The 72,089-nt window shown below is 38.6% G+C and overlaps 1 pseudogene; it reads left to right on the top strand.

Moving 5' to 3' along the window:
- The first annotated feature begins 25,639 nt into the window (after positions 1-25,639).
- Positions 25,640-42,080, top strand: LOC105034353 (putative disease resistance protein RGA3; annotated as a pseudogene).
- The last annotated feature ends 30,009 nt before the right edge of the window (positions 42,081-72,089 follow it).

Here is a 72,089-nt window from a genome sequence, read left to right as displayed (position 1 = left end):
TTGAGTTCGGGCTTGGGTAGCTCAATTAGGTCTAGCGGTTGATCAAACCGAATCAACAGTTGGCTAGGTGGGATTATAAAAGCTAATAATTGACCAGCCTAATAGGATTAAGTCTGGGTCAAGGTTGAATCACATTTAGATGTGACTCGATCAAGTTAAGACCTAATTTGGCTCAGAGGTTAGAGCCTGAATTGTAGGCTAACCCAATTGGTTTTGGTTCGACAATTTGGTGTCTAAGGTAAGTTGGGCAGATGTGATCGACTGATTTTTAATTGGGAGCTACTCGACTCGAATACGTTCTTATCGAGTTAATGGCATATCCCTTCCACCGATCTCACTTACCTGGCCATATGTGTCGATCCAGTTCTGATTTGAGGTAGCTAACAATTCGAGCTAACCCATGCCACTAGGTTAGTCATAATTGTTATGACTATGTCAAGTCAAGTTTAATGAGACCTAAATCAAATCTTCTTAAGAAAATATTAAGTTTAGGTCTTCCACCATTGTGGATGTGCGGGCTCTTCCCGGAGTTGATTGTTCTTAACTGGATACAGTGGCTCAGTTGCACCAGGAAGATGCAACCATGTCCATTAGGCATTGGATGCTACGAATTAGAGAATGGGTTGGGCTCAATATTTCAAATATAGTGAGTGACCCAATCAGGAATCTAGTTCGTGCAAATGGTGTGTTTGACTTAACTAAGGATTTGAGCAATATTTTGGGCACAGTGAGCTTCATGAATTAGAGACCAAGTTTTGAGTGCACCATGATTAGAGAATCATTGGACAAGAGTTGTCCACTCATCAGTTGACCCATCATCAATAACTATTAGGTGAGGTGATAAGCCAGTCGGTGAGACCGCACCACCCACTAAAAATCACTAATCACGGAGATTTTTACATCTCTACCAAGGGAGTGTAGGGATATAAGAAAATAGTGGGAGCCTAATTGGTTAAGTCTGATTATAAAATCTAACTGAAAATTGTTGACTCTCTACAGAAAACATGTCTGCGTCCAACCCCCTGACCAAAATAATAGACACCCACAGATTGACTGGACCCAATTTCAAGGACTGATTGAGGAACTATAGAATTATTCAAGATTCTGAGAAACTGAGTCATGTCTTGGACCAGGACCCATCTGCTATGCCAGCACATCCGACTGCTAAACAGAGAGCGTCTCTGGAAAAGTGGATGGATGATGATAACAAAGCAAGGTACTACATGTTGGGTGCAATGTCTGATGACTTGCAGCACCAACATGAGAATATTTTGACTACCCACCAAATGTTGGCTCACCTACAAGAGTTGTTTGGTGAACAAAGTCGCGTAGTCAAGTATCAAGTCTGTCAAAGATTTTTTAAGGCTAAAATGCATGATGGGCAGTCAGTCCAAGATCATTGTTTGACAATGATCAAGGATCTTGAGGAGCTTGAGAAGCTCGGTGTCATCTTAGACAAGAATTTTCAGACTGATGTGATCTTTCAGTCTTTGTCTGATGCATATGGTCAGTTCATCATGAACTTTTATATGCATAAGATGCAGTGTACTTTGGCCGAGTTAATGAACATGCTGGTTACGGCTGAGCTTTCTATGAAAGGTTCAAAAAGCTCAATTCTTACTGTAGAGCAGACTTCTTCCAAGAGAAAATCTTTTGGAAAGAAAAAAAATATGCTAAGAAGCAGAAGGTGGATGGGAAGAAGAAGAAGACAGAACCGAAGAAGAAGGCTACTGAAAAGGAAAAATATTTCCACTACCAATCAGACGGCCATTGGAAGCGAAACTGTCCTCAGTACCTGACCACCCTGAAGAACAAGAAGGATGATCCTTCTGGAGGTATGCTCATTTTAGAATCTAATCTTACAGTTTCTTTTGCATCAAGTTGGATGCTTGACTCTGGTTCTAGTGCTAATTTGTGCACTTCTATGCAGGATCTTGAGGAGAGCAGGAGGCTGAGGGATGGGGAGATGATCCTATGCGTCGGGAATGGAGCAAGAGTTGCTGCTGTGGCCGTGAGAATCTATCCTCTGCGATTACCATTAGGATTAGATTTAGTTCTTAGATATTGTTATTATGTGCCTGCTGCAAGCAAGAATTTGATTTTTGTTTCATGTTTAGCACAAGAAGGCTATGTGATTAGCTTTTATAAGGAACATTATAACATATTTTATGAAAATAATAAAGTTACAAATAGTTTTTTTATTAACGGTCTCTATCAGCTACATATTGATGTATCTATATTTAATATCGAGCAAAATATGAATGCTATAGGAATTAAAAGGCCTAGAGATAGTCTAAATGATAGGTATCTATGGCACCTCAGGCTAGATCATATAGCGGAAGACAGGGTTAACAAATTGAAGAAATTCAGACTGTTGAGTCTGTTGACTTTTGAGTCATATCCAGTTTGTGAATCATACCTTCAAGGTAAAATGACCAAACTTCCTTTTATATGACATGGAAAAAGGGCCACAGACCTACTTGCCCTAGTACATACGGATGTGTGCGGTCTATTTGATGTACCGGCTAGAGACAACTATGTCTACTTCATTACCTTTACCGATGATATATCTAGGTATGGGTATGTATTTCTAATGAAACACAAGTCTGAAGCTTTTGAAAGGTTCAAAAAATTCAGACATGAAGTAGAAAAATAAATAGGAAAGCCCATTAAGGTTCTTCGATCAGATCGAGGAGGTGAATACCTTAGTCGAGAGTTCCTAGACTATCTTAAGGACAATGGTATAGTCTCTCAATGGACTCCACCTGGAATGCCATAACTCAACAGAGTTTCAGAACGGAGAAATTGGATCCTATTAGATATGGTCCGTTCCATGATGAGCTTCACGGACCTCCCTGAGTTTTTTTGGGGATATTGTCTCATGACAGCAATATATGTATTGAATAGAGTTCTATCTAAAATCGTTTCTACTACACCATATGAGATATGGCATGGTGAGAAGCCAAGTCTGAATCATCTCAGAATTTAGAGTTGTCCGACTCATGTCAAGAGACAGCAGGCGGACAAGTTAGAGTTCATGTCTTTTAGAGCTCGATTCATAGGATATCCTAAAGAGTCATTAAGATATAATTTTTATATTTCAAAAGACCACAATGTGATTGTGAGTTGAAATACTATTTTTCTTAAAAAATAGTTTATTCAAGATGATGGCATCGGAAGAATAATTAAGCTCAAGGAGAATTTCTCCCAAGAGCAATGAGTTAAAGAACCTGAGGAACCAAATCAATCAGAATCAGTCCTAACACAACCTCTTCCACCTCATAGATTGACTAGAATTTTTCGTCTTCCTGAAAGGTACTTAGGTACTATACAAGAGGATATAGAAAAAATATTCCTCATGAGAAATGGGGCTCATGGTGATGATCCCAAGACCTATGATGAGGCAATATCAGATATCGACTCTGAGAAATGGTTAGAGGCAATGAGATCAGAAATTGACTCAATGACTCTCAAACCAAGTCTGGACCTTGGTAGATCCATCTGAAGGTATTGTACCTATTGGGTGTAAATGGATCTTCAAGAGAAAGATAGGTGCAGATGGGAATGTAGAGACATTCAAGGCTAGGCTCATAGCGAAAGGTTATAGTCAGTGTGAAGGCATTGACTATTATGATACCTTTTCGCCCGTAGCCATGCTAAAATCCATCCGCACATTACTTGCTGTTGCAGCCTATTTCGATTATGAAATATGGCAGATGGACGTAAAAATGGTGTTCTTAAATGGACATCTTGAGGAAGATATCTATATGGAACAGCTACATGGTTTCACATCCAGTGATGATGATCACAAGGTCTGCAAGCTGTAAAGATCCATTTATGGACTTAAGCAAGCATCTCGGAGCTGGAATACTCATTTCAATGATGTGATCAAAATGTTTGATTTCATCAAGAACGAGGAGAAACCATGTGTGTTCAAAAAGATCAGTGAGAGCGCAGTTGTCCTCCTCGTATTGTATGTAGATGACATCCTCCTAATTGGGAATGACATTCTCATGTTGACCTTAGTCAAAGTATGGTTGTCTAAGGAGTTCTCTATGAAAGATCTAGGAGAGGCATCCTTTATACTGGGTATTAAGGTTTGTTGGGTATAAAATAACCCCAGCCGAAGTTCGTAAAAGGCCGTCCCTCCCAGGACTCTTCCGGCTTTCGACCTTGTGCGGCATTTTTCTGAACTCCCCCGACTGTCCGAGCTCCCATAATACCATCCGAACTTCTCCAATAATGAGCTCCTCCATTCATCTACTGAACTGCTCCAAACGTTCTCTGAGCTTCACTATCAGCCGATTTTCTACAGCGATCGACTATTCTTCAAATCTCTTCCAGACTTCTTCCAGCCACGATCGACTCTACTCCGAACTTCTATTGCAAGCGAACTTCATCCGAGCTCCTACAAGAGCCAGACTCCATCTAAACTTCTACAGTGGATTGATCCCAGACGAACTTCTACAATGGATGGACTCCATCAGCCAGATCTCTACCCCAAACTTCTTTTAGACTTCGTCAATGATCAAACTTCTCCAGCAGCGGGACTTCTATAGTAACCAGACTCCATCCAAGCTTCTACAGTGGTCAACCGCCTTCTGAATTTCATCCGAGCTTCTACAATAAGAAGTCTCCATCCGAGCTTCCATGGCAATTGGTCTTCATCCGAGCTTCTACAATAAGCGGCCCCCTTTCAGACTCCTACAAAAGCTAGACTTCGTCCGAACTTGTACAACAGAATTGAATCCTGGACTCCTCCAATGTTCGACCTTCCACAGTGTCCTCAAGACTCCTCCAGTAGATGAACCTCCACAATGCCATCTGAACTCCACTGTCGGTCGACCCTCTGCCAGATTCTTTATGAAATCGGACCTCTCCGACGGACAGTCTTCAGACGAGCTTCTACATCAGGCAAATTTCAGACAAACTTCTCTAGCAATCGGACTCCTACCGGACTTGTCCAACAGAAAGTTCTCATCTGAGCTTCTATAGTAGATGACTTCCACCTGTAGCATCAACGCATAAGGTACCCCATAACTGTAGACTCGTCAGCAACCTCAAAAATATCCCAGCTTCTCTTAGATTGCTGAGATAGAGAGCCATTCTGCTCCACCAGATATCCCTGTCGAGCTTCAGCCGTTCAGCCTGAACTCTCCAGCAAGTCACGACTACGGACACCGCTCCACTCTCTGTAATAGATTCCACGTGGTCCCACCACTCTCTGGCAAGTTGCGACAATGGACACCACTCCACTCTCCATAACAAACTCCACGTGGCCCTGAACGGTCCACTGATGCCACTACTCTCCATAATAAACTCCACGTGGCTCCGAACGGCCCACTACCAGGCAGTTACGGACGTCACTGTCAATCAGTTACGCTCCCCCATCTATAAAAAAGATCTTCAGATATGTTTTTCTCTAAGCTCTAAACTCTATCTCAAAACTCTACTAAAATCCCATTCGAGTGCTCCATTTCTATTGAGGTAGAATACTGACTTGAGCATCGGAGGGTCTTGCTGGAGCACCCCCAACTCCGGTTTAGACTTTTCTTACAGGTCTCGACGGCGACCGTGATCCCCTCGACTCCAGCTTTTCTAGCATCAGTGGAATTCTGCACCAACAGAATTGGCGCTAGAGGAAGGAGCTTCGGGAGTTAGAGGGCGAAAGCCGGCGGTTCCACCAAATATATCGGGAGATGCTTTTAAGAAAGAAGAAACTAAAAGAAGAAGTCAAAAACTTAAAGCAATCCCTGACAATGGCTGAAACTGAGAGTCTGAAGTTTGAAGAAGCCGAGCTTCCTTAGAGCTTTTTTATCTTTTATTCTATGTATTCTTTTCTTTTCTGGCTATTTCTTTTTTTTTGTTGGCCTTCAAAGGCTCTTGTAATGCATCCTTTACTAATGAAATAAAATAGAATTTTCACATCACCTTGTATACTATTGCTCTGAGTTATCGCTTACCAAACTTCTCTTGTCCTTTATCTTGTTTGATGTCGACGTTGTTTGAAGGTTCCTGATCATCGTTGTGTTGACTCGCCCTTTTTGTTCATGACCAAGGGTCTTTTCGGGGTCTTTCGAGTTTAACGCTTTCTCCTAGTGTTTGAGCTTGGGGCCCAAACTTTTCGTTACTTTGAGGAAGTCTATTTTCTTCCTCATTGAGATGAGGTCCCTTGAGTCTTAGGCATAGTTCATTTTTTTCTTATCTCTGGTGTAGCTCGTCACTTTTCTTTTTCTCTCCCCCTTTCTTTATGTTTGGGTGAGGGTTTTTCCTCTGCTCCTAATGAGATTGTAGGGGTGTAGAGGAGCTGCTGAGGGGCTTTTCCCCTCATCTAATCTCAAATGACCAGATCTTCATTTGTGTCAGGATGAGGTTCTCTTCCTGTTCCCGACACAATCAACTTCAGCTCATGTTAGGACGAGATTTTTCTCCTGTTCCTAACAGGACTGCGGGAGCACATAAGGGCCATTGTGAGGGCCTCTCCCCCCACCCGATCTTTGAATAACTGGGCCTTCGACCTTGCTCATGTTAGGATGAGGTTCTCCTCCTATTCCTATCATGACTGTGGGGGTGCATAAGGATCGTTGCAAGGGCCTCTCCCTCCATCCGGTCTCTAAATAACTGAACCTTTGACTTTGCTCATGTTAGGACGAGGTTCTTCTCCTGTTCCTAACATGGCTGTGGGGGCACATAAGGGCCGTTGCAAGGGCCTCTCCTCCCATCCGATCTCTAAATAATCGGATCTTCAACTTTGCTCATGTTAGGATGAGGTTCTTCTTTTATTCCTAACATGACTGTGGGGGCACATAAGGACCGTTGCAAGGGCCTCTCCCCTCATTCGGTCTCTAAATAATCGGGCCTTCGACTTTACTCATGTTAGGATGAGATTCTCCTCCTGTTCCTAACATGGCTATGGGAGTGCATAAGGGCCGTTGCAAGGGCCTCTCCCCCCATCTGGTCTTTAAATAACCAGGCCTTCGACTTTGCTCATGTTAGGATGAGGTTCTCCTCTTGTTCCTAACATGGCTGTGGGGGCGCATAAGGGCCGCTGCAAGGGCCTCTCCCCCCATCCGATCTCTAAATAATCGGGCCTTCATTTGTGTCAGGATGAGATTCTCCTCTTATTCCTGACATGCTTAATTTTGATTGTCTGAAGGAGCTACTCCCTGTCGTTATAAGCTTATGCCAAAAGAAAAGATATGCGAATATGAAAATTTTATTTAAGGCAAAGTTATCAATAATACATTCACAAATTTTTCAAATTTCATAGTCATGGAAGGTCTGCTCCTCCGAGTTCTTTTAGATAGTATATTCTGAGCCGAACCATCTCCCTGACTTCATACGGGCCTTCCCAGTTAGGAGAAATTTTTTTTTGATTCTGAGGTTGTGAAACAGTGACTCACCGAAGTACTAAGTCCCCCACTCTGAAGGCCTTACTTTTGATCTGGGAGTTGTAGTAGTGGGCCACTTTCTGCTTGTAGGCGGCCATTTGAACTTGAGCTATCTCCCACTTTTCTTCTAACAAGTTGAGGTTGACCTTGAGATCTTGTGAGTTGCACTGCTCGTCGAATGCCATAACTCGCATCGATGGAAGCTTGAGTTCGATTGGGATCACGACTTCTGTTCCGAAGGCTAAGGCAAAGAGGGTCTCCCCTGTGGGTAGTTTTTGAGTAGTTCAGTATGTCCACAACACATGATAAAGCTCATCTATCCAAGTTTCCTTTGCTTTTTTAAGTCTCACCTTGATTCCTTGCAACAGAGTCCTGTTAGTAACCTCGGCTTTGCCGTTTGCTTGTGGATGGGCTACTGACATGAAGTTATGGGAGATGTTTAAGTCCTCACAAAATTCAGCAAACCTTGCTCCAGCAAATTATCGTCCATTATCAGTAATGAGAGTTTTGGGTAAGCTGAACCTACAGACAATTGACTTCCAGACGAAGTCCTGCACTTTAGCTTCTGTGATTTTCGCCAAAGGTTTAGCTTTGACCCACTTGGTGAAGTAGTTAATGGCCACCAAGAGGAACTTCCACTGCCCGAATGCCATGAAAAAAGATCCGAGGATATCCATCCCCCATTGTGCAAACGGCCATGGGGCACTCAAGGGTGTAAGTTCAGAGGTGGGTTGCCTTTGGATATTTGCATATCTCTGATACCGATCATACTTTCTGACATATTCGATGGAGTCGTGATACATTGTAAGCCAGCAATAATCTTATCGGAGTAGTTTATGGGATAAAGATCTGGTCCCCAGGTGACTTCTGCAGACTCCCTCATGTACCTCTCACAAGGCGAAGTCGGCTTCAGAAGGTCGGAGATATTTCAGGAGGGGCAAAGAGTATGATCTCTTGTACAGCTTGCCTTCATAAAGGATATATCGGGAGGCCTAGTTTCTAAGCTTCCGAACTTCTTTTGCATCATGAGGAAGAACCCCATCCTTAAGGTATGCAACCAGTGGGTCAATCCAGCTGGGTTCTTTGCTGATCTCCATCACAAGCTACGGTTCTTCCGTACTTGGGCACTTCAAAACTTCGAAGAAGACTTCCTTGGGCAGTTCAGTCGGAGCCAGTGTAGCCAACTTGGAGAGAAGGTCGGCCCTGGTATTTTCTGTTCTTGGAATCTGCTTGATGTCAAAGCTGCCGAAGGCAGGGATGATCTCTTTTACTTTTTCGAGATACTTGGCCATACTGTCCTCCCGAGCTTCATAGTTTTTGCTGACTTGTCCCACCACCAATTGGGAGTCACTGTAGACTTGGAACCGATCTACTTCTAACTCTTTGACGATCCTCAGTCCTGCAATCAGAGCTTCATATTTTGCTCCATTATTTATCGCAGAAAATTCGAAGCGCAGTGCGTACTCTACGATAATTCTTTCTGGATTGATCAAGATCAGGCCCGCACCTGTGCCTGACATGTTGGAGGAATCATCCATGTAGAGGGCCCAAAAACCATCAGGGAGATTTGTTCTTTCTTCAGGGAAGTTCAACTGAAGCCCTGAGTTGTCAACTTCAGCTCATTCAAGTTCGGCCTCTTCTGGAATAGTGCACTCCACTATGAAGTTTGCTAATATCTGAGCTTTTATCATCGATCGAGGTCGATAGTTGATGTCGAATTCTATGAGCTCGACTGCCCATTTTGCTATCCTTCCGGAAGCATCCGCTCGATTCAAAATTGCCTCAATCGGCTGGTCGGTGAGCAGTGTTATGGTGTGCCCTTGAAAGTAAGGTCGGAGCCTTCGAGCTGCAATCAACAAGGCATAAGTTAGTTTCTCTAACTTAGTATACTTGGTTTCGGCATCTCTCAATACTCGACTTATGTAGTAGATCGGCCATTGAATTTTTACTTCTTTCTTAACCAAAACTGCTGCAAGAGCCACAGGGGAGACCGCCAGGTACAGGAATAACTCCTCTCCGGGTTCGGGCTTTGCCAATAGTGGAAGTGAGCCAAGGTAGCTCTTTAATTCTTTGAATGCTTGCTAACATTCAGTGGTCCAACAGAAGTTCTTCGACTGCTTGAGAGTCTAAAAGAAAGGCAGGCATCGTTCGGCCGACCTTGAGACGAAATGATTCAGAGCTGCTACTCTCCCAATAAGGCGCTGAACTTCCTTTATTGACTTTGGGGCGATCATTTCCTGGATGGCACGAATCTTTTCTGGATTTGCTTCGATCCCATGCCCTGATACCATGAAGCCCAAGAATTTCTCTGAGGTTACTCCAAAAGCGCACTTGGCCGGATTCAGCTTCATCTTATATTTTTGGAGGGCGCTGAAGGTCTCCTCAAGGTCGGCGACGTGGTTCATTATGGATTTGCTTTTTACAAGCATGTCGTCCACATAGACCTCCATGTTGCGGCTGATCTGCTCTTTGAAGATCTTGTTCACCAGTCGTTGTTAGGTCACCCCTGTATTTTTTAGGCCAAAAGGCATGACCCTGTAACAATAAAGATCACGGTTAGTAATAAAAGCAGTTTTTTCTTCGTCCTCCGGTGCCATCCTGATTTGATTGTAGCCGAAAAATGCATCCATTAAAGTGAGAAGCTCATGGCCCGAGGTCGCATCTACTAATTGATCAATTTTGGGTAGAGGATAACTATCCTTCGGATAGACTTTGTTCAGCTTTTTGAAATCTGTACACATACTCCACTTACCGTTCGCCTTCTTTATGAGAACCACGTTGGAGATCCAGTTCGGGTAGTTGACTTCTCTGATGAACCCAGCTTTCAGGAGTTTATCAACTTCCTCAGCTATTGCTTTCTGGCCTTCCAGTGCATGACCTCAAATTTTTTCCTTCATTGGCCGATGTTTGGGATCAATAGCTAGACGGTGTTCCATGACTTTCACATCAATCCCCAACATGTTCGTCGGAACCCAAGCAAAAATATCCGCATTCTTTTGTAGAAAATTGATGAGTTGTGTCCGTACCTCTTCTCCCAGGTTGGAGTCGATCTTCACCACATGCTCGTTGTTCCCATCATTCAAAGGAATTGAGACAAGATCTTCAATTGGCTCACCCCGTTCTTCAGCAAGGTCGTCATGGGTGTCTAATCCATCAACCGGACAGGGGTCAGACTGACCATTTCTTTGTAGGGCTATGTTATAGCAGTGTCTCACCAGGACTTGATCTCCTCTGACCTCTCCGACCCCTTGGCTAGTAGGAAATTTTAACTTCAAATGGTAGGTCGATACCACAGCTCGGAGGGCGTTGAGGTCGGGTCGGTCGAGTATTGCATTATAGGCAGACGGTGCCCTTACTACCAAAAAATCCACTTGCGCTCTTGATTGCTTCGGGTACCGACCTACAACTATGGTTAAAGTTATTACCCCTTCCACTGGCACAGCATCACCAGTGAACCCCACCAACGGAGAGCTTATCGACCCTAATCGACCATTCGGAATGGATATTTTTGAGAATGCATCGTAAAACAAAATATCGACAGAGCTTCCACTATCAACAAGAATGCGGCGTATATCATAGTCAGCAATATTTAAAGAAACTACAACCACATCATTATGGGAGAATTGAATCTCCTTGGCATCTTCTTTAGTAAAGGTTATAGATTCTTCAGTCCTCTACCACTTGAGCGGTCCGATCGATCCACTGGCTGCTCCCCATCAGGGTCCTCCAGAGATGGTGTTGATGATCTCGATTGGAGGCCCATCTTCAGGCTGTTCTTCCCTCCTTGGCAGCTATGGCTATGGTAGGGCCCTCGGCCGATCTTCCCTGCCTTCAGGCCGACGTCGGATGAATCTGTCGAGCCGACCTCGTCTGATGAGCTCCTCGATCTCATCTCGGAGCTGAATACTCTCCTCCATGTCATGGCCGTGGTCATGATGATAGAGGCAGAACTTGTTAGGATTGCACTTCTCAGGGTGTGTGTGCATCCTTTTCGATCTTGGCAGCTGCTCCCTGACCTCCATCAGTACTTGGGCTTTTGGAGCATTAAGAGGGACGTAGCTGTGGAATCTTCCTAGGGGAGAGCTCCGTCGAACTCTGCGGTCCGGGCTCCTCTGCCTATGAGCTCGGGGGGGAGTTCGGACATGCTTGTGTCTGGAGAGAGTTCGAGAATGTGGTCGAGCTTCACTAGGCCCTTTTTCAGCTGCGGGCTTGCTGGAGTCACCCGCCTGCCGCTCCTTCACGGCCTCCTCGTCCTTCAACTTGAAGGTGTCCTCTGCTCAGGCATATCCTTCAGCCCAAGCCAACAAATCAGCGAAGTCCCTGGGATACTTCTTTTCCAGAAAAAATAGAAGATCATTCTTTTGAAGACCGCTCTTCAGGGTGACCATTGCAACTGATTGATCCAAATTTTGGACCTCCAATGCGGCGGCGTTAAAATGGTTGACGTAAGTTTAGATAGATTCTTCCTCTTTTTGCTTGATGTTGATGAGGGACTTTGAACCTCTCCGGAGATGCCGGCTGCTGACGAAATGAGCCGCAAACTGATGGCTCATTTGATCAAAAAAGAAGATAGTACTCGGCTTCAGTCTTGAGTACCAATTTCTTGCTGCTCCCTTCAAGGTAGATGGAAAAGCTCAGCACAGGATGGCGTCTGACATGCCATGGAGCAGCATCATTGTCCGAAAGACCTCCAGGTGGTCAATCGGATTCGAGGTCCCGTCGTAGCTCTCAAATTGGAGAAGCTTGAAGTTTGACGGGATCGATTCCTGCATAATCATTTGAGAGAAAGGAGGGTCAATACAAATATCTTCACCATAAGCAGGGGGAGCATGGTGGAGCTCCTCAATCCGTCGGTTCATCTCTTGGAACCTTTGATCCAGGAGATCCTCTCGACTGTGAGTCTCGAGGGTCTTCTGGTAGAACGAAGGTAGGGACCCTCCAGGGGTGGAATCGTGATCAGACGAAGGGCTCTCCACCTTCTGCTTCCCCTTTCCAGGGAAGACAGGGCGACTAGCCCAAGTGGCCCGCCCGATCGCCGAATTTTGGAACTTCGATGATGCTCTTTCCAGCCGCATAGATGCCTGCGGCTGTTGCTGCTGCTGCATGGCCTCCACTGCTTCGGTGAGGCCCCTGACCTGCTGAACTAGCAGGTCAAACTGCTCCATGCCAACTGCCGTTGCCGAAGGAGGAGGAGCTTGAAAAACTAGAGATGAGGCCGGAGCTTGCGGATCTCACTGAGATCTAGCTATGGAGGACGTAGATCGCCTGGTGGATGCCTTTTAGGGAGGCATCAGGTGGGAATCTGGCAGGAGAAGAGGAAGAAGATGTTGAAGAAGATGACTGGAGATAGTCCCGTTGAGTATTCCTTTAAGAACAAGAGTCTTGTGAAGGCACAGCCCTTCCTCTAGCGTCAATTCTGTTGATGTAGAATTCCATCGACATCGGAGAAGTTGGAGTTGAGGGGATCGCAGCCGCTGTCGGGTCCTGCAAGAAAAGTCTAAATCGAAGTTGGGGGTGCTCCAGCAAGACTCTCCGATGCTCAAGTCAGTACTCTGCCTCAACAGAAATGGAGCACTCGAATGAAATTTTAGCAGAGTTTCGAGATAGAGTTTAGAGAAGAACGTATCTGGGGGTCTTTTTTGTAAATGGGAGAGCGTAACTGATTGACAGCGACGTCCGTAACTATCTGGTAGTGGGTCGTTCAGAGCCATGCAAAGTTTGTTACGGAGAGTAGTGGCGTCAGTGGGCCATTCAGAGCCACGTAGAGTTTGTTATAGAGAGTGGAGTGGTGTCTGTTGTCGCAACTTGCCAAAGAGTGGTGGGGCCACGTAGAATCTGTTACAGAGAGTGGAGCGATGTCTGTTACTGTGACTTGCCAGAGAGTTTGAGCTGAACGGCTGAAGCTCGACTGGGACGTCTGGTGGAGTAGAACGGCTCTCTGTCTCAGCAATCTAAGAGAAGCTGGGATGTTTTTTAGGTTGCTGACGAGTCCACAGTTGTGGGGTGCCTTAGGTGCTGATGCTGTAGGCAAAAGTCATCTGTTGTAGAAGCTCGGACGAGAACTTTCTGTTGGAAAAGTCCGGTAGGAGTTCGATTGCTAGAGAAGTCTGTCTAAAATTTGCCTGTTGTAGAAGCTCGTCTGAGGACTGTCTGTCGGAGAGGTCCGATTTCATGAGGAATCCGACAGAAGGTCGACTGACAGTGGAGTTTGGATGGCGTTGTCGAGGTTCATCTGCTGGAAGAGTCTTGAGGACACTGTGGAAGGTCGAACGTTGGAGGAGTCTGGGATTCAATTCTATTGTAGAAGTTCGGACGGAGTCCGACTCTTATAGGAGTCTGAAAGGGGGCCGCTTATTGTAGAAGCTCGGATGAAGACTAGTAGCCGTGGAAGCTCGGATGGAGACTTCTTATTGTGGAAGCTCGGATGGAGACTTCTTATGGCGGTCGACCACCGTAGAAGCTTGGATGGAGTCTGGTTACTGTAGAAGTCCCGCTGCTGGAGAAGCTCGGTCATTGACGAAGTCCGAAAGAAGTTCGGGGTAGAGATCCGGCTGGTGGAGCCCATCCATTGTAGAAGTTCGTCTGGAATCCATCCACTGTAGAAGTTCGGATGGAGTCCGGCTCTTGTAGGAGCTCGGATGAAGTCCACTTGCAATAGAAGTTCGGAGTAAAGTCGATTATGGCTGGAAGAAGTTTGGAAGAGATTCGGAGAATAGTCGATCACTGTAGAAAATCAGTTGATAGTGAAGCTCAGAGAATGTTTCGAGCAGTCCGGTAGATGAATGGAGGAGCTCATTATTGGAGAAGTCCGGATGGTATTATGAGAGCTCGGATAGCCGGGGGAGTTCAGAAAGACGCCACACAAGGTCGAAAACCGAAAGAGCCCTGGGAGGGTCGGCCTTTTACGAACTTCGGCTGGAGTTATTTTATACCCAGCACCAGTCCCCCTACTATCGAGTTCGGGTTTTGAATGAAGGAAGTACAGAGAAATTTTCACAATCGAAGTTGCCTCCCTCAATTTTCGTACTCAATTGTTTCCAGATATTTTGGCATTTGGCATACTGGTGCTGGAGTCTTTTCAAATCGAGGCGACCCAAAAAATTTTTTTTGAAATTTTCGCTGGAGTGTTGCTCTAGGTATGGTGCAATAATGATTCTGTCAGTTGTCAGCTACCTTCAACCGCCTGCCATGATGAGTGGGACATGCGGCGGTTGTAGATCGGCCAGAGGAGATCTACAATCATTATTGCGCCGAATCCCGTCACCTATTTAAACCCGCTCCCCTCCTTCAGAGGTTTCACTTTGCTTGAGAATTCTGTTGGTGCCCTTCTTCTTTTTCGAGAACTTCATCTTCCTCCAGTGTGTCCCTCTCTATTTTAGGCGCTCTTCGGGTTGACCCCCATCACCCTTGCTGCCTTCCTGCATCTTTCGGACCAGCTTAGGTTAGTTCTAGTACCCCTCTCTTTCTTGTTCTTCTTCAATTTTTTATCCTTCACATTTTGCCCGTTCGATTTTTCGCGAGTGCCCTATTTCTTATTTTTTTTGATTTTTTCAGGATTTTTTAGGGTCTTCACTTGATTCAAAATATCCTCTAACACTTCCTGCTCTAGCAGTTCTAGGAGTTCGTCCATTCCAGCCCCCCAAAATCTTAGTTCTGTAGATGAACCTCGTCCGATCTTTGTTCCAGACACCATCTCTAGCTCTCTGACTCCAGAGGAACTCTCACTGATTAGGATTCAGTATGGAGTTTTTTCGAAGTACGAGCTGGAGCTTCCTGAGCCAACTGGCTGGGCTAGCACTCCTCCCCCCGGCTGCTTCTGTTTATACCAAGAAGCTTTCCACACCAGACTTCGACTTCTGCTTTCATTTTTTGTTATTGCTCTTTTTCACTTCTTAAATATTTCTTTAGTTTCTGTAGTGCCGAACTCCTTTAGATTTCTGATAGGATTTCTTTCCCTCTGTAGTTTAGCTGAAGTTTGGCCAATCCTTTCTTTGTTTAGAAATTTCTATACCTTCAAGCGTCATCCCTCGATAAAGGACTGAAAGTATCTCTCCTTCCAGTTGTGGATAGAAGAGGGGGCACCTTTCAGCAACCCCTTTCTACCGAACTGGGGGTAGAAAGGGGTTGCTAAAAGGCGCCCCCTCTTCTATCTACAACTGGAAGGAGAGGTACTTCCAGTCCTTTGTCGAGGGATGATGCTTGAAGGTATAGAAATTCCTAAACAAAGAAAGGATTGGCCGAACTTCAGCTAAACTACAAAGGAAAAGAAATTCTATCAGAAATCTAAAGGAGTTCGGCACTACAGAAACTAAAAAAATGTTTAAGAAGCGAAAAAGAGCAATAACAAAAGGTGGAAGCAGAAGTCAAAGCTTGGTGCAGAAAGCTTCTTGGTATAAACAGAAGCAGCCGGGGGGAGGAGTGCTAGCCCGACCAGTTGGCCCAGGAAGCTCCAGCTCGTACTTCGGAGGAACTCCGTACTGAATCCTAATCAGTGAGAGTTCCTCCAGAGTCAGAGAGCTGGGGATGGTGTCTGGTACAAAGATCGGACGAGGTTCATCTACAGAACTAAGATTTTGGGAGGCTGGAATGGACGAACTCCTAGAACTGCTAGAGGAGGAAGTGTTGGAGGATATTTTGAATCAAGTGAAAACCCTAAAAAATCTCAAAAAAATCAAAAAAAATAAGAAACAGGGTGCTCGTGAAAAATCGAACGGGCGGAACGTGAAGGATAAAAAATGGAAGAAGAACAAGAAAGAGTGGGGTACCATAACTAACCTAAGTTGGTCCGAAAGATGCAGGAAGGTAGCAAGGGTGATGGGGGTCGACCCGAAGAGCGCTTAAAACTGAGAGAGACACGCTGGAGGAAGACGAAGTTCTCAGGGAAGAAGAAGGGCACCAACAGAATTCTCAAGCAAAGTGAAACCACTGAAGGAGGGGAGCGGGTTTAAATAGGCAACGGGATCCGGTGCAAAAATTATTGTAGATCTCCTCTGGCCGATCTACAACTGTCGCGTGTCTCACTCATCATAGCAGGCGGCTGAAGGCGGCTGACAACTGACAGAATCATTATTGCACCGTACTTAGAGCAACGCTCCAGCAAAAATTTTGAAAAAATCTTTTTGGGTCACCTCGATTTGAAAAGACTCCAGCACCAATGCACCAAATGTCAAAATATCTGGAAACAACCGAGTACGAAAATTGAGGGAGGCAACTTCGATTGTGAAAATTTCACTATACTTCCTTCATTCGAAACTCGAACTCGAAAGTAGGGGGACTGGTGTTGGATATAAAATAACCCCAGTCGAAGTTCGTAAAAGGTCGACCCTTCCAGGGCTCTTCCGGCTTCCGACCTTGTGCGGCATCTTTCTGAACTCCCCCGACTGTCCGAGCTCCCATAATACCATCCAGACTTCTCCAATAATGAGCTCCTCCATTCATCTACCAGACTGCTCCAAACATTCTCTGAGCTTCACTATCAGCCGATTTTCTACAGTGATCGACTATTCTCCGAATCTCTTCCAGACTTCTTCCAGCCACGATCGACTCTACTCCAAACTTCTATTGCAAGCGGACTTCATCCGAGCTCCTACAAGAGCCGGACTCCGTCCGAATTTCTACAATGGATGGATCTTAGATGAACTTCTACAATGGATGGGCTCCACCAGTCGGATCTCTACCCCGAACTTCTTCCGAACTTCATCAATAATCGAGCTTCTCTAGCAGCGGGACTTCTACAGTAACCAGTCTCCATCCAAGCTTCTACGGTGGTCGACCGCCTTTCGAATTTCATGCGAACTTCTACAATAAGAAGTCTCCATCCGAGCTTCCATGGCAACTGATCTTTGTCCAAGCTTCTACAATAAGCGGCCCCCTTTCAGACTCCTATAAGAGTCGGACTCCGTCCGAACTTCTACAATAGAATTGAATCCCAGACTACTCCAACGTTCGACCTTCCACAGTGTCCTCAAGACTCCTCCAGCGAACCTCCATAACGCCATCCGAACTTCACTGTCGGTCAACCCTCTGTCAGATTCCTCATAAAACCGGATCTCTCCGGTGGACAGTCCTCAGATGAGCTTCTACATCAGACAAATTTCAAACGGACTTCTCTAGCAATCGGACTCCTATCGGACTTCTCCAACAGAAAGTTCTCGTTCGAGCTTCTACAGTAGATGACCTCCATCTACAGCATCAGCGCCTAAGGTACCCCACAATTGTGGACTCGTCAGCAACCTCGAAAACATCCCAGCTTCTCTTCAAATTGCTGAGACAGAGAGCCGTTCTACTCCACCAGATGTCCCAACCGAGCTTCAGTCGTTCAGCCCAAACTCTCCGACAAGTCGCGATAATGGACATCACTCCACTCTCTGTAACAGATTCCATGTGGCCCCACCACTCTCTGGCAAGTCGCGACAACGGACACTACTCCACTCTCCATAACAAACTCCACGTGGCCCTGAACGGCCCACTGACGCCACTACTCTCCGTAACAAACTCTGTGTGGCTCCGAACGGCCCACTACCAGGTAGTTATGAATGTTGCTGTCAATCAGTTACGCTCTTCCATCTATAAAAAAGATCCCTAGATACGTTCTTCTCTAAGCTCTAAACTCTATCTCAAAACTCTGCTAAAATCCCATTCGAGTGCTCCATTTTTGTTGAGGTAGAGTACTAACTTGAGTATCAGAGGGTCTTGTCGGAGCACTCCCAACTCCAGTTTAGACTTCTTTTGCAGGTCCCGACGATGGCTGCAATCCCCTCGACTCCAGCTTCTCCGACGTCAGCGGAATTCTGCACCAACAAGGTCTATAGAGATAGACCAAATAGGATGCTGAAACTTTCATAGAAGATGTACATAGAGGAGGTGCTAAAAAGGTTTAGCATGAAAAACTTCAAAAGAAGTTTAGTACCTTTTAGACATGGCATTCATCTCTCCAAGAAGATGTGCCCTAGCACACCTGAGGAGATTGAATGTATGAGCAAAATCCCTTATGCTTCGACAATAGGGAGCCTCATGTATGCCATGCTATGTACACGATCCGATATAGCCCATGCTGTGAGTATCACAAGTATATATCAGTTGAATCCAAGCGAAGAGCACTGGACTTCTGTGAAATGTATCCTTAAGTACTTAAGAAGGACTAAGGATATGTTTCTAGTCTTTGAGAATGGAGAACTCCAGATTCAGAGATATACAGACTCAGACTTTATGTCTAATATAGATGATCGAAAGTCGACATCTAAGAGTCTGTTCATTTGCTATGGTGGTGCAGTTAGCTGGAAGAGTTTCAAGCAGATGGTGATTGCAGATCTCACCATGGAGGCAGAGTATATTGCTGCATCGGAAGCTGCGAAGGAGGTATTCTGGTATAAAAAGTTTACCGCGGAGCTTGGAGTAATGTCATCGAATGCCATCCCTCTTTACTACGATAATAATAGTACCATAGCCCTAGCTAAGGAGTCAAGATCTCATTAGAAGTCCAATCATATCGAGCAGCGATTCCATCTGATCCGTGATTATCTCAAAAAAGGTTATGTCGAGATTAAGAGAGTTGACTCCACAAACAATATGGCAGACTCACTGACAAAGTCATTAGGCCAGCAAAAGATCGAAGCCCACCTTGAGAAGATGGGACTTAGATATGTAGCCAATTGGCATTAGGTCAAGTGGGAGTTTGTTAGATGTGTGCCCTAGATGCCAGATTGGCTGACACATTCCTGTACAAATCTAAGGATAAATTTATAATTTTGACTATAAATCAATAAATAGATTATTCTTCTATCATATTGTGTATATTATGTCTGTGATACATCTTTTGAGTTAGTAGAAATATCAATTCATATTTTTAAGAGTTAAAAATTTAAGGCATAAATTTACATAACTAACTTATAAACAGTTCCTGACCATAAGATCATCACGAGGATGGTGATCAATCTGGGAGGTTGGTGTACGATCGCTTCTTTAGAGTAGATGTGTCTTAAGTCTATGATGTGGAGACACCGAAGCGAGAGTACAGGTATTCATTAAGAATGAGAGTACTGAGCGTGACCACCTCGAGCAGTCATAAGGAAGTCTACCTTCTCGTCGATGACTAGCTCGATGCTGCAATTGTGTGTCTAGTTCTTTGACCTGAGGTACATCGACAGTTCATTTTGAGTGTGTTATAGTTTGACTATACCATAACTGGATCTCCTAACTATTCGAAACCCTGAGGTGTATGTTGGCTGTAGCATATTCATTGTAGGAACTAGATCGTACCAAGATGGGATCTATCAACCTCGGTAGATGAGAGGAGTAGTCCTATGGTGATCGAAAGATCGAGTCCTTAAGCCCATGGCCATGGTAGAGTGAAATAATGGAAAAGAGTTTTTCATTGGAGTCTCACATCAGACTCGGATCGATCGATTGATTCATATGACTGATGTTGGGTTTGACGAGTTCACCTTAACCCTAATTTAGTCAAAACTCATGATAGAGGAACTCAATCACACAGGTAGCTGCACCGAAAAGTTCATCTTCAATTTTGATGAGTTGCCACCATATACTACTAGGTGTCACTAGTGGATTTTGAGAGCAATTAGAATGATCTTGATGATCGATCATTCTAATTGTCTGAATTAGAAGAGTTCTGGTCCATCGAAAGGAGTTTCGATGATGTCGATGATGAGATCACGACATGTCTCATTACCATACGAAATTGAACCTAACTAGGTCACACTAACAAGGATTAGGATTTAGATGTCATCAATTGGGCTAGCCCAATTGATTTGGATTAGATCCAATTAGGTTCAAGGAAATCATGCTAGGACACGATTGAGCCTAATTTTCTCTTTGTGCAATCTTTTTCATCTCGACTGAGCCAAATATGATTTGACTCACCCAGAGAACCTTGAGAACATTTCTCTCAGTCTAAATGAAGCTTGTCCAGCTCAGAAAAGACTTGTCTTAATTTATGAGATGAATTTAAGACAAGCACCTGCTAATTTCTGTCACCTGCCAATTTCATTTTAGGACATCAGTCAAAAGTTGACATATGGGTCTTAAATTGAAGGCTACTTAGCAAGAGCTCATTGGAGAATTTTTGTGGAGTGTCCACATGCCAAATCAGCATTAAATTAGGCACCATAATCAAATTATGGCATGAGCCCAATTGGATAAAGAGGGCGCCCCAAGTGGATTAGGATGGAAGTTGATTTGATCAACATGGACTCTTTGGCGCCAACATGATTGTGCTTATCCAATGTTGGTGCCAACTCTTGGAGAGAGACTTGAGTTCTTATCTGATATGATCAAATGATATCACTCCATCAATCAAAATTTTTTCAGATTTATTAAAATTTTTTTATTGGTCGAATGATGTGGCACTGTGCAGCGCAGCAGGGTCTGTATAAACCCTGTCTGTGCCTAGGGTTTCAAGTGATTGTGCCAAACCCATCAAAGCTGTCACCCCCCCTCCTCTTCTCCATGTCCCATCTGAAGTCCTCCCTCCCCTCTACATGTCCAAGGAGTTGGGCATCCATCTGGTGCAAGATCAAGGTGTGGTGATGCCTTGAACAGGAAGGCTGCAGGAGTTCTTCGACAAGCTGCTGCTCCAACTTCAAGAAGACTTTTGAAGATCTTTCTAATCAGATTTAGTTCTAATTTTTGGAGCAGATATTCGTGAGGAGAAGATGATCTAGGTCCTGCCTGAGTGGATACTGGTAGAGGCCAGATGATTGCGTGGCTAAATCAGAACCTCAGGCTTGCTGCGATTATCTACAAGGTAATCAGATTACCCTTGAGGTATTTCATATTTCCTCATGCTTTTAGATTTATTTTAAAATTAATATCAGATAATAAAATTAGATCTAGAGATTTAGATCTAAAGTAAATGTAGGATAAATTTTTTTTTAAAATTATTCCATCCCAGATTTGATAAAATCTGAAAGATCCTACAAGGAAAAAGGTTGTTTTTCCTTCATATAGTTGATACATTTTCTCTATTTGCCATTAGCTTTTCTGACCATCACGATGTTCGCAAGCCAATCAGGGTAGGTTGCTTCTCAGATGAAGTCGGCAGCTAATAACTTGTTGACTTCTTCATCGATGGCCCTCTATCGCTCAAGGATGAAACTTTTTTTCTTCTGTCTTACCAGTTTGCACTTAGCGTTGATATTCAATCAGTGGACAATTACATCGAAGGGATATCCGACATGTCGAAGGTCGACCAGACAAAAACATCAGCATTTTCTCTTAGGAAGGTTGTAGGCTTTTTTTGAAGATTGTCGCTCAATGGGGATCCAACTTGAATAGTTTTAGTTAGATCTTCATCGTTAAGGGGTACTGAGATGAGTTATTTAGTAGGTTCTCCTTGGTTTTCTTCTTCCTTCTAGTCCAACCTGTCGATGGAAAGGCCTTTGGTAGGCCTCTTTCTTAATCACAATCAAGTAACATTGTCAGGTCAATTATTGATCCCCTCTTATTTCACCAGTCCCATTTCTCATCGGAAAGCATACGAGTAGATGGTGTGTTGAAACTATGGCTCAAAGCATATTTAATCCAGATCATTCCAATATGATATTATAGGCCAAAGGAACTTGAGCTGTGAGGAAGTTAAGTTGCATGGTTGATTATCGAGGTTGTTGTCCGGTAGTAACAGAGAGTTTTATTTCTCCTTCTACTTTAGCCGAGTCATCTGTAAATCTGATTAAGGACATGTTGATTGATTTTAGTTAGTTAGTAGAAAGTTATATTTAGAAGAAAGCATCATAGAATAATATATCAGCAGAGCTTCCATTATCAATAAGACATCATTTTACATTATAGTTAGCTATTGTCAACGAAACAACAACAGCATCGTTATGACTTCTCACAAATCTTCTTCGAAAAAATGATGGCATCATCTCCCCACTGACATTTTGAGGAGCTTCCCGAGTCTTTTGCCCCCCACAGTATTGATCCTTCAAAAATCATGTTGATCACATCCACCATCGGTTGAGCATGAGTTTCTTTCTCAAGATGTGTCTGAGATTGAGGATCAGTAGGCAGCTTCACAAATCAGTCCTGTAGGTACTTTTTGAGATATCTCTGCCTAATCAAAGCTTCTATCTCATCTTTCGGTTGAATGCACTGTCTCGATGGAATCAATAGTATCATTTTTTGTTGTGAGATGTTGGCAGTGCTTTCATTGGCTGGGGTCATCAGAAGTAGCTCTCCCCTTCTATCTCCATGAGGATCTATGTATGAGAAGCAATAAGAGGGGTGTAAGAGTTATACCTGTTGTCGAAGTTCTTTGACTTCGGACTTGATCGACGAGGTGGAGCCTCTCCCTCAATATGGGTTTTGTTAGGTCCCGTCGAGTTTCCACCTTTCATTATTCTTTTTAGACCTTTGCCTTTAGACTAGCACCGATCAGTTGCACCTTCCTTAGTGTGAATGTACTTTTGTGCATGCTCAAAGTGTTTGGCATAAGATCGAGGAAGCGTCTTGTCTAGAAAATAAGTAAATCTGAAAATTTGCAATCTCCTTTTCATGGTTGAGTTGGCCATAGATTCATTGAGGTCTCAGAACTCAAAGGTGGCAGCACTGAAATGTGCCATATAATCTCTCAACGATTCTCTGTCTTGCTGCTTGACGGAGGAAAAGTTATCAAAAGTTTGTGGCATCCTTCTACTGGTGCTGAAGTGGGCCATGAAAAGTTGTTCGAACTATTCGAAAGATCGAACACTCCCCGACTGAAGCCCAGAATATCAGGTTCAAGTAGTCTTTCAGAGAGTGATCAGGAAGGCAACACAAAGGAGGACATCAGACACCTCCTAGAGTAGCATGAGAGCCTTGTAGCTCTCAAGGTGGTCGAGTGAGTTGGTGGAGCTATCATACGGCTCGATCTGCGGCATCTTGAATCGAGTGGAAATCGGCTCGTCCAAAATTTATTGGAAGAATAGTGGATAGGTGTTGAAATCGAGAATGTCGATAGAATCCTAACTATTTATTTGGTGTTGATCGAGCCATCGATCAAGCTCCCTCAACTTACGATCGTATTCGTCTAGCCATCTTTGAGATTCGTCGGGGCATCGAGAATATCTTTGGGTAGAGCCTTCTCCAGAAGAACTTAATGGAGATCACGGTCTCCTCCCTTTCTGTGAGACTACTGAGGGGAAGGAGATCAACGATTCCTTGAATCGACATGTGGAGTGTGCCGGGAGTCAGGGCAAGGCCAATGCCAAACAGATCGATGACTGGTCTGATGAGAGTGTTGATCGACTGGCGGGATGGAGAATGGGGCCATCGACTATGCCTGGATAGCACAACCTATAGCACCGATTTCTTTGGTCACTGCTGCTAGTGCTACTGCTGTTCTGTAGTCTGTTGCAGATTATAGACACCCTCTGCCAAGATTTTTGCTTGTTGCACCAGGACAGCAAAATGCTGTTGGTCTATCATGATCACCAGACGTGAAGCACTGGGCTCCACGATGGTCATCGAAAGTGCATTATGCCAAGATGAATGTCGAGTGAAATTGGTGGAAGCATTTTGTGCTCTCATCTTGGCCATGATGGCTCTTGTAGAAGAATATATATTCTCTTTCTTCTTCGACTTTTTTCTTATCTGGCATGCCAAACCGTTGCCGTAGATCTCTAGTGAGTTGGTCGGTTGTGAGCCAAAATATAGTGCCTGGGTGCTTGATGACAAGGAACCTGCAAGATGAAGTCCACTTGCCGAAAATTATCTGATGGAGAATCTTCTGATGCTTAAGTTAGCTAGAGAAAGGAAATAGTTGAAAGAGCCAAAAAGTGAGAGCTAAAATTTATAATCAAAAAAACTTATTCAGTCCCCATGCTTACCACTTTATATAGGGTGGAGAGTGTCATTACTATGTAACTTCCACTCCTAAAATTTGGGACATAGGGATCATAGCATTTACTAGGTGGTTATCTCATTAACTATTATTAAAGCCGAGTAACGGACCATTTATGGATGATTATTACGTCCCACGACCATGGATAGTTAATACCTTCATCGAATAACCATCACTCGATCCTTAATTTTTCAGGATCGAGATAGTCGGTAAAACATCGAAAAAGTCGTCAGTCATACATCGGCAGTATGTCAAACTTAGTCGGTGAAATACCGACTTAGTCTTATTCCGTCGGTCTAAGTCAGCTTAATTCATAAGGTCGCATACTTAGTCGATGGAGAGACGAGGATAGATGTTAGCCGGCTAAAAGATGAGGATCTACCCCAATAGGTTTGTATAAGCAAAGCACCAATGGATGGTACACTACAGAAACTACCATCTAATTTTGCCAGTCCCCCTTCCCCCTACTATTATATCATCATTAATATGTGATTAATGCAGCTTGACTAAGGCTGGCAAAATATGATCGGACCCATCAAGCTGATGCGTATTTGACTTGCCATAAATAGGTTTGGATTTAGACTAAATAGATTTGGATCATAAATAATCGATCCGTTTAATCCGTTTAATATTTGGACCAGATTTGAGTTTCAAATATCTGATCTGTTTAACCCATTTAATATTCAGATTGGATTGAATCAGATAACATGTTAACCCATTTAATCTGTTTAATCCATTTAAGACTTGTTTAACCTATTTAAAACTTGCTTAACATGTTTCTGACCAATTTAATCTGATCCAATTGCCACCCATAAGCTTGACTCCCAAGTCTTCTCTTCTAGTCTTCGATATCTTTGTAACAAGTGCATCAAACCTTCCCAATGCCAACTTTCATCTACACAACAAGTGCAAAGAATCTTCCTAGTTCCAATTAGGCTTCTTCAATCTGCTAATGATGCCCGGTCCTGAAAAGATGAGGTATGCAATTTCTGTCTTCTTTTGATTTTCCTGAGGATGCCTAAATTTAACAAAGAGATAGGTGTTGTGAAGATGAACAAAGGCAATCAAAAATCCTGATTGCCGCGGGAACAAGACAGCATATGGATGGCTTTGCATGTTAGAATCAACATATGACCACACAGTCAAGTCAGCCCCGTCCATTAACACTGACAATCTAGGCACCTTCCTACTAGCATTGCCCCCGCAAATCCTCTAAAGAAACCCATAATTCAAAGTCTTGTTGGAGAACTTTCATTTATTCTTTTCTTTAACCTGCCGAAAGTGATGGTTCCATTTAAAGTGGTTAGAAGACACGTGTGGACCCCGCTGAGTGAATGTGAAAGATTCTCAACAGTACTGGCAGTAGGTCGATGCCTTAACAGAAAGTTTGCTGCAACTTCCTCCCCTTAGGTGTGCTGATGCTACTCATAATCTATGGTTTGGGAAAGTGATCCAGCAATCATAAGACCAGAAGCACGTAGAAGAGGAGCACTGAGAAACATCGCTACCTTGTTGGTGTGGATGAAGGAGCAATGGCAGAGGTGGTTGCTTCCAGTCTACTGAGGTTGGTGTTTGACAAGCTGGGCAACAAAATCCTGAAGGAGTTTGGGTTGTCGATGGGTGTAGACAAGCATTTGAAAAAGCTGGAGAGTACTCTATCGACGATCTATGATGTGCTTGAGGATGCTGAGGCAAGGCAGGTGAAGGAGAAAGCTCTTAGAGGATGGCTGAGAGAGCTCAAAGATGTGGCTTATAATGTGGATGATCTGTTGGATGAGGTTGCAGCCGAAGCTATGAAACGAAGATCGGAGAACAGAGGCCACATAACTGGAAAGGTGCGTCAATTGTCTTTTATCCCAAACTCATTTGTCATTCAATCTACAAGAGATTAGAAGAGAGATTAGAAGAGATTGCAGGGGAGAGGACCAAGTTTCATCTACAAGAGCGAGTTGCTGAAAACATTAGGGCCGAGACTACAGTGAGAGAAGAGACTGGTTCTTTAATTATTGAATCTGAAGTTTATGGCAGACAGGAAGATAAAGAAAAGATAATAGATTTACTAATTTACATGTCCGATGAAGGTGTAATACCCAAAATTTTAAAGCAAAACCCACTTAAACAAAAAAAAAATGAAATTAGGCCAGCACATGTAACGCACGTGCTGGAATTAGCATGGAAGAGGGAAATACATGGAAGAACTCTCGAAGGAGTTCTTCTTTGATTCAAATTCCTAAAACCCTTAGGATTAGAGGTTAATTTCAACCCTAATTTCTCCCTATTTGAGGCCTATTTAAAGGCCTCAATCTCATTGGTTTTCCCTCACAAAAATTGTCGATTAATCGCTGATTTTCTTCCCTCCTTTCATCCTATTTGCCGATGGATTAATCTTCTTTTGGCCGTCAGAAATCAAGTCAAATCCCATCCAAATCAGGTAAAATCCCTTTCATCTTATTCCGTCAATCTTTTAGGAGATTTTTATCTTGGATTTTACTAAGTTTTTTGCCAAAAATCCCTTTAAAAATCATTGTTTTTCGAGTTCCCTATTTTTCTATTTTGTTTCATTTTTTTTTCCGCCACCACTTGTCACCACCGGTCGTCGGACCTGGCTGCTTGGCATCGTCGGGGACTGCCCCACCAGCCTAAGTGGCGGTTGGTTGGGGGGGACGGTCTCCTTGCCGAGAACAAGGGGAAGCAAGAGCCCCTTGTTTCGTGAATGAAGAAGAAGAAGATAGAGGACGCGCGGGTCCTTTGCCCCGTGAAGAAAAAAAAAGAAAAAGAAAAGAAAATGAAAAAGAAAAAAAAATGAAAAATGAGAGTTTCTCTCTTCTCTCTCTCTCCCTTCAGTTTGAACTTTTACTTTCTCTCTCTAGAATGTTAAACTTTCTCTCTCTATTTTCTCTTTCTAAAAATTTCTCTCTCTAGATTGTTTCTCTCTCTTGATAGATTTTTCTCTCTCAAAGTTAACTTTCTAAGATTGGCTTAGTGAAAGGCTTTCTTTTGATGACTTTGATCGAACTTAGTGAAAGATCTGATCTTAAGTGGGATTTTAATTTGAAATTTATTTAGATCTAGTTTTGCATTAGAATTAATGTAAAAATATAATTTTAAATAATAGATTTTGAAGGTTCTCTTAAAGGTTAATCAATCTGATCGTTCCATGGTCAGTGAAAGATAAGTAGTAAATCATCTTCTCGAGATATTTCATATTTATTGTGAAAGTAAATAATTATTCTTTGAGATTATGCATGATTTATGAAATTATGTTTGAATGAAAAGTGATTCTAAAATACTATAATTTATTGATTATGCATATGTTCAGTGAAAATTATGATATGATATGATATGATATAAAAGAATTTTGATACAGATCAGATTTATGCTCTCAGCCTATATTTCAATGAGCTCCGTCAATGAGGATTATACATTGGTACTCAGTAGACCCTGTCAGTAGAGGTTATGTGCAGGTATTTAGTGGACCTTACCAATGGAGATTGTGTGCTGGTATTCAGTGGATCCTGCCAGTAAAGATTGTACACTGGTATTCAGTGGATTGTGTCAATAGAGATTAAATGTTGGTTATAGTCAAGACTGTTGAGTTATGAGTATTTTGATTCTAATCGTATTTATGATTATATTATATGTGAATATTTGAAAAAATCAGATTTGCATTGAATTAGCATGAAATATATTTTTATGTTTATTCATAGCATTGTTCTTAAAAATTATATAATTATCTGAAATATCTAGTTGAGATATTTATTACTTACTGAGCTGTCTAGCCCATTATCTCTCTTTTTATTTTTTTTCAAATTTAGATAATTAATTACGAGTGTGGGTAATAATGTTGGGACAGAGCTTTTAGAGACAAGATTTAGCATTGTCAACTTCATTGAACTTAGATATGTTATTTTATTTTTAGTAAAAATTTATTGGATATAAGATATTTGATTTAGTTATTTGAATTTAAAGTTGAATAATAATTATTTAATTTTTTTTCGCTATGATACATTGATATCATAATGAAATACCTTGTATGCTTGTGAGGTGAGTTCTTCATAAGTATGTGGCGATTGCCATGACCCTCGGCTTATGATTTCGGATCGAAGGCATGACAATTAATATGGTATCAAAGCCAGGTTGGATAAATTATAACACATGGAATTAGACATAATATGAGTGTAGATGGGTAGACATCATGAATATTGGGACGTTAAAGTATGAGTATCATAACAAACCCATCATAACAAGTAGATAAATGAATCTAATAAGGTTTTTCTACTACAGAGTTTATTATGCCAATCCATCGAATGACAAGAACTACTCAAGAGACCACAAGAGAGACATTGCAACCACGAGGTGGTAGCACTCCCCATCTAATTAGTGGCACCCCTCAGGAGGAGGGAGTCGTAGATCCTATTGGGACCACTTTGAGAGTACGTCATGAACCGGACATGGCTCAGTTAATACAGACCCTAATTGGGATGGTGCAAATGCAACAACAAATATAACAGCAAATACTTGAACAGCAGCAGATAAAACGAGATGCACAACAACATCAGCATCCACAATAACAACATGGAGAGCAGCCAATGCAACAGAATAATATTTTAGAATTTAAAAAGCTAGCTCTTCCAGCCTTCAAGGGGACTACTGAACCTTTGGAGGCTGACAACTGGATAATAAAGATGGAGAAAGCCTTCGCTGTCCAAGAATACTGTGATGAAGAAAAAATTCGATATGCAGCTTATTTACTACAAAGAGAAGCATACAACTGGTGTCAGCGACTACAACGTAAGTATGAATAAGATGGTGAAATACTTATCTTGGAGAGATTTCAGATTGCATTCTACGATCAATATTTTTTTCGGAGTATAAAGATCTAGAAAGAGCAAGAGTTTATTTATCTAAAGCAAAGGGGTATGAGTATGACTGAATATGAAGAAAAATTTACATAGTTAGCAAAATTTGCTCTGAGATTAGTGGATGGTAAGCAAGAACGAGTTCACAAATTTGAGTTGGAGCTGAGAGCTGAAATCCAAAAACAAATGGTTCCGTATAAATCGACTACTTATACAGATGTGGTAACAAAGTACTGATAATTGAAAGAGAAGTCAATGAAGAATGCATGGAAAGGGAAAGGAAGCAAAAAAAGAGAGCGAGATCAAATGATACACAAGGGCAAAATTGTAAAAATATCAAAAGTTCAGCTAAGGGAGTAACAAATAATAAGACTTAACAAATTGATGGTGAGCGATGCTTCAGATGTGGTAGAAATCATGCTAACAAAGATTGCTGTTGGAATACAGGTGCTTATTTCAAATGTGGTCAGATGGATCATAAAATTGCTAACTGTTCGCTAAGCATTGAAAATCAATTTGGCCAAAAAACTTATGATGGACAAAACAAGGGTGGTGGGCAGATTTCTAAAACCCAGGGAAGAGTTTATACACTTACTCAATAGAATGCACAGGCTTCCAATGCAGTGGTGATAGGTAAGAAATTTCGAGGACAAAATTTATTTTTAGGAGGGTAGAATGTCATACCCAAAATTTCAAAGTAAAACCCACTTAAAAAAAAAATTGAAATTGGGCTAGCACGTGTAATGCACATGCTAGAATTAGCATGGAGGAGGAAAATACACGGAAGAACTCCCGAAGGAGTTCTTCTTTGATTCAAATTCCTAAAACTCTTAGGATTAGAGGTTAATTCCAATCCTAATTTCTCCCTATTTGAGGCCTATTTAAAGGCCTCAATCTCATTAGGTTTTCCTCACAAAAATCATCGGTTAATTATTGATTTTCTTCCCTCTTTTCATCCTATTTGCCGATGGATTAATCTTCTTTTGGCCACCAAAAATTGAGTCAAACCCCATCCAAATCAGGTAAAATCCCTTCTATCTTATTCTGTCAATCTTTTAGGGGGTTTTCATCTTGGATTTTACTGAGTTTTCTATTGAAAATCCCTTCAAAAATCATTGTTTTTCGAGTTCCTTATTTTTCTGTTTTGTTTCATTTTTTTTCTGCCACCACTTGTTGCCATCGGTCACTAGACCCGGCCACTTGGTATCGCCAGGGACTGCCCCACCGGCCTAAGTGGTGGTTGGCTGGGGAGAGGGGTCTCCTTGTCGGGAACAAGGGGAGCAAGAGCCCTCTGTTTCGTGAATCAAGAAGAAGAAGACAGAGGACACGCAGGTCCTTTTCCCGTGAAGAAAAAAAAAGGAAAAAGAAAAGAAAAAGGAAAAGGAAAGAAAAAATGATAAATGAGAGAGTTTCTCTCTTCTCTCTCTCTCCCTTCATCTGAACTCTTATTTTCTCTCTCTAGAATGTTGGACTTTTTCTCTCTACTTTCTCTCTCTAAAATTTTCTCTCTAGATTGTTTCTCTCTCTTGATAGACTTTCCTCTCTTAAAGTTGTCTTTCTAAGATTAGCCTAGTGAAAAACTTCTTTTTGATGATTTTGATCGAGCTTCATGAAGAATCCGATCTTAAGTAGGATTTTGATTTGAAATTTATTTAAATCTACTTTTGCATTAGAATTAATGTAAAAATATAATTTTGAACAATAGATTCTGAAGATTCTCTTAAAGGTTAATCGATTTGTTCGTTTAGTGGTCTGTAAAAAATAAATAATAAATTATCTTCTCAAGATATTTCATATTTATTTTGAAAATAAATAATTATTCTTTAAAATTATGCATGATTTATTAAATTATATTTGAACGAAAAGTGATTCTGAAATACTATGGTTTATTGATTATGCATATGTTCAGTGAAAATTATGATATGTTATGATACAAAAATATTATGATATAAATCGAATTTATACTCTCAGCCTAACTATATTTCAGTGAGCTCTGCCAATAGGAATTATACGTTGGTACTCAGTGGACCCTGCCAGTGGAGATTGTGCACTGATATTTAGTATCAGTGGAGGTTATGCGCTGGTATTCAGTAGACCCTATCAGTGAGAGTTGTGTGTTGGTATTTAGTGGACTCCGTCAATGGGGTTTAAATATTGATCATAATAGAGGCCATTGAGTTATGAGTATTTTCATTCGAATTGAATTTATGATTATATTATATGTGAATATTATATGTGCGCTGGTATTCAGTAGACCCTATCAGTTGAGATATTTGTTACTTACTGAGCTGTTTGGCTCATTACCTCTCTTTTTATTTTTTTTTAGATTCACATAATTAATTGCGAGCATGGGTAATAATGTTGGGACAGAGCTTTTAGAGACGAGATTTAGCATTGTCAACTTCATTAAACTTAAATCTATTATTTTATTTTTAGTGAAACTTTATTGGATGTAAGACATTTAATTTAATTATTTGAATTAAAATTAAAAATAATTATTTAATTTTTTTTTTACTGTGATACATTGATATCGTGATGAGATGCCTTGCATGCTTATGGGGAGAGTTCTTCATAAGTATGCAGTGGTTGTCATGACTCTCGATTTATAATCTCGGATCGGGGGCGTGACAGAAGGTGATTTTGGCATAATAGCTACTGTTGGATTGGGAGGGCTCGATAAGATGACAGCCACTCAATTAGTCTATAATGATCAGAGGGTATGAGACCATTTTGAAAAAATGATATGGGCTTACGTGTCTGATGATTTTGATATTAAAAGAATTACTAGATCAATCATAGAATCTGCAAGTGGGAGCCAATTTAATCTCACAGAAATGGATTTAATGAAGATTAAGCTTAGAAAGTTGATTGAGAACAAGAGATTTTTACTCGTGTTGGACGATGTTTGGAATGAGAATTATGAAAAATGGGATAGGCTGAAAACTGTGTTGATTGGTAGTGCCAGGAGAAGTAAAGTCATAGTGACTACGCGTAGCGAACGGGTTGCTTCAATCATGGGAACAGTCGCACCACACCTTTTATCGGGTCTATCAGATAACGATTGCTGGCTATTATTTGAAAAGAGGGCATTTGGATTGTGGAGTTGCGAGAAGACCCCAAACTTGGCAGCCATTGGGAAGGAGATGGTAAAAAAATGTGGACGTGTTCCATTAGCAGCAAAGGCTTTAGGAAGTTTGATGCGTTTCGGGAGAGGAGAGAGTCAGTGGTTGGCCATCAAGGAGAATGAAATTTGGAACTTGCCGGATGATGAGAATGAAATCTTACCCACTTTGATGCTGAGCTATAATCATCTGCCATCTCATCAGAAACAATGCTTTGCATATTGTTCCATATTTCCTAAAGGTGCAGAAATAAGAAGCAAGCAATTGGTCCAGCTATGGATTGCAGAAGGCTTTGTGCAATCATCTAATGGAGGTACATACTTGGAAGATGTGGGTTTGCTGTATGTTGATGAGTTGTTATCGAGATCGCTATTCCAGAGTGGTCAGGAAGATGCAGACGGCGTGGTAATGCAGGTTAAGATGCATGACCTGGTTCATGATCTTGCTCGATCTATTGCAGGTGATGAATGCTCGATTGCAGATGCTGGTGATGAGAGAGTAATTTCCCAAAATTGTCGGTATGCATCACTCATTTGTAGAGGTCCAATAAAGACAATATTGGAACCTCTCAAAGATGCACAAAGGATGCGGACTTTGTATTTTATTGCATCCAGAGGCAGGACGGAGGAAGAAGGTAAGGTAGATGATGTTCTTCAAGCTATATTCTCCAAAATGAAGTTGCTACGTGCATTACATCTACGCAAATGTCCCATGAAAGCCTTACCAGTCTCAGTAGCTAAGCTTAAACTTCTGAGATACCTCGACCTCTCACAAACTGACATCGAAACACTACCATCGTGTATCGGTGAAGCTACAGAGGCCAGGAAAGCCAACTTGAAGGAGAAACAGGGCATTCATTCACTAAGATTATCATGGGATTTGAATGCTTACCTGCAGCTAGGCCAACCATGTGAGGAGATTGAGAACGAGGAGACAAGTATGAACGAATTGGCTGCACAAGATCGGGATGCTGATGCTGACTTGGTAGAGGAGGTGCTCGGAAATCTCCAGCCACACAAAAATTTGAGGGTATCAGAGATGACAGAACATGCAGGCAAGTCACTCCCATGGTGGCTAAAGGAGTCTTCACTTCCATATTTGGCCGAGCTATCTCTGAAAGCTTGCGTTAGATATGAGCATCTATCTACACTGGAGCAGCTACCCAGCCTTAAGGTCCTCAAATTAATCATGCTTCCTACTGTGAACTGACTTCCAGCACTTGGGCAGTTACCATATCTTAAGGTCCTCGTAATGGAGCTTCTTGCCGTCAGGTGTTTAGGCTCAGAGTGCTATGGTGGAGGAGTTGTGATAGCCCAACCAAGCCCAGCCCAGCCAGTCGATCAAAGCCCAAAAAAAAAAAAAAAAAAAAAAAAAACAGAAAAAAAAAAATAGAGCAACCGGGAAGAAGACTCCCGGTAGGAGTCTTCTTCTCCGGCGATTCCCGAGCAAATTAGGACTCCTAGGACCCCTCGGAGTCCTAGGGTCCTCTATAAGAAGATCCTCTCCCTCTTGAGACCGATCATTGGCTTCCTCCCTCTCTCTTTCTCTCCGATTTCCTCGAATTAGAGCCGCGGACACCGTTCGATTCTCGCCGTAATTGCTCGCCGGCGAGGTCTCCGGAGGCTGAGGTAAGTCTCCTTCTTCTTCCCTTCCTTCTTCCCCTTCCTCCCATGCTTCTGTGCGCAGCTGCCGGCGACGAGAGTCGCCGATTTCCGAACGGGAAAGAGACCCTATTTTTGAGTTTTTTTTCTTTGGATTTTCCGGCGCCGGCGATCGGAATTGATCGCCAGCCACGCCCCTCCGTAACCGGGGGAGTGGCCCCCGTCGGCCGCCGGCCTCCGCGGCGGCGGCCGTGGCCTGAACGGCCCGGCAAAACATGGGCCACGCCGGTCCTCTGTTCCGGCGTGGGAAGAACCAGGAAAAAAAAAAAGAAAGAAGAAAAGAAGAAAAAGAAGAAAAAAAGAAAAAGAAAAGAGAAAGAAGGAAAAAGAAAAGAAAAAGAAAAAGGGAAAAGGAAAAAAAAAAAATGAAATTGATGAGAGAGAGAGTTTCTCTCTCTTCTCTCTCTTCACTTCAGTCTGAACCCTGACTTTCCCTCTCTAGAATTAGACTTTCTCTCTCTACTTTCTCTCTCTAGAATTTTCTCTCTAGATTATTTCTCTCTCCTAAGATTTTTAGAATTTTGAGAAGAATGACGATGAATTTAAATGATCCTCGTGATGAATTTTTGATCCGTGATCGTCGGACGGTACACTGACATCCACTTTGATCAGATCAAGTATTTTTAGATTTTATTTCTCATGATCTTATTGAATTATCCACATGATAATCTTAGCATGATTTGATCTGATCGATCAAATTTGTTGAATCATATTGTCTGAAGAATTCAAGATAAGTTTTCTCTCTCTAGAGTTTTCTCTCTCTAGAATTTTCTCTCTCTAAAATATTCTCTCTCTTGATTGATTCTCTCTCTAAAAAAAAAGGTTAGTGAATGAAGAAATTTTTTTTAATAAGTCTGATCTGATTCTAATGAAGAACCCTGATCCATGATTGTCAGACAACGTACTGGCACCCACTCTAATCAGACCATGAATCTTTAGATTTGATCATCCATGATTCCGATCTAGCCATGATTTGATTTGATCATGTTGATTTCACCAATTGAGATATTGGACCAATCGTAATGTTGGATTGTGTCACCTGATCAATTTAAATTGTACCTCATGAATTCTCTCTCCTCTGATTTTCTCTCTCCACTTGATGTTATGAAATCGATGAAGAAACTTCGGTCCTATCACTTCGAATCCGATTTGATCTGATAGTCAAACTGTGGATCGTTTAGGTCCTAATTAGATTTTGATTAGATGAAATTAGATGATCGGACCCAATCTAAACCGTTGAAATATGGTATTCGTATTCTTTCTAATTATTGAAATTGATTCTGTATAGGATTGTGGATGTTTGATCATGAAATATTGCGATATGATCTACGAACAGAATTTTTGGAAGAAAATTTATAGAATTTTATGGATTTATTGGAATGCGTTCGAGGTAAGTAGTGTTTACTTTTACTGAATTTATCTGGTATATTATGAATTAAATAAATTTATGCATGCTTGCGATTGTAATTATTTATTGAAATAATTGTTGAAAATTATTTATAATGAAAGTTAATTGTAAAAAATTATTTATGATTGAAGTTATTTGTGGAACAATTATTTTGATGATATATGATCTCAAAGAATGTTATAATTGATTTGATTCGAATATCAATTAATTTTATTATTCTTGAAAATAATATATGAATTGGAAGACAATATGAAATTGACAATCTGACTGTGTCGAGGACCCCGCCAATGGGGGCATATACGTTGGCAATTGACTGTCCTGAGGGTTTACGTCGCCAGTAAGACCAGCGATATGTCGCCAGATAGACCAGCGACAAAACCGCCAGTTAGACCAGCGGTTCCAAAGGACTTGGCTGCCAGATGATTCGCAGCCCACCGCAAGCAGATACGCGGTATTATGACCCTGCCACAGGGATAATGTGGTCATAGTCATGGTTGGTAAGAAGAATTTAAGAAATTGATGAATTTAAGAAGAAAAGCAAAATTGGAAATTATGATGAATTGACTTTTATATATGATTGACAGTATGATTATGATTTCATGAAATTACATATTGATTTGTTATGCATAGTATTATTTGCCTGATTATTCAGTTAAAGGTATACACTGCTTACTGGGCTATTTAGCTCATGATAAGTTTTATGTTTTTCTTACAGATCCAGAAAATTAGCATGATGTGAGATTTCGGTTGGGAGAGCGATTAGAGATGGAGTTAACTCTTTGATTTAGGATTTTTCTCAGAATTGATTCAAGACCTTTAGTTTTGTTTTTAGTATTGGCTTTGTCAGACAGTTACTTTCTTTTGAACACTTAGTTTTGATTTGTTATTTGAACCAAGGTTTGATTATTGAATAAAGAAAAATTTATTTAACTATTTGTGAAGATATCATGATGAAATGCCTTGCATGCTTATGGAAAAAGTATTCTATAAGTATGCGACGGTTGCCATGACCCTCGGTTCAAATCTCGGGTCGGGGGCGTGACAATTAATATGGTATCAGAGCATAAGTAGATGAATTATGAAATATAGAATCAGATATAGAATTGGTGTAAGTGGATAGACACCAGGGACATTATAGTATAGATCTTTAATGATTGTAGTGGGAGAAATATTCAAAAAATTTGATTAAACATTGAGATTATGTATAAAAAGATCGCAAGAGATTATGACATATAGAATTTAAAATATGATGGATGATCTATTGATCATGATATGATTAGTTAGATCTTGATCGAAAGTAATCACAAAAAGATTGATATAAAATTTTATTGTGCATTATGGTTATTAATTTGATCATTGGTTATTCAAGTGAATCATAAGTTCAAATTCGATGTGAAAATAATACTATGATATTACTTCTAGTTGAGAAGTTGACTATTATTGGCAAGATAAAGATTTGACGATAAAATGTTGTTCCAGAATGGGCTAAAAAAAAAAAAAAAAAATTTTATGGTGCTTGATTGAAATATTTATCGAAAGTGAACTTGGTATGTGGATCATATATAAAGTGGCATATTAGGATGAATGTATATTTGAGGATATTGTAAAGAAACCTATTTTTTATTGATGAAATCGATTATGAGGTTGTAGAATATTCATCGTACTGGAATCTTTAATCATCATCCTTAGATCTAAATAATGGATCTTATTATGTCTCTTAGAGACTACATGATGTGTATGAAATTTTAATTTATCTAAGTTGATCAAGAGATTTTCTGATATTATTATTGAGGTTGTTAATGAAAAATTGATATCTTTAGATTAAGATAAAAGATCTGATTTATATTTCAGATTAAGGGATCCATGTGAATTTACAATTTAGAAATTTTGGATTTAGGAATTGATATGGAGTTCTTTTGCTTTTGTTAATGAGGTCCCTAATTGAATCTACTATTAAATAGAGATTTGATTTTTTGAAGCTTGTATGATTATTATGAAAGGATATTTGATAGATATTGAAGATCCTGATGATAAAAATTTTAGAAAAGAAAATATTAATGATTTAAAATTCATATATATTCAGATTATGTCCAAATTTGATGGAGCATCGAAGAATTTTTTTGTTGATTTGACTTATAAAGATTTTTGGTTTGAAAATTATCGAATTGAATTGATATGAGAATTGAGATTTGATTCATATTGATTATAGTAAATCTATATGATGGTTTAAATATGATATTGGACTAAGGGTTAATCAAGATTATTGTACACCAGTAAAGATATGAATGAGAATCGAAAGTTAATCTTTAATTTTAATTGAAATTTGAAATTTTAGGATAAAGAAATAATTTGATCCAACTTTTTTTGGTGAACCTAAGAAATTTTGATTGTTAGATCAGAGTGCGCAGTGGAAGCATGGTAATCTAGACTACTTTGAGTAAGTCAGGAATGTTGACCCTTTGAGTTAAAGAATTATGATAGATGATATGGTTTGATACAAGAAATTTATTGATATTAGAAAGAATAATATTTTAAAATTTTGAATTATTTTTGGATATCCCTAATGTGATTTTCAAAAGTAGAGCTTCCACCTACTATGCTACAAAAATAATTAGCATCCTAATTCTAGGATGAGTGGACCTTTGATTTTTGATTTTAGATTTAGAATATTTAAAGATAAATTTTTTCTATCCTAGAATTAAATTTTATAATTATCTAATTACTAGGAAGAATTTGAGATTGTTTATCGAATGATGATTTCGATCTTAGATTATTATACTCAAATATTTATCTCCAGGGTATAATGAAATTTGAAGTTAGAACTCTTTTGATCATTATTATTTTTCTGACTGAATGGAAAAGATTGAGGTTATCTATTGATATTGACGATTGTTCTACAAAAGATGGATTGGAGTTATTTAATAATGAATAGATTAATTAAGAGATGTTAATATTTAGATAAAGAAAATTGATATACTTAGAATATTTAAGAGTTTGAGGGTTTGAGTAAGAAAATTTCGATGACTAGAAATAGTGATATTGATTCAATCAACAATGATGATATTGATCTTTATGAAATGACTTAATGATGAAGTTGCATCGAGAAATAAAATATCAAAAGTTCGAGAATGAGATTGAAATGATAAATCTTAAAACTTTGAAAGTATGAATAAGAGAAATATTTTTGAATTTTGATTGATTGTGATATCATCAAATGATTCACATAAGTATGTTTTTCCTATCTTATGATGGGTTGAAATTAAGAGTGGTAAATATTTTAAAATAAATATAAAAAAAAAAAATGAATGATGATGATGAATGAAGTTCTTATGCAAGAATAGAGACATTGATCCTCTTCTATTCACAAGAGATAGATTTGATTTTAATTTGAGTCATGAGATATTGAATGTTAATTTTTACAGGAAATAAGATCATAATTTCGAAATCTTGAAACATTGAAAATCTTTGAGACGTGGATCTTGATAAATAAGAAAATGAATGGTTTCGTTTCAGATAGATATTTGATGTACCGACTTTTTCTTATGAAATGATTTAAGAATGAATTTATATCAAGAATTAGAATATTTGTGGATGAGATTCAAGTAAGAAAGTATGAAGACTCAAGCAAGAAAAATTTCGAGGACAAAATTTCTTTTTAGGGGTGAAGAATGTGATAGCCCAACCAAGCCCAGCCCAGCCAGTTGATCAAAGCCCAAAAAAAAAAAAAAAAAACAGAAAAAAAAAACAGAGCAACCGGGAAGAAGACTCCCGGTAGGAGTCTTCTTCTCCGGCGATTCCCGGGCAAATTAGGACTCCTAGGACCCCTCGGAGTCCTAGGGTCCTCTATAAGAAGATCCTCTCCCTCTTGAGACCGATCATTGGCTTCCTCCCTCTCTCTTTCTCTCTGATTTCCTCGAATTAGAGCCGCGGACACCGTTCGATTCTCGCCGTAATTCGGAGGCTGAGGTAAGTCTCCTTCTTCTTCCCTTCCTTCTTCCCCTTCCTCCCATGCTTCTGTGCGCGGCTGCCGACGACGAGAGTCGCCGATTTCCGAATGGGAAAGAGATCCTGTTTTTGAGTTTTTTTTCTTTGGATTTTCCGGCGCCGGCGATCGGAATTGATCGCCGGCCACGCCCCTCCGTAATCGGGGGAGTGGCCCCCGTCGGCCGCCGGCCTCCGCGGCGGCGGCCGTGGCCTGAACGGCCCGGCAAAACATGGGCCACGCCGGTCCTCTGTTCCGGCGTGGGAAGAACCAGGAAAAAAAAAAAAAGAAGAAAAGAAGAAAAAGAAGAAAAAAAGAAAAAGAAGAAAAAGAAAAGAGAAAGAAGGAAAAAGAAAAGAAAAAGAAAAAGGGAAAAGGAAAAAAAAATTGAAATTGATGAGAGAGAGAGTTTCTCTCTCTTCTCTCTCTTCACTTCAGTCTGAACCCTGACTTTCCCTCTCTAGAATTAGACTTTCTCTCTCTACTTTCTCTCTCTAGAATTTTCTCTCTAGATTATTTCTCTCTCCTAAGATTTCTAGAATTTTGAGAAGAATGACGATGAATTTAAATGATCCTCGTGATGAATTTTTGATCCGTGATCGTCGGACGGTACACCAACATCCACTTTGATCAGATCAAGTATTTTTAGATTTTATTTCTCATGATCTTATTGAATTATCCACATGATAATCTTAGCATGATTTGATCTGATCGATCGAATTTGTTGAATCATATTGTCTGAAGAATTCAAGATGAGTTTTCTCTCTATAGAATTTTCTCTCTCTAGAATTTTCTCTCTCTAAAATATTCTCTCTCTTGATTGATTCTCTCTCTAAAAAAAGGTTAGTGAATGAAGAAATTTCTTTTAATAAGTCTGATCTGATTCTAATGAAGAACCATGATCCATGATTGTCAGACAACGTACTGGCACCCACTCTAATCAGACCATGAATCTTTAGATTTGATCATCCATGATTCCGATCTAGCCATGATTTGATTTGATCATGTTGATTTCACCAATTGAGATATTGGACCAATCGTAATGTTGGATTGTGTCACCTGATCAATTTAAATTGTACCTCATGAATTCTCTCTCCTCTGATTTTCTCTCTCCACTTGATGTTATGAAATCGATGAAGAAACTTCGGTCCTATCACTTCGAATCCGATTTGATCTGATAGTCAAACTGTGGATCGTTTAGGTCCTAATTAGATTTTGATTAGATGAAATTAGATGATCGGACCCAATCTAAACCATTGAAATATGGTATTCGTATTCTTTCTAATTATTGAAATTGATTCTGTATAGGATTGTGGATGTTTGATCATGAAATATTGCGATAAGATCTACGAACAGAATTTTTGGAAGAAAATTTATAGAATTTTATAGATTTATTGGAATGCGTTCGAGGTAAGTAGTGTTTACTTTTACTGAATTTATCTGGTATATTATGAATTAAATAAATTTATGCATGCTTGCGATTGTAATTATTTATTGAAATAATTATTGAAAATTATTTATGATGAAAGTTAATTGTAGAAAATTATTTATGATTGAAGTTATTTGTGGAACAATTATTTTGATGATATATGATCTCAAAGAATGTTATAATTGATTTGATTCGAATATCAATTAATTTTATTATTCTTGAAAATAATATATGAATTGGAAGACAATATGAAATTGACAACCTGACTGTGTCGAGGACCCCGCCAATGGGGGCATATACGTTGGCAATTGACTGTCCTGAGGGTTTACGTCGCCAGTAAGACCAGCGACATGTCGCCAGATAGACCAGCGACAAAACCGCCAGTTAGACCAGCAGTTCCAAAGGACTTGGCTGCCAGATGATTCGCAGCCCACCGCAAGCAGATACGCGGTATTATGACCCTGCCACAGGGATAATGTGGTCATAGTCATGGTTGGTAAGAAGAATTTAAGAAATTGATGAATTTAAGAAGAAAAGCAAAATTGGAAATTATGATGAATTGACTTTTATATATGATTGACAGTATGATTATGATTTCATGAAATTACATATTGATTTGTTATGCATAGTATTATTTGCCTGATTATTCAGTTAAAGGTATACACTGCTTACTGGGCTATTTAGCTCATGATAAGTTTTATGTTTTTCTTACAGATCCAGAAAATTAGCATGATGTGGGATTTCGGTTGGGAGAGCGATTAGAGATGGAGTTAACTCTTTGATTTAGGATTTTTCTCAGAATTGATTCAAGACCTTTAGTTTTGTTTTTAGTATTGGCTTTGTCAGACAGTTACTTTCTTTTGAACACTTAGTTTTGATTTGTTATTTGAACCAAGGTTTGATTATTGAATAAAGAAAAATTTATTTAACTATTTGTGAAGATATCATGATGAAATGCCTTGCATGCTTATGGAAAAAGTATTTTATAAGTCTGCGGCGGTTGCCATGATCCTCGGTTCAAATCTCGGGTCGGGGGCGTGACAGGAGTATTCCCTGCGTTGGAGGAGTTGAAACTGTCGTGCATGTTAGACCTAGAGGAATGGCCTGGAGTTGGTGGTGGAGAATTCCTCCCCCATCTCTCTAAACTGTGCATGGTTGAATGCCCAAAGCTGAGAGCACTGCCATCGGCTTTTCCATCTGTTAGAGAACTAGAGATGAATGTAGATGATGAGCTGCTTCTATCCTCCTTCGAGAGTGGTGCGTTTCCAAATCTCAAGATTTTGATCATTGGGAACTGCGATGACGACATTGCCAATGATGACTACAAGGAAGATGATCACAACAATGGCGACAACATCTACCTGTCATTCATTCCGAAAAGTGCTCGCTGACCGAATGAGCTCCCTTGAACGTTGGTCTGTGCTGATAAAAGCCCAAGCCTAGAGCTCCTGGATCCCCTACAATGTGTATGTCGGGAATCATCATGGTTACAGTATGACAAAAAGTGCTGATGTTTCTGCTTGTCGTCTTATATATCTGTGCATTGACAGCTTGGCGAGTTCATAAATATGGTATGGGTTCCTCCTAAGAGTTCTTTGGGGTCAATTTTTAGCTTATATGGCCCTGTTATGTTTTCATAAGAGCGACTTGTTGTTTGTGAAGTTTCTTGAATAAAGCCAGTTAAATAAAGCCATGGAGATAAACCCTAGCCTATAGAATCATGTGATCCATTTTAATTGCTCCTTTCTATTACATTACATTTTTATTTTTTACTTTTATTTACTCATCTTTTTGCTGGTGGGTTCGGGTGGTGGGGGGAATTAGGATGGAGTTGGGGGAATTCCCTCTTACTGCAAATAATGAGGCAATATGTACCAATTATAATATGAACCCATTCTATTATATAGACTCCAGATGGGAATATCTTTAAGGAGCTTTGCACCAGTGAGACCCGACCCGGCCCAGCCAGCCCAGGCCTTTCCCGCCTGCACCATAGGGCGGTTCGCATGTCGCGGACCCGTGGCTTCTCGTGGGGCAACTGTGTGCTCCCCATCGGAAGGAAAAGAAAAAGAAAGGAGAGGGGAACCGAAGCCCCTCCCTCCCTTGTTTCGATGGATTGGAACAAAAGCCCCCCTCCCCCTCTTCCGCGCTCTATCTCTCCCGCTATCTCTCTCGCGCACTCTCCTCCCTCCTCAGCATCCTCTCTCTCTCTCTCTCTAGCTATCTCCCATTTTCTCTCCCCAACCCCCTCTCTCTTTCCACGTTCTCATCCGGCCCCTCTCCCCCACTGTGTGCGTGTGTGTGTTGTGTGGGTGGGAAACAGAGAAGAAAAAGAAAACGAAAGGGTGAGGCCTCTGCCTCTCACCCCCTCTTTTCGTTTCTGTGTGTGTGCAAGTATCCGTGTGGCTGAGTGAGTGTGAAAACATGGAGAAGAAAAGAAAGAAAGAAAGAAAAAAAATGCCGGAATTCTCTTCTCCTCTCTCTCTCTCTCTCTCTCTCTCGAAAATTTAGTACACAAATTATAATAAAATAATAAATAAAAATAATAGTTTGATATTAATGTTAATAAAAATAATAATAATTAAAATAAAATCTTAATTGAATGGAACTTGCTGATCTGACTATGTATGACGAGCATATCAGAGTTGTTTTTTTTTTTTTTTTTTTTTTGATGAAAAGAGAGGATAAACCATCCTATTTTTATTTGAATGAGAAGAGAGTGTACAAAATATAGAAACCATAGCCGAAATGGCTAAAGTGAGGGAGCAGGAAAACCTGTAAACATTTGAAAAACCAACTAAAATACAGCATCATCAAAAAAAATTTAGAAAGCTGAACACTATAACAATTTTTGCAGAAAGCAGAACACTGAAGAATGACTTCAAGACCAGCAAACTATAATATTTGAAAATCTATTTCTATCCTGGATTTGTTTCTGAAATATGAAGTCTGAAAGTAATGAAATCTAATAACTGTCTTTCAAATATCAGAGTTGTTGTTGATGGAATACTGTATACATCTAAACTATAATATATTGAAACTTGATGAATATTTTTATAGCATTATTGAGTTGGGCATATGAGTAATCAATTATTAATTATTGAGATTTAAATCACTATTTTTTTACTCGAGTATGTCTATTAAAAAAATGTTATCTTTTCATGCATGCTTGTGTATGTGCTTAGAAAATTTTTACTGAGCTATTAACTCATATCATTATTTTTATTTTTTTCAGAACCATAGAATACCTAGTTAAATGGGGTTGATTTGGAACTTTTGGTGAGAGATAGTAATAGTTAAGTTTTTATATCTGATATTAGAGATATCTGACCATATTTTTTGGATAATTTTAATTTTCATAAAACTTTTATAATAAATTATTGATTTTAATTGTTTATCTTTTAATGTTAAGTATTTTGGTTCAGATTATTAAGCCTTGTATATACTCTAGAATTACATTCTAAGGGATATGCGGCCGTGTCATGTGCCCAATTCAAGTGTGAGGTTTGGGGCATGATAGAAATGGTATCAAAGCCTAGGTTATGATCATTAGGAATTATGATTTAAATAGTATTAGAACTTGAGTTAATGATTACTAAGGTTGCGGTGCAAGTAGTATTTGAAGGCATAGGTCCAATTATAAAGATTTCTTTAGATCCCAGAGTATAATGTATATTGAGTGTAAGTGAGATAGTTATCAAAAATTAAGATACAATATCTTGTGACACTATGAATTGTTAGTAATCTTACATCTTGATTTATTTGATATTCTATAATAAAGTCTTCACGATGTTTCAGCATAAATTGATAATGGTATCGATAGAGTTATAAATGTTATTAGTAATAGTAATGATTATAGTATGGAGAAGTAGCTTTATGGTCATATTTCATCACCATACTGGATATTATTTGTTAATTATTATTCAAGCAATTTGAATAGTTATGAGTTGGTATTTTACCTAAGAAGCATAAGTTGAGCAAGTATGTCTATATTGTTAATAGTTTCCGTGATAAGTAAAATAAGCGAATCTTTGTATTTCCTTGTTATACTGAGTGTTGTCTATCAATTATTAAAAGTTGGGATAGTACTCCTATATAGGTGATGGTTTGTATGATTTATGTCAATAAATAGAAAATTAAGTTACAATTGTTAAGGATTATAGTATAATAAAAATTTTAAAATAATATGAATATGCAAGGTTATGATTTATAGTTTCAAGGTAAAAGAAGATAAGATAAACTCAACTATTTAAGACATAGTATTAGCATGTACAATGTGGATATTTGAAGACAAGAATGACTTTCATACATTTAGCAAGATGAATGGATCAGAGTGGTGCAATGAAAGTGTGATGAAATTATAACTTGTAGATTATATGAAAGTTTTTGATGTGACTTTATGAGGGTTGACCCTAAAAGAAAATAATTATTTTGTATATCTATGTTTATAGTCTAGTTGAAGTTCATCTTTATATATATATAACAATAGTCATTTTATATTGGTAATTAAAATTTTTTGTTGGTAATTATAGAGTAATGGAGGTGGTTGAGATATCTCCAAAGATTATTTTAGTTAAGGTAAAAAAAAACCTTACGACTATTTGAACCTATGTATAAGCATAAACAATATAAAGGACAGTATGTACAATCATATGTAAATATTGTGGTGAGGGAATAAGTGTCATAAAGTTGAAAGTCAGTGGTGGCGAAGCAGAATAGAGCAATAGAAATAAGAGGAAACAACAACCACTTATGCTTTTAATTTACTTTAGAGATAATTTAATTTGAAAGTCAAAGATGTAAATTACGATAAAAAAGAATATAAGTATGCATATTAAAGAATGGATGCTAGTTTGAGGATTTATTAGTTAAACAATAATAGTTGAGATAAGGGTATGACTTACTATTAAAAATACACCAAAAGCGAAGGAATGAGTATACTAAATTGCATTAAGAAGTTAGGAGATAAAGGCTGATGCTTTCTCTGGATGTTGAATCTTTATCAGGAGAAAATTGACGTGGGTGAAAGAGGATAAAACATAGAAAGATATGATTTATTATTGCAAAGAATAAATTTATACCATACTTTATATTTGAATAACTAATCTAAGTTTATTCGAATTTTATCTTATATTGGAGGACTTAGTAATGATCAATTTTCAATTGTATTATCAAAAATTTTCATAATTAATTGAATATCTTGATGTGTTTTGAAAAAAAAATTAAAGTAATACTCAAGAATTTAAGAAACTGATAGTTGATCAAATATTCTTAAGAAACTTAGAATGAAATTTAAAATCTATGGAGAGTTATTTTGATAAATAGATCTGAATTAGAAATAACATACTAAGGTTTAATTAAATTCTACTGTCTTATATAATATTTTACATAAGAAATGGTATAAAGATGTAAGTAGTTCTAAAAGATTGAAATTATTTTTTATAAGAATTTCTTCAAGGCCATGTAGATTGAATAATAAGTGCCCAATACTTCGATCGGTGGCTATTGATACAAGTTATAAAATTGAGGGTCTTCTGCATATTAGCATATTTAGTGATAAAATTTAAAAGTTGATTAGATCTATTTTATTATGGATTTAAAAATTTAAAAATTATTAATCATTGAATCATGATTGAGGGTATGTATCGATTAAGAATAATTAAGTCACCATTTTCTGGAAAGAGATGATCGTCTATTGACTAAAGTAGTATTATGAAAAAAAAAGATAGGAAATCTAGTAAATATTGCAAACATATCAAGTAGAGGATGGTTCTAGAGTTCAAAAGTATAATTTTTGAAAAGAGATCATCAAAACTGAATTTAAGATTTGCAATGCTATATTTTGAATTAAATTTGAAGTCTAATTTCAATAGTTTACGCAAGTGCAAAGGGTAAAGAAAAAGAAAACATAATGATCCAGATCTACTGAGGATTGCTTATATAATGAGATTATTATAAAGTCACCCCTATGGAAGCAGTAAAATGATTACAAATGGTGGCATCCATGAATTTGGAGGCTTGATATTGAACTTGTATCTTCATTGTACATAGGGTTACAATGATGGAGATAACTACTTTTATGAATTTCTAGATATTATCGAGTTAATTAGATCTTGATAGCAATAAAGTAGCAAGTGCTGGGGTGTAGTAAAATAATTGTAAGTGCGAGTAATTAAATTATAGGCACCTTTGCGTATGAGCATATTAGGTGAAAAAAAAGAGAAAGGAGAAAAGCAAAAGCAAAAAGCAGGAGGAAAAAGATCAGCAAATTCTAGACAATTTGATATTAGAAAAAAATACTAGAATCGGGATTATAAATGTTAAGAGAGAGAGACCTTAGTAATATAATTGCTAGTATGATCAAATTGATCTAAATTGATATATTGAATTGATTTCTATCTGACATCCTAATTATAAGAAGTATGACAAATATTTAAAGCTAAGTTATAAGAGACTTGGTAAAGATCTTGTTCTTTGAGAGTGGTGTGGGGGATTAGTAATGCCAACTATCTACAAATATATTTGAAAATTATAAGGACCATAATAAGCTTGAAGACTAGAAGATCTTAAAATATTAGTATGTGAGCAATGATGATGGAATTTATCAGTAAAGCTTATGATTAGTAATATAGATTTAGCAGTGATAAATTTGGGATCTATAATACTATTGAGTTGAAGGTGCAAATTTTGAGGACAACTTATTTAATGGGGGAGGATTGTGAGACTCATCCCAAGCCTTTCCCACTTGCACCACATGAGGGTCACATGTCGCAGACTCGTGGCATCTCAAGAGGGCAACTGCGTGCTCCCTATCAGAATTAAAAAAAAAAAAAAACAAGAGGGAAATCAAAGCCATCTCCCCCCTATTTCGATACGTGGAATAGAAGCCCCCCTCCCCCTGCTGCACTCTCTCTCACCCACTCTCTCTGCTGTGCTCGTGCTCTCCTCCCTCCTCAGCATCTTTCTTTCTCTCTATCTCCCATCTTCTCTCCCCAACCCTCTCTCTCTTTCCATATTCTCAACCCCTCTCTCCCACTGTGTGCATGTGTGTTGTGTGGGTGGGAAATAGAGAAAAAAAGAAAACGAAGGGGTGAGGCCTCTGCCTCTTACCTCCTTTTTTCATTTCTCTGTGTGTAAGTATCTGTGTGGATGAGTGAGCAAACAGAGAGAAGAAAAAGAAAGAAAGAAAGAAAAAAAATACTGGAACTCTTCTCTTTTCTTTCTCTCTCTCCTTCTCTTTTCTTTTCCCTCCCTTCTCTTCTTCTTCCTTGCCATTGCTTGGTGGAAGTGGCTGCTGCCATAGTTGAGTTCTTCAATAGAGCAGGTAACTCTTGTATTTAACTAATTTCAATCAGAAGTTAACTATTATATGGTGGGGTGGTGAAAGAGCTGAAGATAGTAAGTTAAAAATATGGGGAAGAAGAATGATTTGAGAAGGAAAGGGACTGTTTGGAGAAGAGTGAGTGTTAGGAGAGGTGGAAATGTTAATAATAGTAGAACCTTAAGAGAATATAAATGCATTGGGAGATTAGAGGTTAAGTTTGGAGGGCGGATTGATTCTTCCTTATTTTAATCCGAAAATTTTATCTCCCTAATAGCTAGGTGGTTTAATCTGAAATTTTATCCAAAAATTGGGATTATTGCTGGAAAAATGTTGAAGGAGAGGATGTTGTATCCTCTCTTCTCTTTTTTTATTTTTTTTCAAGATAATAATTCCTAAATTTCATAAGTATCAGATATTGATTTGGGGTTATCCAAATGTTCTAGATATGCAGCAAATTGAGTTGGTATGTTGGTTGGATTTTACTACTACAAGAGTAAGGATTTCTAACCACAATCACCTATATAATCTTGAATATTTTGTATTATATGCTAAGACTTATGAATCTTTCATCTTTACATATAAATTTGATTGTATATAAAGTTTGATTCTCTATGATTCTAATTTATGTTCAATTGCATAAATAGAACACATATAAGTAATTTATAAAATAATAATAATAATAAAGTGAAAAAAATAATTTATAATAATTTAAAATCAGGACATCTCGACTAGTCACGACATCAGTATGGCATCACTACGGGCAAGAACATGGTACTTTTATCAATATGGCCTTGTCACAGGCAGGAATGTGGTATTTTTTTCAGTATGGCCTCACCATGAATAGGAACATGATACTTTTATCAGTATGACCTCGTCATAAACAGAAACGTGATATCTTAGTATGGCTAGTCATGGGCAAAAGCGTGTTTGTGAACAGTCCAAATATCAAAAATTTGGATCCGATCTACATTACATAGATTGTGATAAAGTAATAAATGAGAATAATAGCTTGATATTAATGTTAACAGAAATAATAGCAATTGAAATGAAATCCTAGTTGAATGAAAATTGCTGATCTGGCTATATATGATGAACATATCAAGGTTGCTATGATGGAGTATTGTATACATCTAAACTGTCATATATTGAAACTTTATGAATATTTTTATAGCATTATTAAGTTGGGCATATGAGTGCTCAATATTATTAATTGTTGAGATTTGAATTATTTTTTTCTTACTCGAGTATGTCTATTAAAGAATTGTTAGCTTTTTATTCTTGTGAGTGTGCTTAAAAAATCCTTTCTTAGTTGTTAGCACATATTATTATTTCTATTTTTTTCAGAGCTATAGAAAACCTAGCTAAATGAGGTTGATTTGGACCTTTCAATGAGAGATAGTAATAGTTAAGTTTTTATATCTGATACTGGGGGTATCTGAACCATATTTTTTAGATAATTTTTATTTTCATAGAAATTTTACAACAAATTATTGGTTTTAATTGTTTATTTCTTAATTTTAAGTATTCTTGTTCACATTATCCGGCTTTGCATATATTTTAAAATTATGCTCTAGGAGATATGTGGCTGTGTCATGTGCCTAATCCAAATGTAAGGTTTGGGGCGTGACAACACCTCTGTGAGTAGAGGTTATGGTGACAAACACAATTTTAATTGATAAAAATAAACTCCAGTTTGTCGATACCAAAATGTATAAGCCAGAATTTTCCTCTTTAATTAATTAAGTCTACTGAAGGTGCAATTACGTGGTCTTCTCTTGGACATCAAAAGACATTATGAAGGGCAGCAGCAGTTTTCAACCTGATGAGAGAACTGCCTCCCTTTTGGACCATGTCTTAGTTGTGGATGAACAGTTAATGGAACCTTCTGACCCTATATGTACTTTTCGTATTCTTTCTCACAAAGCCATGTTGTTATATGGAACTCTCTGTTACTAATAAAATGCTGGTATTCATTCTAGCACGGGTTACGGGAGTCATTCACCCTCTGCATGGCTAGGTCTTTATGGTCGCCTCTTGGCCTACGTAGTATAGCTAGTCATTGCCTACCTTGTTCCAGGTTTTTGCTTATTGACTCATCACAATGACCATTCTTTCATGGAATGTGCGAGGACTTGGACTCCAAAAGAAGAAAAGAACTATTCGAGACACAATTATCTCCTCCCAGAGCCCCATAGTCTATCTTCAAGAAACTAAACTTGATAGTGACATTAGCGAACACATGCTACAAACTTGCAGTCGACGGTTGGACGCATGGAAAGCAAAGCCATCCAAAGGTGCTTCCGGGGGCATCCTCACATGTTGGGACTTAAGCTTGGTAACTAGCTTTCTACTCTTTAAGGGGCTCTTCTCACTATCCACCACTCACAAGTTTCACCGTGATTATGGAAACAACACCTGGCTTCTAACTAATGTATATGGTCTGAACGAAGCCAAGCTATGGAGGAGCTTTCTTCAAGAAATGTACCAGGAATCTGTGGAAGGGTCCTTGGATCATTGTTGGCGATGTCAACTTATCAAGATACCACCTTGATCGCAATGGTTCCTCAAAAAACACTGCACCGTCATCAGAGTTTAATGATTAAATCAATGCTCGATGCTTGATAGAGGTGAAGCTTAACCAACCCTTCTTTACCTGGTCTCACCATAGAGAGAACCCCATCCTAGTTAAGCTTGATTGGTGCCCTGTGTCAATGGACTGGATCACTGTCCACTCATCTCTCTTGCTGTGGTCACTAGCAAAAATGACATCGGATATACTACTAGAATTTGACTGAAGAAATAAAAGCCCCAAAATCTTCCATTTTGAGAACTTTTGGTTCTTGATTGACAACTGCAGGTATACGGTTATCTAGTGGCGGAATTCAGCCCATTCGACAAGTGATGCTAGCATTAATATCTTTTTCAAGCCCAAGTTCCTGAGAAACAAGCTGAAACATTGGAACGAAGCTGCCACCGGTAATAGTGGCAGAGCCTCGCATCAAATGTTGGAAGGATAATAATAATTTATTAATAATTTTTTAAATAAAATATTTTATAATAAATAATAAAATAAAAATATATATATATATATATTTAAAAATATTATAAAAATATCAAAAAATATTTAATTTTATGTATAAACAAAGATAAGTAAGAAAATATTACTTTATATCATCTGCAAAATGATTTTGATTGTATAAAAATTTCAATAATCTCTTTATATTGAAGATTGAAAAATAAATAAAGGGTTAAAGAATAAATAAATAATTATTTTTTTAAAAAAAATTATTATTTTTAATAAAAAATTAATATATAAATTAATTTATGATTTTTTTTAAATTAGTGAACTCGTAACGTGTGTAAGACTAAAATATTGAGAGGGCCATCATATATATATAAATATATAAATAATAAGTATTTTAAAAATTATTTTTTTGGAAGGGCAGTGGCCCCGTCGGTCCCTTTTACGCTTCACCACTAACCAGTAATATTATCAAGAGAACACAAGTGATCAAAGAAAAAATTTAATGGTTGGACAGACGGGAAGAATTTGGACTGCTTCGAAAGATAGGGAGGGAAGAAAGAGTAGAAAGGCAACTCCATGATCTCCTATTCCAAGAGGAAATCATCTGGAAGCAACATTTGTGAGTTAATTTGCTAAAACATGGGGATCAAAACATCAGTTTCTTCCACATTATGGCAAGTTCAAGAAAGCATAAAAACACCATATCTTTCCTAGAGTACCAAGGGAAGGTAATTCAGTACCCTTTGCTGATTAAAAAGGTTTTCACCTCCTAGTTCTCTAACATTCTTGGATCAACAACACATCACAACCTCCACATCGATTGGAAGCACTTATATCTAGAAGAGTGCATAGACGTAAGTGCTCTCGAGGATCCATTCATTGAAGAAGAAATCAAAGATGTGGTATTCAATATGCCCAGGAACAACTCCCCCAGGCTAGACAATTTCCCTTCTATCTTCTTTCAAAATTTTGGTTCCTAATCAAAGAAGACCTATGCAAACTCTTTAGTGCAATTCACTCATGCTCCACGAACACTGATAGGCTCAACTACACTCATATCGTGCTGGTTCCAAAGAAACAAAACTTTAAAACTGTTAGAGATTTCAGACCAATAAACCTTATCAATCATGTTCTGAAGAGCATTACAAAAACCCTCTCAAAAGGCTATCAAAATATATCACCAACCGCAATCCACCTTGCCCTCATTTGCCTTTGAGCAAAGTCAATCAAAAAGTCTCTTCCCTAGAATTTACCTATTTTTGCTCTTTTGACATGAGTAGAGCTTAGTCTATCTCCTCAGTTGTGAAAGACATCACTTAAGAATATTTTTCCTCTAGCAAGGCAATGTCCTCCATAGTCGCAAGGGAGAGCTCCTAGCAATTTCTCCAACTGGCCTGGACCACTTGGGACTAGGATCTCCTGGAATCAACTGCCTTTGAACCATACCGCTCAAGAATAGACATCATAGCAGAGGAGTGACCACCATTCCCCTAACAATTTGTGGCTATTGCTAGATGTGTCATGGCATCTTGTGAGAAGCTAGCAAGATTGAGGTCCATCTTAGCCTCTCCAACCCAGCCTTCCCCTCCTTGAAGGTGTCTGATGGTACCCTAACCATATGTTTACCCTTTTCAATCTCCATCGCACAAAATGTTCTTTGCCCCCCGAAGCACCTCATTCCAAACACCAATCTTTACTATCAAACGATTTTGTGGATTCAAATGAAAATGAATGGCAGTAGTTGAAGTTAGTGATTCTCTAGGAAACCAGCTTCACTAGTCTGGCTTGTGAGGTAGTAGCCCTATAATAATGCTCCTTCACTATAGTACAAGCTTGGATTTTGTTGACTACTTCTGAACACTTGCTCATCATTTGAACACTTGCTCATCATTTGCAACCAAATTTCATGCATAATATAATCAACAAAAGGCCTAGCAAGTCTTAACAACTTCCTACCTTTAAACCTTAGTATTTTAATTGGATGAAATTCCACAACTATTCAAATCCAATCACTAGTACCATACGTCCAATAAGAAATAACATGACCACCCCAAAAAGGAAGCACAATGCACAATGCACCGGTGATGAATTCCATACTCCATTATGCATCCCAAGTTGTCACCTATAGAGGGTCCTTGACTGATATTGATGTAACCACCCATCTTGTCGACCTTTACCTTGGCTATAGTCATGCATGCTTGAACCCCTTCATTGATGATCCCTATCATGCTACTTTCTTCAAATCGAACTTCCATTCCCCAATTTAGATAGTTGCTATCTAAATTTGACCAATCTGAGCTGCTAAATAGTATTACCCAGCCAATCTTCTCCTTCTTTCTCTCTCATAATTTTTTAAGTGTAATCACTCCATAATCTACCCTAATCATTAGTTTTAGGTCAATGCAAAGACATAATCATTTGGAAAAAAAGACTTTGAGCAAGGGTTTTACATTATAGTCCTCGAATCATGGTAAAACCATAATCATTTATGTATTTAATTTTTGAACTAGGCTAGTGTAGGGAAATCTAGGATTAAGGGTAATTTGAACATCAAAACTTTAAAATTCAAAATTTTAAAAAAACTAAATATAATCAAAATCCATGACAGTTGATCAAGGGAAAGTTGGTCATGCATAGATTTTAAGTTTTTTAGACATGTTAGGCATGCATTAAGATGGACAAACACCATATCTAGAATCAGTTGGTCATAGAGAGGCATGAGTCCCCATGCATGGTCATTTGTGTGGATGTACGATGTATGTATATGTATATATGTATGTACGTATGTATGTATGCATATAGTTATTGACTTATCAATTTGGTTAGCATTGCTAGATTTATATAGTAGTAGTAGTGGATAATCTCGATTCAGGACCATTGAACATAGATCTTGATTACTAGTATGCTAATAAGTTGATATGATAACCTACATTGTTGCATCCTCCCAAAGCATTTTTGGATCTCTCCTATTGGAAGCAGAATTAAGATAAATAAACACCAGGCCAAAAACCAGTATTCTCCATTCCTAAATTTAGGTATAAGGTCTCCTCTAAAGTAGTGAGCACTAAGAAATACCTAGACATAGCAATAAAAACAATACATAGATATTAAATATTCATAAAGATCTTTAAATCATGGGCATCAAATGCTGCAAAACCAAGAACAAAAAAATTTCAAGTCATTGCATTAGAAGAGTCTTTATTGAGCAATAACAATTTCCTTGGAATTTAAAATAAATACAATATTCCAGCCATCCTCATGCAAAGAAACATATCTTAGATGATAAGCATTATGCATTAAGTCATCGACCACCGCATAAGAATCATTATTTTAGAATAAAGGAGAAGCAACACTTTGAAGAAAGAAAATAGCTAACAAGATAATGCATTTTTAACCAAAGAGAGTGTTGGGTGTGAGTGTGTGCATAGAGAGGTTAAACCCAACAATAGAATTTTCTGCACCAAATCTTTGGGGAAACACATTCCAATAGCCAACCATAGAATCCTCATTCCATATGAAAGAGGGATCGATAGAACTGTAGGGCTATAGCCCTGTTTGCTATATTGCCACACGGATTAAAAGATTTAAGACAGCAAAAATAAACCTACAAGTTTGTTATTGTAAACGATGAAATGGCTCTTATGAAGGGGAAGTGGTATTGAAGCATATCACAAACTCTAAAATTCTAGATCTAGAACTTTCTTGAAAATATCAACAATATCAATTATGACAATTTTAACTAAAAAATAATGACATCACTTATTATCATTGAGGGGCATCTTTTAGAGAAAAAAATGGTGTAGACAAACTCAAAGATCTAAATCCAAAAACATACTGTATAGTTTCCATTGGTTATCAGAGAGAGAGTATCCTAAAGACAGTAAAGGGGCAAAGGAAAAGAAAACATCGAATAACCATAAGAAACTTGAACTTCTGGCAATTGCATGATCAAATGAGAAATCAAGGAATCTCAAGCTAATAAAATGCATGTGAAATCATAACATAAATGAAATGTAAGTAGGTAGTAGGATCATCAACCATTAGCTTGGTTGTGATTGAATAGTTATTTTTACATAGCCACATACAAACACCACTAGAATTCTCTATGTATTCATATTAATTTTTGCTTGTCTTCTCATTTATTGTTCACAAACAAAATGATACTATAATATATTATAATTTAACTTGCTAAGAAGGAATGTCAAAATTTACTGAACATTAAGAAGTTCTAACATATGCCAATGGGACTTGGGTCTGTTGGTTCAAAACTCTCTTCCCAACCCGCATGTTAAAAATAGGTTCTCGGTTTGATCCCTTAGTGTGGCATTCCCACCATATTTACAGAATAGTTATGGAAAAAATAAAACAAAATAAAAAAAATAGGCCATCTGAAGATATATAATAAGACTACAAACAAGAACCTGATAATAAGAAACTCCCGCAATTATAGCATATTGATAGTACAAGTTTTATGGTCTTCAAATAATAAATATGGTTTTTTTGAAAGAACCATTGCGTCTAAAGCTTTCTATTATAAAGCAAAAGCTGAAGCAAGAAAAAAAAATTAGATAAATTATGGTACTTATAGTAAGGGTTGTAGGACCAACATGAGAGGTTAGATTCTACTTATAATAGGCCCTCCTATTTGGAACTCATCATTAGGAGTGATTTGCCAAAAGCCAATTGAAGGATCAAAATGTATCCATCCATGGACCTTGATGTCTTGATCTTCACTAGAGTATTGATATTTGTCATCCACCTAGATGAACATTTTGTTAAATTAGATGCCGTGTAAATGGAAATAATGAGCTTGTGATAAAGGATTTCTGCAACATGCGTAGCTTATCTCTCCTTTGAGCTTTGGATGTCACGCCCCAAATCCAATATTTGGATCGGATATGTGATGGCCGCATATTCTTTAAAATAAGATCCTAAATAATATGCAAGGTCTGAAAATTCATTATTACCTCGATAACCATAAGTAATAATGATCTAATTTTATAATAATCGATAATACTTGTATAATTATAAATTCAATTCTTTCAATCATTTGAGCAGATATCAATGATGCTCCATCTATCCATTCGTTCATCCATGAACCAAAACTATAGCTAATCATATGTATCCTGTAAGCCTGAGAAGAAAAGAGAAATGGAGGGAGGTGAGCTTTATAGTCTAGTAAGAATATCTGCATATCACATCAATATATTAATATAATCAGAAAATAAAGATAAGCAATAAAGCATGAAATCTCGCATCCAATATCCAAGATAATACAAACATCTATATAAATATGTATCAAATATCTATCTTATCAAAAGAGATGTGTTATCATATGTCAATAAGTAAAATTTTTTTTATTCAACATTAGTTTCATATCTTGTCATCTGTTTCTCTTATCACATACCCAATTTTCTTAATCTTTTTTTTTTTCAATTTTGGACTAACCAAAATCATCCCTCAATGTTGGTCTGACCCAAAATCCCATACATAAGTCTGTAGAGGCTGTCCCAGATATAAGCTCCTGATCGGCTGTCCGATGTATAAAAATTCATGGAGACTGTCTCAGGCATAAGCTTCTAGTGGACTGTCTCAAGTATAAGCTCCTAACTAGTTAACTTAGGTATAGATAAGCTCTTAGAGGCTGTCCTAGATATAAGCTCATAGTGGACTATCTCAAATATAAGCTCCTCAATCTACAAACTCGAAATCAAGGTATTTGCTCGATACCTTATGGTACAAATAATTGTATTGCTTTATGATTAAGATCAAATATAAAAATCATAGATGATTAGGGATAGTGAAAAATTATGATAAACGATCCTAATATCAGAATTCCAGTATCTCTTCTAGGATCAACCAAAATCTAGGTTTGCTTAAGTATCTGGACCCTCTACTAGTCTATAAGATATCTAGAGAGAAATCTATGAAGAGAGAAAATTTTAGAGAGAAGAGAAACTCATTAGGTTTACAATCTACATCTCAAGAACCCTACTCAATATTCTCCAATTGAAAAATTACTACAGAATCAAATTTAATATTTTAAAATAAAGTTCATGTGATAAAATTCATATTTCTAAAACCCTCAATTGAAATTCATTAAGGATCTACCCACCAATCCCATGATCCTTTTCAGCTACCTCTTAACTCAACAATTAAAATAAGGGAGAGAAATTAATTAGTTAATTAATTAAACTAAGAAAGAAAGGAAAATAATGAAGAAAGAGAGAGAAGAGAAAATCCTCTCTTCTCTTTTCTTCTTCCAAAAATAGGGGATGCCTACCCCTTCTTCTCCTAAGGGTGAGGGTGGAAGACTCGGGTCCGGCCACCTACGTCACCTTTCACAAACAGCGAGGCTATGACCCCATCCATGACCACAGTCAACGATGGCCGACAGCAAAGATAGAGAAAAAGGCTTCAAAATAAAGGAGCCCTATTCATGCCCAAATCGGTGGCTCGTCAGTCCAAATCCATGTGACAACAATGACTGCAAGCTCGAAGAAAAGAAAAGAAATTAAAGAGGGAAGAGTAATCCAGTTACGTTGGTCCAGCAATGCCAAAAGAAGAAAAGGTCGATGATCTATTCTGATACAAATCAAGAAAAACTCGGAAGGAAATCTTGGGAGATCAGCTGTGATTTTTCAAAGAATTGATGATGGTTTCTTGAGGAAATCACGAGGAAATTTAAGGGAGCGGAAGAGCCCTTTTATAGATGGATTTTTAGAGATTTAATCCGAGTTGAGCCCCTAACACCCACTTTCCTAGCTAAAGTCAAAGAAGAGGAAGACTCCCGTTTCTTGAGGAATTCACGAAGAAATTCAAGGGAGGGGAAGAGCCCTTTTATAGATGGATTTTTAGAGATTTAATCCGAGTTTTTGAGCCCCTAACACCCACTTTCCTAGCTAAAGTCGAAGAAGAGGAAGACTCCCATCAGGAGTCTGGGAGTCTTCCTTCACCGCCTCATGCACGTAATGCATGGGATTTCTTCCTTTTCTTATTTTCTTTTCGATTGCTTTAAATTTCATGTAAAAGAAATCAAAGGGGTAGGTCCTTATATTCTACTCCTCTTAAAATAATTTCATCATCGAAATTAGTTTGCTTGTGGTATAAACTTTAAAAGTACACATCTATCATGTCATCCTCGAGCTTCCAATGGGCTATCTTACATAATACTTGTTTCATAAGATCTCAATATAATGAAATTATATGACATCTAAACTTGTTTCCTTCATATAGATTTCTCAACTTTTCTCAAAGAACAGTAGCATTTCAACCTTGTATTAAATTACCATTTTTTTTATTACATTGATTGGTTAACTCCATGTAGAAATCTTAATCAGCCCAAACTACCTTTAAGGGAAACTAAAGGAAGCCTGACATCGAACACTTTTCATAATCACAGATTTATTTTCTTCTTTTAACCTTCCAACAATTTAACAATTAGACTTTTATCTTAGGAAAACTAAACCTTCTTTATTAGATCGAGTAATAATGTTAAATCTTGAAAAATGAGATCTATGCTAAAACATTCTAGTTTCGAGCCTAACCAAAGAACTGTCAAGTCGTTAACAATAAACTTGAAATATCTGGAGTTTTTCTTGGCATTATCTACAATAAAATAACTTATTGACAAAAATTGCATAGCTATGTTCAGATTAGGTCAAGAATTAGTAGCATCCTTTCACTATTAATAACATCCTTACTTGCAAACCAATGTCTCCATCATAGTATCTTTTGAATCAAAAAAATAATGTTTCCAATCAGTTTAAACTACCATTTTTCATTGCATACTCCAATCTATATTTATCTAATTTTGGAGGTTCATCGAATTTCAATAAGAACACCACTGTACATTAGAATCTAAGAAAGATCCAACCTTCTCAAATTTTAGATAGAACTTAAGGCAAAATGTCAAGTTTCCCTGTCTTTATTATGCTCGAGCAAACCGCATCAAAATTAAACCCTAAAGCCACTTTCTCTGTTTGAAATCATTGCATAAGCTTCCATCACATATCTAGAACCCCATGAATCTAGAATTCACTAAAGTGAGTTAACATTTGATTCATCTAGTGGTTAATTAAGTAGCTACAACCAATCTTTCCTTGTAAAAGGATTAACTCCAAACTCCAACAACTAGAAGATCTCAAGTCAGCATCCTTGTAAGCAGATTAACTCGGTTATCTCCTAGAGCTTCCTTCATCACGACCCTTGGCACCAATAAATAAATCAATATGAAATCTTGTCCCTTATTTGTTAAAACTCATATCTATGTTCCAAAATTTAACAATGACAAGATACCTTAAGTTAGCTCAGAAATCTAATAATTAATATACCTACAATCTCCAACAAACATAAGGAAGATCAAGTAATCCAAAGATGGTGATACAAATGATTAAAGCCTCCACTAAGCTATATATATCATGCTCTCATAATAAAATCCAACCTACTAATAGAATCAAAAATACTTTACATTTATATGAGAGTTTCATACATAAACCTCCTGTAGATTCAATGCTCAAAAATATTCCTCTTTCATATAATGCAATTCTTTCTTAGGCCATATTCTAACAAACTTCATTCTGATAAGCTCAAAATTATAATAATCAAAATCAGAAAAGTCATCATAATCTTTACTTATATCAAGTTTAGAATTCTAAAATCATCTAAATAACAATCGAACAAGCATACTCAACACAGTATGTCAATATATCCTACTTTATTCCAAGATCAATACCTCTCATATTTATGTTAAATCTTACTTATTGAAATCTAAGGCATAACTCATCCAATTCTGTTATACATTATCGAATGTCACTCATGCATAAACTTCATCACAATACCTAGTGATCCAAAATTCAAACTTTGAATCCTTTCTACTACTTCTATCATGTCCCTAGTCGCTTATATCACAGTCCCAAGTGATCGTGATCTTATGCTCAAATACACTTAAGTTACAGTCCCTGATGATCATAACCATAAACTCTGATATTATTTTATCATATCTTTAGTAATCATAACATTATGCTCAATATCCCTTAAGTCACAATCCCAAAGGTCATAACTTTAAGCTTTGATATTATTCTATTATACTCTATTGATCATAACCCAAAGTTTTGATATCACTTATATCACAGTTTCTAGTAACTTTAAACTTAAGCTTTGATACCATTCTATCATGTTCCGAATCTAGTATCTGGATCGGATACGTGATGGCCGTACATTCTTTAGGATAAAATCTTAAAGAATATGCAAGATCTTAAAATTTATTACGACTTCGATAACCATAAGTAATAATGATCTAATTTCATAATAATTGGTAAGATTTGTATAATTACAAATTTAATTCCTTCAATCATTTGACCAAATATCAATGATGCTCTATCTATCTATCCGTTCATTCATGAATCCAAACTATAGCCAATCATATGTATCCTGCAAGTCTGAGAAGAAAAAAAGAAATGGAGGGAGGTAAACTTTACAGCCCAGTAAGAATCTTTGCACATCACACCAATATATTAATATAATCTAAAAATAAAAATAAGCAATGAAGCATGAAATCACATATCTTATATCCAGGATAATGCAAACATCCATATAAATTGTGTCAAATATCTATCTTGTCAAAACAGATATGTTATCATATGTCAATAAGTGAAATCCTTTTTATTCAACATTAGTTTCATATCTTGTCATTTGTTTCTCTTATCACATATTCAATTTTTTTAACCTTTTTCTTTCTGGCTTTAAATTAACCAAGATCATCTCTTAATCTTGGTCTGATCCAAAATCCCATGCATAAGCCTATGGGGGTTGTCTCAGGCATAAGCTCCTAGTGAGCTGTCCCAAGTATGAGCTCTTGGCCAGCTGCTCCATATATAAAAGTTTGTGGAGGCTGTCCTAGGTATAAGATCCTGACAAGCTATCTCAAGCATAAGCTCTTGACGGACTGTTTCAGGCATAAGCTCCTAGCGGCCTTTCCGTATGATGAGGCTAGTCCAACTATATATTTTTTATTTAATTATTACATATTAATTTTACTAAATCAATTTCAACTTACAATGTGATCAAAGTAGATATATCATATCCATATAATTGTATCATCAATCACTGATATACATATATAGTCAATACATAATACATGCATATTGAAAAATCATGTAAAAAATAATAGTATCTCAATATGATAAATCTATCAATATAAATCTAACGATAAAAATAGAATATATAATGGTAATCATGTATAGAGATTTTTATCTCTATCGGTGACTAATTCAAACACAGAAATTAATGAACTCCTCAATCTACAAATTCAAAATCAAGATATTTTACTCGATATCTTTTGGTACAAATAATTATATCTCTACATGATCAAGATCAAGCATAAAAATCATAGATGATTAGAGATAGAGAAAAAATATGATGAATGATCCTAATATCATAATTCTAGCTCCTACGATCAATTAACATTTAGGTTTGTTTAAGTACCTAGACCCTTCATTGATCCATAAGACATCTAGAGAGAGAAAATTTTAGGAAAAAAAAAATAGAGAGAAAAAATAGGAAGAGAAACTCATTAGATGTACAATCTAGGTCTCAAGAATCATACTCAATATTCTTCGATTGAAAAATTACTATAGAATCAAATTTAATATTTTAAAATAAATATTATGAGATAAAATTCATGTTTCTAAAACCCTCAATTGAAATTCATCAAGGATCTATCCACCAACCCCATTATCCTTTTCAGCTAGCCTCTTAACTCAATAATCAAAATAAGAGAGAGAAATTAATTACTTAATTAATTAAACTAAGAAAGAAAGGAAAATAAAGAAGGAAGAGAGGAAAAAGAAAATCCTCTCTTCTCTTTTCTTCTTCCAAAAACAAGGGATGCCTACCCCTTCTTCTCCTAAAGGTGACGGTGGAAGATTCGGGTCCAGCCAGCTATGATGGCTCTTACAAACGCAAGGCTATGACTCCATCCATGACCATGGCCGACAGTAGTCAGCAGCAAAAATAGAGGAAAAGGCTTCAAAATAGATGAGCCCTATTCACGCCCAAATAGGTGGCTCGTTGGTCCAAATCTATGCAATGATAGTGACTGCAAGGCCAAAGAAAAGAAAAGAGGAAAGAATAGTCCAGTTACCTCAGTCCGGCATTGCCAAAAGCAAAAAAGGCTAGTGATCTATTTCGGCACAAATCAAGAAAAATTTGGGAGATCGGCGGCGATTTTCCAAGAAATCGATGGCTTTTTCTTGAAGAATTCATAAGGAAATTCAAGGGAGGGGAAGAGCCCTTTTATAGATGGATTTTTAGGGATTTAATCTGAGTTTTTGAGAGCCCCTAACACCCCCTTTCCTAGCCAAAGTCAGAGAAGATCGGGAGTCTTCGTCCACCGCCTCACGTGCATAGCACGTGGGGTTTCTTCTATTTTTTTATTTTCTTTTTGATTGCTTTAAATTTCATGTAAAAAAAAATCAAAAGGGCAAGTCCTTACACTGGATTAATTGGATTAATGAGGAGGACGACCTCAGGGTATGCTAACTGTTGACATCTTTCAGGCAAGCGATCATCAGGCATGGGCATGACTCTTTGCCTAGTGTTTGATATTGTCATGTAATGAAACCTATACTTCAATACAAATGTATAAGTATACTCACACACAAATAAAAGTGAAATGAGCTAAGATTATATAAGCTAACCTATGACCTTTGTTAAGAGGTTTTAAAAGGAAATCAACTGTGGTTATAGGAAATCTAAGTAATTAATGCCAATTTTTTTTCCATATTTCAGACATAGTTAAGGAAGTAAGACTAAAAGAAGGTGAGCCTTGGTGCAAAGATAAGATTGCACCACTATTTATCTAAAGGACATATGTTTAAAACATGAAAACAGCCTTTCAGCATGTGAGACTAGTGCAATGTGCATCTACCCTACCCAAATCCTACAATAGCAAGATTTTCATGCACTAGGTTTGCAATTAAGCTACCAAGGTTAAAAATCATGATCCACTCATATGACCACATATGAACTTACAAATCAATCTTCATTCAAGTAAAACCATAAGGGAGGAGATTGGAAGTTTACTTGTCTTTTCTAAGCTCGAATGTAACCTTGATTTCCCGTATATCGAAGTCAGGCCATACTTGAAGGTGTTCGAAGATTGCATATATGTAGAATCCTGAGCTACCACGAAGCACTGCAAACCTACAAGTGTCTATAACTATCAGTATCTCATAGGCTTTTTAACTATAAGAGGAGAAGGCATGAAAGGATCTTGATTTACCTTTTGTCTATCTTCAAGGGTACGAGCTTGCCTTTAAGGGATGGAATCTGTTGGTGCAGAATTCTATCGAAGTCGGAGAAGCTGGAGTCGGGATGACCGCGGCCACCGTCGGAACCTGCAAGAAAAGTCTAAATCGGAGTTGGAGGTATTCCGACAAGACCCTCTGATGCTCAAGTCAGTACTCTGCTTCAACAGAAATAGAGTGCTCGAGTGAAAATTTTAGCAAAATTTTGAGATAGAGTTTTTGAGCTTAGAGAAGAACGTATCTGGAGGTCCCTTTTTATAGATGGAGAGCGTAATCGATTGACAGCGACGTCTGTAACCACCTAGTTGTGGGCTGTTCAGAGCCGCCTGAAGTTTGTTATAGAAAGTAGTGGCGTCAGGGGTCACTCAGGGCCATGCGGAGTTGGTTATGGAGAGTGAAGTGGTGGCCGTTGTCGTGATTTGCCAGAGAGTAGTGGAGCCACGCAGAATCTATTGCAGAGAGTGGAGCAGGGTAGCGGCTCTCGTCGTGGCTTGCCAGAGAGTGGTGGAGCAACGTGGAATCCGTCAGCTAAAGCTCGACTGGGATGTCTGATGGAGCGGAATGGCTCTCTGTCTCGTCGATCTAGGAGAAGCTCGAATATTTTCGAGGTCACTGACGAGTCTACTATTGTCGGAGGCCTTGGGCGCTGAGGCTACAGGTGAGAACCATCTGCTGGTGTGGAAGCTCGTCTGAAGATTATCCATCGAAGAAGTCCGGTTTCATGAGAAACTTGACGGAAGGTCGGCCGGTGGTGGACTTCGAATGGCGTTGGGGAGGCTCATCTGTTGGAGGAGCCTGAGGGATCCAGAGGTGATCGGCCATTGTAGAAATTCAGCTGCTGGAGCCCGTCTATTACGAAAGCTCGTCCGGAATCCATCCGCTGTGAAAGCTCATCCGGAATCCATCCGCTGTGGAAGCTCGGACGGAGTCCGATTCTTGTGGGAGGCTGAAAGGAGGCCGCTTATTGTTGGAGCTCGATCGAAGATCGATTGTCGTGGGAGCTCGGAGTAACGACCTGGTCGGTGGATCCCGCCCCATGGTAGAAGCTCATCTGGGATCCGACTACGAAGAAGCTCGGCTGAAGTCTACCTGTAATGGAAGTTCGGGAGAAACTTATTTACAGCAGAGGCTCGAATGGAATTTGCTTATAGTAGATATCCAGAGTAGACCGCCCGCCGTAGGAGTTCGGAGTAGACCGCTCACTTTAGGAGTTCGGAGTAGACTGCTCGTAGTAGAAGTTTGGAGTAGACTGCTCGTAGTAGAAGTTCGACTCTCACAGGAGTCCGGTTGGAATCCTAAAGGCGGTCGACCACCGTAGAAACTTGGATGGAGTCTGATTACTGTAGAAATCTCGTTGTCGAAGAAGCTCAGATATTGACGGAGTGCGGAAGAAGTTCGGAGAATAGTTGATCACTGTAGAAGGTCGGCTGGCAGAGAGCTTTTGGGGCGGCCCGGTAGACGAATGCAGAAGTTCGCTATCGGAGAAGTCCAGATGGTCGAGGGGGTTTGGAGAGACGCCACACACAAGGTCGGAGCCAAAAAAATCCTAGAAGGGTCGGTCTTTTACAGACTTCGGTCGGAGGGTATTTTATACCCAACAGAACCCATGTTCTTATAAATGAAACTTCCACCTACTCGTACTTCCACCTCCTCTTCACTTTGAAGTATTATTCTAAAATATGTTCCTTTTATACTGGAAGATAATTTATATGATAATCTGTTACAAAATTTTATATTCAATTCAAATATATAAAAGAAAAAAAAGCAGCAAAAATGATTCACTCACACATCAAATGCACCAGAGGCTCCAGATGCATTCCAGACAAGATCCCAATGCGTAGATGCTCAGTGGAGACAGAATTTAGTGACTTTTTTAAAAGTTGTATCTTAACGAGAGCAAATAGCATCTATATCAATCCTCTATTCCTCCAAATTACATCATAAAATTTATACTCATTCTAATGTTATCCCCAGTCAGGAACCAAGTCCATTTAACATAAGAAGTAGTGGGTTAGTAATCCCTAAAATCATGCTAACATGAATCATCAAGTTTAGTAATACATCAAAACTAATTGGAGATTTAGAAATTATTGCAACTATGATCCCAACATGATGCTACCTACCCTCTATTATCTTTATTAAGAACTTCCATTAGATTATCAAGATAATTATATCGAACTCCCATCACAATCCTATTAAGATTCGATAGAGTCAACCGGAGAATGTCACTATCATGATCACCTGTACTCAAGCTCCATTAGCACCACCTTTTACATATTCATAAACATCAAGACAATATATAACTCGACAACATGATAATAAAATCAAAGAGTCAAGATGTACATATCGATCTTGTAAAGATTTGGAGAAATATTTCCTTTCTTATAATTGCTATACAAGAGTGGGATATATATAGAAGCTTAGAAAGAAAAAGATAAGTATAAATACCAGAAAAGAATAAGTACAAATACCTAACTAATAGCTATCTGATAAATATAAATAGCCTACAATTTTGTTATATAGTCCTATCAAAATAACGTTCAATACTCCTCCTCAAGTTGGTGCATGAAGATAAAAAATGCTCAACTTGGATAGTAGATAATAAAATTGACCATGTCCAAGCGCCTTGGTGAAAAGATCAGCCGATTGATGATTGGAAGAAATATACTGTGACAATGTCCTTGGATTGGATTCTCTCATGCACAAAATGACAATCAATTTCGATGTGCTTAGCATACTCATGAAAGACCAGATTAGAAGTGATATGTAAAGTGCTTGATTATCATAATGAAGTACCATAGGAGTAAAATAACTAACAGTAAGATCATGCAATTACTGTTGTAGCCAAATAAGCTCACTTATGGTGAAAGCCAAAGAGCAATACTTAGCCTCCGCAGAAGAATATGAAATTGTGGTCTGTTTTTTGGTTTTCCAAGAAATAGGAGTACCACCAAGTGAAATAAAATAACCTGTAAGTGACCGACAAGTCATCGGACAAGTAGCCCAATCTGCATCACAATATGCTTGAATAAGGAGAACATTAGATGAAGGAAATAAAAGTCCTTGACTAGAAAAACCTTTCAAATATTGCAGAACATGAAAGATAGCATCAGGATGAGGCTTTCTAGGTGTCTACATGAACTAACTAAGGATATGTACAGCATATGTGATATCAGGTCAAGACACTGTTAGGTAAATCAACCTTCCAAATAATCTATGATATTGGCCTGGATTATCAATTGGATCACCTTCTTTTGATGATAATCTATGTTGTTGAGGAAGAGGAACTCAAGCTGGCTTACATCCCATCATGCCAATTTCATCAAATATGTCAAGAAGATACTTGCATTGATTAAGAACAATTCCAGAAGCTGATCGAGCTACTTTCAAACCAAGAAAATATTTGAGCTTGCCAAGGTCTTTGATATGAAAAATAAGTGCTGAGATAACTCTTGATTTTTTGGCATTTACTCAAATCGTTACTTGCAAGAATCATATCATCAACATAAACTAAGATAGCAATAAAGGAGGTACCATGTTGAAATGTGAAGAGAGAGTGATCTGCCTCTGATCGAGTGAAACCAAATTGGAGCAAAGAGAATAACTTCTCAAACCACTGATGAGAGGCTTGGTTTAAACCATGTAAAGATTTGCATGGATGACACACTCAATTATCACCAGGTTTAAGATAGCCAGGTGGAACTATGTAAACTTCTTCATGTAGATCTCTATTGCGACAGAATTTTATCCTTGGATCGGATTGACTGAAGTGGGACGGTGATGGCAGGACATGCAAGAAAAGTCTCCGACCGAAGGTGGCTCCAGCGGAGATCCTTCGATACTTAAATTAGAATTCTGGACAATAGAGGAAAGGAGTAAGCGTATTAGAAGAGAGGAGTTTTTATACCTTAGAGATCCCTTATGGGCCTTTATTTATAGGCGAGGTTGAAGAGCCGTGAGAAAGAGAGAGATTTAAGCAATTTTAATCTTGCCTTATCAAACGAGTTTTGACTGTTATCCTTTTTTTATCTGAAAAGATTTATTTTATTATTTCTTCCTTATCCATTCCACGGTCAGTAGTCATTTGATTTTTGAATGAGGTATGGGATTTGAGGATCCATGAGAGTCAACCTTTCCTTTATATGCTTCATGTCTTCGATCAGTATGAAATCACCCCCCAACATAAGCCCCACTACTCTCAAGTCCAAGTTAGAATTAGATCAGACAAAGGGAGTACTTCAAAATTATCGAAGATATATCGAGAGTGTCTTCTTCTACCCTAATTCGGTTGCTGAGGTCTTTATAGGCTTCGTTCGCTGAAAAGCAGAGAGCCTTCGAGGGTTCTATAGGTTATCCCTCATTTGTTGTCGGAGTTGATAGACTGAGAGTTCTTATAAGTTAGCCCTTCGAAGATTCCTTTATGTTAGCCTTTGTTTCTTGATCAATCGGGGTCTTCATGGATGTTGGCTTTGCTGAAAAGTGAGTATGGCCTTCGAAAGTCCTTATAGATTAGCCTCTGCTTTTCAAACTGATGAGATTTTTGCCCATGTAGGTTGGATCAGTGAGCATTGAGGGTCCTTGTAGGTTAAACTTCACTTTCCATTCGACTAAAGTCTTCATAGGCATTGACTTGCTGATGAGCGAGTGTGGCCTTTAAGGATCCTTTTAGGTTAGCTCCTGCTTCTTAGTCATCGAGATCTTGAGCTATAGATCTACACCCAAAAAATGAGAGAACTCATCAGGCCGACTCTAACTGGACCTTTCAATTTTTAAGATAAATCGAGCTTTGAAGTAAAATAACAGATGATTAGACTAGTATTACCCTATTTTAGTCCGTTTGTTTCTCTTTGACCTTTTTAGATCAACTTTGGACTTCATTAAGCTTTACTTCGACTTCGATTCTTCCTCTCAGTGTGGGAAAAATTCAGTGCAGGGGTAAAATGGTAATTTTAAAATTTTTTTAAAATCATGATTTTATAGCAGAAAGATATTAATTAATCTAATTAATTAACATAAATTTATCCTACACTAAGAGCTAAATATGATATATTTCATGCATGCATTTAAATTTAAAATTCGAATTTGAACAATAAATACTTTATTGTAATGTGTTCAGAACACAATATCTTTGTACGGATAGTAGATCGTCGCAATCTGATCACCGTTGAGAGAGTCTGATCGTTGTGATGCAGCCACACAGTGTGTTTGGCCTTTGCGGATCGTCCACACGAAGCTTTCGATCTGATCGACTCCTCACGAGTGCTAGCTCGTTGTAGAGCCCTTTTGACGGTCGATGCTGATCGAACTCCTTCGATCGATATCTGTCGATTTTTCGGATGCTCTGAATAATCAACAGACGTTCTTGAGAGGATGTTGAAGATCTCTCTAAGATTTTGTGGGCTCACAACACTTGTAGCTCACTTTCTCACTTCCCGAACCCCAGGTTAAAACTCTAGGGAACTCACCGAAAACCTTGCACCCACTTTTCTTTCTTTTTTTTCTTTTTCTCTTGGAAGGATATGGACTTCCTTCTCATGCACAAGACTTCTCACATCCTAGAATTTTTCTTCAAAAATCTTCTTCTTGCACGCCCCACTCTTCTCCTCCTTTTATAACAACGTCAAACGTCTTATCCAAAAGAAAGGATAAAGATGAGTAATTGTACATTTGAATTCAAATCAAATTTTAAATTCAAATGGACACCAACTCATCCCTTATCCATAAAGGCATGAGGTATGGCTTAAATTATGCATGGACTGATTTCATGAGAAACCTTTTCTCATGTAATAAATGGGACGTAAAAAAGGGATAAGGTGCAAAGATTGATTGCCCATTCAAATTCAAACTTTATTTTAAATTTGAATGGCCAACCAATCATTCTTATCCATTCATTTGGTATATTAAAATGGGACGTGGAGAGGGCTTGGCATGAGGAAAAAATTCATGAGAAATTCCTTCTCATGAATTCAAATGGGTGCAATGGAAGTGAGGTGGCGCATGGAGATTGGGTCAAGGTGGTTTCATTATTTAAACCAACCTAATTGAACCAAATAAGTTAGGTCCAATTAGACTAATTTAAATCCAACTTAATTAGGCTTAATTAGGCTCAATAAAATTTTAATCAAATCAGAAATTGACTAAGCCCAACCCCTGATCAAATCAGGGACCAAACCATCTCGACGATTAGGTCAACTCTTAACCTAATCGGGTCAAACCCAACTGAATCTAATTCAATTGGACTTGATCCAAAAATAATTACTCAATCAAATTGAGTTAATTAGCAATCAAATCACTAATTAAATCTCTCATAAATACTGAGTCCAAATTCGATGGGCAATCGGGCATCAGAATTCATCGATATGTAACCCCAATCGAAAAGTCCAAACCAGTGGAACTCTTGACCCCGATACCCATAATGTGTGGAACTCGTGATCAGAGAATCTTGATTCTCGATCACTGAGTCTCAAACATGTAGGATTCTACACCAGCCATCAGATCAGATAGGAACCTCTAATATGTGTGACCCCGCAGGTTCGAACCTAAGCCGGTAACACAGGAACCAATTCCTGTACTAATCGAAGTGACCATCTAGCAATGGTACCCGATGTTCGGATAGGTCGAAGAGTCGCAATCGCAACACTCAGAACCTACATGAATATGGTTACTGTATAATTCATCCTTTTGACCCCTGTGTTTAGGATGACTCAGGGTTAAACTGTCAATCCTGATCAGATCATCCGAATCGTGCTCAACTCAAATAGTCTTGTGACTCCTCACAAGGACTACCCTGATCAAGATTTTACTAAATTGAAACACGACTGTACACAGCTCCTAAACTAGAGTGGTCAATCCCATCTTGACACACGCACCGACAAGTCAAGTACTTGACTACACCCAGCAGCCTTCTGTCACTGAATTAAAAATTTAGGTAGTCCAGTGCCTAAGTGTAGTGAGTTGCTTGCAAGTCACCGTGACGATCTCAGATCGGAGGGATATTTATACCCATATTCCATCGGAGTAAATCTTAATAGCAGAAATAGCTCTGGAGTCGGTCACGTTCAGTGCAGATGTACCCTTATATCTCACCTGTATACCATACCAGTGTCACCATACTCATTGGTTAAGAGGATAACCAACCTATATGGCACACAACGACCTATGCTTGATAAACATTGTCATCCTTGGTAACAACGTATCATTTGGTCGCGAACAGATTTAAGGACTAAACGATAAATCTTCCTTTGTCGAGTCTAAATAGTCCTAAGGACTTCACCACAATATAGGAGTTCATTAGAAGATGATAATTTCTGATAAAAAATATCAAAATAATTTTTATTTATTTATAATTTATGTACATATACAAAAATAAGCATAACCGTCAACAGACTGACGATTAACTTTGAGATACTATTCCCAACAATCTCTCACTTGGCCTAAAGCCAATCGGTGCAGTATCTAATACCCATCTTTGACTTGTAGTTGTCGAACTCCTTCACTGCAATGGCTTTAGTAAATGGGTCGGTCATGTTCTTCTTCCCGTCGATCTTCTGAAGATCGACGTCACCTCGATCCATAATTTCTCAGATGAGATGGTAGCGGTGCAGAATATGCTTCGTCCGCTGGTGTGCCTTCGATTCCTTCACCTGAGCAATGACTCCAAAGCTGTCACAGTAGAGCAGAACTGGACCAACAAGGGAGGGTGCTACTTCGAGCTCGATGATGAACTTTCTTAGCCACACCGCTTCTTTGACAGCATCTGATGCAGCGACATACTCCGCCTCGCAAACTGAATCAGCCACTGTGTGCTGCTTGAAACTTTTCCAGCAAATAGCCCCACCATTAAGGGTAAAAATAAATCCCGACATATTTTTGTTGTCATCGTGATCAGACTGGAAACTAGAGTCTGTAAACCCTATAAGTCTCAAGTCTGATTCACCATAAACAAGCCACTGGTCCTTAGTATTTCTTAAATACTTCAGGATGGTTTTAACAACCTTTCAGTGATTCTCCTCTAGATCAGATTGGTATCTACTCACTACCTCTAGTGAGTATGCCACATCTGGTCGTGTACATGTCATGGCGTACATGATAGATCCCACTGTCGAAGCATATGGAATCCTACCCATACGCTCTCTCTCTTGAGGTGTTGTCGGACAATCCCTCTTCGAGAGAGAAATTCCATGGCCTATGGGAAGATTGCCTTTCTTGGAATTCTCCATGCTGAACCTCTTCAGCATAGTATCCATGTACATGGACTGAGATAAATCAAGCAACCTTTTAGATCTATCCCTATAGATCCTCATCCCTAGGATGTAGGAAGCTTCTCCCAGATCCTTCATGGAGAACTGTGACGACAGCCAAATTTTTATTCCCTGTAATGTAGGGACATCATTCTCGATTAAGAGAATGTCATCCACATACAATACAAGAAATACTACTACTGGACCATTAGCTCACTTATAAATGTATGGCTCTTCTCCGTTCTTAACGAAGCCATACGTCTTGATCGTCTTATCAAAACGTATGTTCCAACTCCGTGATGCCTGCTTAAGTCCAAAAATGGATCTCTGTAGCCTGCACACCTTAGACTCATCTGTGGATGTGAATCCTTCAGATTATATCATATACACCTCTTCATCCAGCTCTCCGTTTAGGAAAGCTGTCTTCACATCCATCTGTCAGATTTCATAGTCCAAATGGGCAGCTATCGCAAGCATAATCCGAATGAATTTGAGCATTGCCA

The sequence above is a fragment of the Elaeis guineensis genome, chromosome 14, assembly GCF_000442705.2.
Source record: "Elaeis guineensis isolate ETL-2024a chromosome 14, EG11, whole genome shotgun sequence".
Classification (NCBI taxonomy): Eukaryota; Viridiplantae; Streptophyta; class Magnoliopsida; order Arecales; family Arecaceae; genus Elaeis; species Elaeis guineensis.
This window is presented reverse-complemented; position numbering and strand designations above follow the sequence as displayed.